Below are 71,188 nucleotides of genomic sequence, written 5' to 3'. Positions count from 1 at the left end.
TATTCAGTAAATGTTTGTTGAGCACCTTAGGTTCCGGGCATGCAGGGATAGGTAAGACAGGCAAAGTCCTTATCATCCTTGGTGTTTTCTGTTTGGGAAGAGAGACACGGAAATAATAATTAAATAAAAATATATGTAGACTCTATGAATAACTTTACAACTTTTTTTGACAGATCCTGCCTCAGGTTTATTTGTATAAATACCACAGGTAGATATTAACCTCATGTATATAGCAGCTCAGGTGTCATACCAGTCCTTTCATCCCCACATCAGCAGACAGAGACCTCTACTCTGGATCCTGCATGAGGATTTGGCACTTTTGGGAGTCTGAAGAAAAGCCTAAGCCAGAGCTGGAGCATAAGCTGCAGCTGCAGTCACAGTCTGGGCTTTGGTTTGAGCCTTGGCCTTGGCCTTTGTCCAGCACAGTCAGAGTCCCATGGCAAAGCATGCATGCATGAGCATGGTTTCAAGCCTGGGGTGAACAATGTAAGCAAGTTGACTGAGCTTGTGGCTGCTTCCCTTTGGGATCTTGGACTTGACCTCCTGGGGCTTTACCAGGGCCTTGATAGCCTCCACACATGTGCTTATGGCCTTGGCATTGTTGCCCTTCATCCTTTCAGGCCCTTCTTGTTGTGCTTGTTGACAAGGTGCATGCTGTTCTGGAATATGGGTTCTAACCTCTTAAGAGATTTGTATCTTTGTAATAGGGGTTTCTTTTTTATTATATGTATTTTATTGATTATGCTATTTAGTTGTCTCAGTTTTCCCCCTTTGCTCCTTCCACCTGGTACCGCCTTCCCTCCAGCAATTCTCCCCTAGGTTCATTTCCATGGGTCTTGCATATAAGTTCTTTGGCTTCTCCATTTCTTATACTGTTCTTAACATCCCCCTGTCTGTTTTGTACCTACCAACTACACTTATTAATCCCTGTGCATTTTCCCCCATTCATACCCTCCCCACTCCCATCTGATAATCCTCCAAATGATCTCCATATCTATGATTCTGTTCCTGTTCTGCTTGTTTGCTTTGTTTTTTATTCAGTTGTTGATAGTTGTGAATTTGTTGACATTTTAATGTTCACAGTATTGATATTTTTAAAATATATTTTACTAATTATACTATTACAGTTGTCCCATTTTTTCCCCTTTATTCCCCTTCACCCTGCACCCCCTCTTACACCAGCATTCCCCCAACCTTAGTTCATGCCCATGGGTCATACATACAAGTTCTTTGGCTTCTCCATTTCCCATACTATTTTTAACCTCCCCCTGTCTATTTTGTACCTACCATTTATGCTTCTTATTCCCTGTACCTTTCCTCCCATTCTCCCCCCTCTCCCTACCCACCGATAACCCTCCATGTGATCTCCATTTCTGTGATTCTGTTCCTGTTCTAGTTGTTTGCTTAGTTTGTTTTTGTTTCTGTTTTTTAGGTTCACTTGTTGATAGTTGTATGTTATCATTTTACTGTTCATATTTTTGATCATCTTCTTTCTCTTAGATAAGTCCCTTTAACATTTCATATAATAAAGGCTTGGTGATGATGAACTCCTTGAACTTGACCTTAACTGGGAAGCACTTTATCTGCCCTTCCATTCTAAATGATAGCTTTGCTGGATAGAGTCATCTTGGAAGTAGGTCCTTGCCTTTCATGACTTTGAATACTTCTTTCTAGCCCCTTCTTGCCTGCAAGATTTCTTTAGAGAAATCATCTGATAGTCTTATGGGAACTCCTTTGTAGGTAACTGTCTCCTTTTCTCTTGCTGCTTTTAAGATTCTGTTTATCTGCCCTGGCTGGCGTAGCTCAGTGGATTGAGTGCGGGCTGCGAACCAAAGTGTCGCAGGTTCGATTCCCAGTCAGGGCACATGCCTGGGTTGCAGGCCACGGCCCCCGGCAACCGCACATTGATGTCTGTCTGTGTGTCTGTCTCTCTCTCCCTCCCTTCCCTCTCTAAAAATAATTAAATAAAATATTTTAAAAATATTCTCTCTTTATCTTTAATCTTGGGTAATGTAATTATGATGTGCCTTGGCGTATGCTTCCTTGGGTCCAACTTCTTTGGGACTCTTTGCTTCCCTGGACTTGTATGTGTATTTCCTTTGCCAAATTAGGGAAGTTTTCTTTCATATTTTTTCAGATTGGTTTTCCATTTCTTGCTCTTCCTCTTCTCATTCTGGTACCTCTACAATTCAGATGTTGGCTCTTTTGGAGATATGGAGATGTCCCAGAGAGTCTTAAACTATTCTCATTTTTCTGAGTGCTTGTTTTTTCATTCTGTTCTGGTTGAATGTTTATTTCTTCCTTATGTTCCACATCTTTGATTTGATTCCTGCCTTCCTTCCATTCAGTGTTGGTTCCCTGCGGGATTTTCTTTATTTCACTTAGTGTAGCCTTCATTTCTTCCCTTATGCATTTGCCATACTCAGTGAGTTCTCTGAGCATCCTTATCGTGTTTTGAATTCTGCATCTGATTAGTTGGCTCTCTTTCCTTTCTGTTTAATTCTTTTTCCAGGGTTTTGTTCTGTTCTTTCATTTGGGCCATATTTCTTTGTCTCCTCAACTTGTCTGCCTCCCTGTATTTGTTTCTGTGTATTAGACAGAGCTGCTTTGGCTTCCTGTCTTAGCTCACCTGTTAAGATGTATGGGGCAGTGCCTTAAGTTGCACTGCCAAGGCATGCAACCTGCTTCACTGATTTGTGGCTCTGTACGTGTGGTAGGGGTTGGAAAGTGGACAATGCTGGCACCTTGCTGCTGGTGGCTTGCTTGACACTTGCCCTGTTTCCAGTCACTTCATCCACTTCCTGTATGCTACTGGTGCTCTTGTAGCTCTTGACCTGGTGGTGGTTCCCATAGTGTGTAGGTTTGTATACATTCTATGACCATGTGGGCCTTTACACAGACTGTCTGGAGAGACCCACAGTTTCTCCCACCACTCCAATCCCCACTGGTTTTTACAGCCAGAAGTTGTGAGTCTTTATTTTCCCAGGGCTGGAATCCTAGGCTGCTCAGTCTGGCCTAGGGCTGGGGTCACTCTCTCCCAAGGTATCCCTCCCAATTCTTATGCATCATACATGAATGTGGGACTGCCACTGCCTCACTGCTGCTGCCTTGCTGCCACCACACCAAGTACTCTCCACCCCAGCTCCCCGTCTCCACTCCTGCCTATCTGGATGAATATGGCTTCTTTAAATCTTTGGCTGTTGGACTTCCATACAGTTCAATTTTCTGGCAGTTCTGGGTGTTTTTTGTTTTGAGGTTAGGCATGATCCTTCTTGTAATTCAGCAAGGAGGTGACATGTGTCTAGGTATGCCTCCATCTTGACTGGAAGTCTGTATCTTTGTCATCGGGGTTTCTTGATGCTATGTCTGGGCCTTTTTCAGGAGTGGTTATGCCTGGTGTGGGCCTTGGATTTGATCATATGTGCACTGAACCTCACGGCTCCCAAAGTACCTAGTACAGGAAGAGAAGAGGGAGGCTGCACTACAGTGTGGGAAATACGGTCGTGAAATTTACAACTCTTAAGGTGCAAGTACAGTCACATCTTTTATACTTCTCAAAATTAAATCAAAACCGGCTTGAGCCTTCATGGGCCAGATTAACAAGAAATTCAATACCACCCTCTTTAGCTCTTTTCTTCCTCTGGCTTATCCAGGAGTTTACATAGTCCACAAAGGAGGTTGACCTGATGGCCACGTCTCAGTAGAGGAAAGCCTCCACTCCCATGCTTGCCAATGTGTTTCATTGCCACAATGTGTCACTATTAAACACTGGCCTGCTTCCATCTGGCACTGCTAGTCTACTGCAGAGCAAAGCTTTCCTGACTCCACCTTCCAGCATGTGTCATTGTGATCCTTCAAAGGTTTCCCAAATCACAGCTCTAAGTGACCAATGTTTCTAGGGCATACACCCTGCTCTTCTCCTTATAGACCTCACTTTTGAAAAATATTTTTTAAAGATTTTATTTATTTATTTTTAGAGAGAGGGGAAGGGCGAGAGGGAGAAAAACATCAATGTGTGGTTGCCTCTCACGTGGCCCCCACTGAGGACCTAGCCTGAAACCCAGGCATGTACTCTGACTGGGAATCAAACTGGTGACCCTTTGGTTTGCAGCCCACGCTCAATTCACACCAGCCAGGGCAGACCTCACTTTTTCAGAGGTGCTGGGTTCAAATTAAGTCAGGCATCTGTCCATCACAGACCCTCCTTCTTTGCATTCCTTATGGGTTTATTCCAGGATTTGAGAGGCTTTCCTCTTCAAGCCCCTGAAATTTGCTTTCATGGGCTAAATAACCCCATTGCCTCAAAGGAAGGCCCAAATCTAATAAATCCACAGAGTTTTGTTAACCCTTCCTGGGGGAAAATACCTTCCAAACTTTATCTTTCCAAAGATGACCAAGGGTAGAAGCAGATATTTATTTGATATTTGGCCACCCAGTATTTATTCTCCATTCTTTTGGTAATAGCATCCTGATTTATGAGATTTGAGTTATCACTTCCTCCATTGGGTATAGTCTGAAAGCACTGTCAATGATGATATCATATCCTCCTCTAGTCAAGGGATGGGCACATGACCCAACCTAGACCAGCTGGATCTTGAATAGGTAGGGCAGTGCTTCTTGGCACTCTAATGTGCGTATTTATTACAGATTCTGAGTCCTTGGGGCCTGAAATCCTGTATCTCTAAAAAGAAAACTCCTGGATGATGCCAATGCTCCTGTGCCACAGACCACCACCCTCTGAGTATGAAGGGAATAGAGTGAGCAAACAGCTAGAATACTTTCATCCTGATGTCACAATCTTAAATGACTATCAGTCCAGAGCTGCTCTCAATCCTGTCCATTCTGACCAGAATCTTTACCCTTTCCTTCCATTCTGTAAGTTCCCTATATAGTTACAGTAAATTATTTTTTATATTCATGGTGACAGACTTGATTTCTAATGCTTCAATGTACTATTGTCTCTCCATATAGCTAGCATCTAGTTTTTAGATTTTATGTGCTGCTGATGTTATCAAAGACATTCTATTTTGTGTGCTATTTTGTGAGACTATTAAGGCTCTTGGGTATCTTCAAAGTGATAGAAAGTTTCTTCGTCTAGACTTCCGGCCAAGATGGAGGTATAGGTAGACATACTGTGCCTCCTCACACAACAAAAATAAGTACAACAAAAATTTAGAAACAAAAAAATAACCAGTACTGACAGAAAACTCTATGGAAGTCTGACAACCAAGGAGTTAAAGAAGAAATATTCATCCAGACCGGTAGGAGGGGCGGAGTCAGGCAGCCAGGTGGAGAGGACTCTCGGCAAAATGGCTGCTGGTGGACCCAGGGCCCGCAAGGTGGCAGGGGGCAGACCCAGCGAGATGGTGGATTGTGGAGGGGCATGGTGCACAAGGCGGCTGGCAGACCAGATGGTCCCACATTCATGCATAGATAAACCAGGCGAAACTGGGGAGTGCAACAGATTACACAACCCAAGGTCCCAGTATGGGGAAATAAAGCCTCAAAACACTGATTGAAAACACCTGTGTGGGTTGAGATTCTTGGAGAAACTCCCAGCCTCACAGGAGAGTTCGTTGGAGACCCACAGCATTCTAGAACGTGCACAAGCCCACCCATGTGGTAATCAGTACCAGAAGGGCCCAGTTTGCTTGTGGGTAGCAGGGGAAGTGACTGAAATCCAGCAGAGAGTGGAGCAAGTGCCATTGTTCCCTCTCAGACTCCTCCCCCAAATACAGCATCACAACCCAGCAACTGGGTTACCCTGCCCTGATGAACACATAAGGCTCTGCCCCTCACTACATAACAGGTGCATTAAGACAAAAGAAATGGCCCAAATGAAAGAACAGATCAAAGCACCAGAAATAATACAACTAAGTGACAAAGAGATAGCCAACATATCAGATGCACAGTTCAAAGCACTGGTGATCAGGATGCTCACAGAATTGGTTGAATCTGGTTGCAAATTAGATGAACAAATGAAGGCTATGCTAAGTAAAATAAAGAAAAATGTGCAAGGAACCAATAGCGATAGGAAGGAAACTGGGACTCAAATAAATGGAGTGAACCAGAAGAAAGAAAGAAACAACCAAACAGAAAAGAAGGAAGAAATAGGAATTCAAGAAATTGAGGAGAGGCTTAGGAACCTCCAGGACATCTTTAAATGTCCCAACATCCGAATTATAGGGATACCAGAGGAGAAGAGGAAGAGCAACAAGTGGAGAAGATATTTGAACAAATAATAAAGGACAACTTCCCCATTCTGGCAAAGGAAATAGACTTACAGGAAGTCCAGGAAGCTCAGAGAGTCCCAAAGGAGTTGGACACAAGAAGAAACACACCAAGGCACATCATAATTACATTAGCCAAGGTAAAAATGAAGGAGAGAATCCTAGAAGTAGCAAGAGATAAGGGGACAGTCACCTACAAAGGAGTTCCCATCAGGCTGTCAGCTGATTTCTCAAAAGAGACCTTACAGGCAAGAAGGGGCTGGAAAGAAGTATTCCAAGTCATGGAAGGCAAGGACCTCCATCCAAGATTGCTCTATCCATCAAAGCTTTTATTTAGAATGGAAGGGCAGATAAAGTGCTTCTCAGATAAGGTCAAGTTAAAGGAGTTCATCACCACCAAGCCCTTATTTTATGAAATGTTAAAGGGACTTATCTAAGAAAAAGAAGATAAAAAACATATATAGTAAAATGACAGCGAACTCACAATTATTAACAACCACACCTAAAACAAAAACAAAAACAGACTAAGCAAACAAGTAGAACAGGAGCAGAACCATAGAAATGGAGATCACATGAAAGATTATCAACAGAGGAGTGGGAGAAGGAGAGAGGGGCAAAAGATACAGAGAATAAGTAGCACATAGATGGTAGGTAGAAAATAGACAGGGGAAGGGTAAGAATAGTATGGGAAATGTAGAAGCTGAAGAACTTATAAGTATGACATATGGACATGAACTAAATAAAGGGGGGAATGTGGGTGGGAGAGGGTATACAGGGTGGAGGGGAGTGAAGGGGGAAAATGGTGCAACTGTAATAGCATCATCAATAAACTATATTAAAAAAAGAAAGTTTCTTTGTCTAGCAACAACTGGAAGAAAGCTTTGGGGAGCTATGTGCATAGATTTTTGACTGTTCATCTGGTTTTACTCCTTTCATAAAGAAAGAAGTTCTGCACATCACTGTGATTTTCTGCATTGATGTCAAAGTTTTCTGTAATAATTATTCTGGTTCATCATGTTGCTAGAACGCCATGCTCAAAAGATTTGGCATTACAAAAGCAGAACCTTGTTAAAGGATTTGAGGCAGGAGAGAGATATGGTTATGGGGTGATCTGAGCTCCATGTCCCAAACTCACTGTTCTCTCAGTTACAAATGCATGACAAAGTACAAGTTTCTCAGTGTGTGCCTGAAAGATTGTTACCAGGCTGATAAGGACAAGTCAGAACGTTCCTCCTTATAAAAAAAAATAAAACTTTGAAAAAAGGACTGATCTCTGTGAGGGTTAATCTTTGAATAAAGTCCTCTTATGAAGCCCGGGTTCCCAGAGATGGAATAAACGCCTGAGGACATAGTCATTATTATGGATGAGGCCCAGCAGCTGGGAATTCCAGGAACTATTCAGCTCTGGTTTCTCCCAGGCAAGGTAATGAAACACTCTTATGGGATTTCCAGCCAGGGTCATATTTGGTATGGAGCAGATTCCATTCTGGGGGAAGCAAAAATTTGAGTGAGCTTTGCTTGTCCACACTATTCTCACAAGCAATGGTCCCAGCCTGCCCAACATTTTGACCAAATGACTGTGTTTCCAAGGCTCCAGAAATTTTCCAGTATCTAATAGCTTGAGTTATTATGTCCACTGGCACTTTGGTTTACAATAGGCTTATTATGGCATAGTAGTTTATTAAAGTCTCTCCATAGGGAGCAAAACTTGAATCCCTAAGATTTTATTCATTAGTATTCAGAATGCTATTTGAGGGTATCCCTTCAAAATCATTTTTATGAAGTTGGCAGAAGATCAACCCTATTCTTTACTTATAACTGTGGGTTTTGATCAATATTCTTTGGTTGCAAGTAATACAAAGCGGCCCTGTTTACCTTAAGCAAAAAGGGAATTATGTCAAGGCTCGGGGAGAACTCACAGGATTGAAAGGAAATCTGGATAGACAGAAGTCCTTCAGCTTGCAAGGGAATTTGATAATAGCAGAAAGTTATTAACAAGTTCTCCACATATCACTCCTGGAATGAATGAATGAATATCAATATTTCTGTCTTTGTATCACTGGATACAAAGCTCTGACATTCCAATTAAAAAAAAATAATGATGGGATACAGACGGTCCATCCACAGAAAAGGAAATACAGTGGAGGAATGAGTGTTAGAGTAAACTGTGACAGATACTAAATAAACAGAGGTGGTTCTTGCCCACAGGTGGCACATACACTATCAGGCTGACTTCCATAGGTCAGGACCCAGGTTCCACTATCCTCTTCAATGGTCCCTATCAAATTCTTTGCATAAATTAGCTCCTTTAATCCTCATAACAACTCTGTAAAATAGGTATGGTTATGCCCCATTTGTTCAACAAAGAAACTAAGGCTCAGAGAAGGGATGTGGCTGGACCTAGGTTGTCTAGCTAGGAGGTTGCAGAGTGAGGTTGACATCATACTGGTTATTTCCCCTACACATGCTGCCTTGGTTGCTATAAATGGTTGTGCAGTTTAGAGGATGAATGGGAACTGAGCTGAAATCTAGTCTGTGATCCATTCAACAAGCCTACTGTCTCTTTCTGAACCTGTGTCTATGCAAAAGTGGTTCATTTCTATTTTTTTATTTTTTGAGGTTAGTGAGGAATGTGTGTATATATATATATATATATATATATACACATATGTGAATGTACTTATTATTGATATATGTAAGGTAGTCTTTTTAAAATTTTTTATTTATTTATTTTTAGAAAGAGGGGAAAGGAGAGAGAAAGAGAAGCAGACAAACATTGATGTGTGAGATACGCATCAATATGTTGCCTCTCTCACACCCACAACCAGAGACCTGGTCTGTAATCCAGGCATGTGCCTTGACCAGGAATTGAACCGCTGATCTTTCGGTTCGCAGGTCGGTGCTCAATCCACTGAGCCACACCAGTCAGGGAAAAATGGGATAATTTTTAAAAAGTTGTCCATCCAGGGGAGTGCCTTTTGCACTACATTCAGAAAATGGCACTGTATGGGCTAGTAGCAGCCTAACCTGCTATACCTCTCTGAGGTAGGCATATGGAGGGGGTGGCTTGTTAAGAAAGAGACAACATAGGATAAAAAAGGCTGTTAGCTTGACAGAGGTAGAAGGAAACTAGGTAGAACATTGCAGGAGGGAAAAGGACATGCTAGAGGCACAGGCTGTCCCTGGGAATTTCCTCAGGCCTATGTGAGCTTCTTGATTTAGTCTAGGGGCTTGATTTGGGGGGCAAAGAATTTGTGGGGCTGTACCTCAGGATTTCAGTTTGAGAGCTGCATTTAGAGGGGCTTATTTTATGAGGGTCTTCTGCATGGCTAGTTCTTGGGTGTAGATGACTCCAGCATCCTGGTCTCTCAGTTCTCTGATCTCCTCATCTCAAATCTTGTCCTCCAGCCACCTCAGCCTCCCAGTTACATGGTCACAGCCTAGCTCTTGACTTTAGCAAAGATGGAAAGTCCTCTCCAAATCTCAAATTCAAACATATCACTCTCTAGTCAGCATTTCCTAGTCATCTAGCTGAGGTACTGTCGTATGTATCTGCTCTGCCTAAGAATTTTTCAACCACATCTCAATCCCCTAATTCTTTCACCCCACAACCTTTTCACTGCCCTTCACTCCCCTTGTGATCTCACTCCCCTTCTTATCTAGTGTGATAGGCAGAATTCTAGGATGGCCCCGTGATCTCTACCCCTAGTGTTATGCCCTATATAATCCTCTTCCTCGGAGTATGGGCAGGACTTGTGACTTGCTTCTAACCAGTAGAATAAGCCAAAGGTAATGGAAGATTATCTATCTATCTATCTATCTATCTATCTATCTATCTATCTAGCCACATCTTGCTAGTACACTAGGAACTTAAGTAGTAGCCTTGAGGAGGCAAGCTGCTATGCTATGAGCTGCTTGTGGAGAGGGCCACATGGTAGGGAACTTGAGGCCAACCCCAGGATCTGAGAGCCTCAGTTCTGAAGTCACAAATAACTAAATTCTACCAACAACCACATGAGCTTGGAAGAGAATGTGAACTAATATATGGTCTTGTATGAGACTGCAGCTCTAGTCGATATCTTGATTGCAGCCTGTGAGACCCTGAACAGAGAATCCAGCTAAGCTGTGCTTGGACTTTTAATACATGGAAACTGTGAGACAATAAATATGTGTTGTTTTAAATTACTAAGTGTGAGATAATTTGTTATGTAGCGATAGAAAACTAATATGCTCAATTTAGATTTCATTATCCATCATTATAATTACTCCCTTGCCAACATGCTTACTCTTCTAGCCCTTGTGGCTGGCAGAAACTAAAGTGACCCCCAGTGATCCCCAACAACGCCTTGTGTTCATGCCCTATGTAATACCCTCCCCTTAATTGTGAGTAGAACCTGTGACTTTCTTCTAGCCAAAAGAAAATGACAAGAGTGATGGGATGTCACTCTCTTTAAGATGGTATGTCCATCTTAGCATACTAGACTTAGAGAGGTTCTCTCTTGCTAGCTTGGAAGAAGTAAACTGCCATTTTGTGAAAGAGCCTATGGAGTGGGCTATGTGGCAATGAACTTGGCTTCTAGCAACTGAGATATATCCTTGTCTGAAAGCTAGCAAGAAAATGAGGACCTCAAGTCAATAGTTTCAAGGAGTTGAAGTCTTTCAATTCCTGAGAGAGCTTGGAAGTGGATCTATTTTACCTAGCCAAGATTCTGATGAGCCCTGGCTGGGTAGATTCTGTTGGTTAGCGTGTCATGTTGATATGCCAAGATTGTGAGTTCAATCCCCTGTCAGGGTACATACAAGAATCAACAAAGGAATACATGAATAAGTGGAACAACAAATTGATATTTCTCTTTCTTTCTCCTTTCCTTTCTCTAAAATCAATGAAAAAAAAAAAAAAGACTGATGAGAATGCAGCACCAGTAGACATACTGAAGCCTGATGAGAGCCTAAAGGAAAAGACCCAGCTAATTTGTTCCTATACTTCTCATAGAAATTGTGAGAAAATAAATGCAAGTTGTTTATTTATTTATTTATTTATTTATTTATTTATTTATAAAAATTTTAAATCATTGTTCGCAAGTTGTTTTAACCCTCTAAGTTTGTAGTAATTTGTTATATAGTATAGAAAATTAATACAGCTCAGTCTCCCATCTTTATGAGGCAGTATATTAACAAGCTAGGAAAATGCCTTGGCAAGTGGAACAGGGAAACTGAGAGACAGCTAAACAAGCTGGTGGAGCAATTTACAGCCAGGTGCAGATGGTCATCAGGGTAGAAGGCCCTCAGTGCCTGGCAGTGGGCAAAACTAGGATAACAAGGACCTTGCTTCCAAAGCAGCAAAAACAGACAAGTCACGCAAAGCTAACCTCCGCTAACCTTGGAACCAGCTGCACTGAATAATCACCCCCCCTGCCCTGGCATGCAAAAATCATCAGAAACTGACCCTAAGAGGACACACCTGGAAGGCTGATGAATACTCTATTGAGATCTTCCCTGGGGCCTCCCCTAAAATCCGTCCCCTCAAAACAAAGGTGACAAACACAAGGCCCTTGGGCCAAATCCGGCCATCCGCCTTGTTTTATCTGGCCGGCAACTTGTTTCTACCCTGAGGCAGCTCCTACCCCGAGGCAGCTCTGAGCTCATAGCTGATAGTTAAGGAGTAGTTACACTTATATAGCCCTAAAATTACATTCAGCCCTTTGAAGGCAACCTCCAGGCTGATGTGGCCTCTGGTGAAAATGAGTTTGACACCCCTGGCTTAAAAGCTTTTAGGATGGAGGACTTGGCTCACACCCTTTCTCTCCCTCCCCTCTCCCTCCCCCGCAGGCATGCATCTCCTAAACTCTGGGGGACCCCACAAGGCTTGTAATCAGGGCAGCAATGGGTAGTGGCTGTTTGTCCTGGGCAACCTTCCTGAACCTGTCCCCAAGGCCCCCTTTTCTCTGACTTCCAGTGAGCTAAAGCAGCCCAGCCAAGGCTCATTTCTTTCCTATAACATTTCCAGAAAGTCAAGGCAGCCCTGCTTGAGCCTCCCCGCTGCTGCTTCTTTGTTAAGCCCTTCCTTGTTCACTTTTCCGGCTTTAATAAACGTACCCTTATAGTCACCTGGACTTGTGTTGTGAACTCTTTCCTGCATGAAGTCAAGAACCCATATGCTACCAGCCAACCCTAGGCATATCCACTAAGGAGCAGGTCCCCTTCCCAGCAACATTTACACTAACCTGGCCAAGCACAACCTAGGTGAGTCACAATGTCCCACCTAAACCACATGTGTATCAGAGCAGCTGAATTGTATTAGAGAAAACCAAAACCCACACAAGTCAATTGATTTCACTCTAAATTATTGATTGCAGACCTCAAATGGGCATTAATAGCATAGCAATCCTGCTTTGCTCACTTCTACACTCTCAGAGTTAATTTCATACCTTCTCCTCTCTCCCCAAACCTGCCACATCTCAGCTTCACTCCTCACCTTCAGCTGATGACCTCATGTCACCCTTCATTAAGAAAATAGGACTCAATAAATTCAATTGAAATGAAGAAGAAAGATGAATTCAAATGGGATTTTCCTTATCTTGCCACCTGATCTACAATCCTCTGGGCACTCAACTTCCTCTTCTGACTTGCTACGTGGAGGAACGGTTTCTCCCCACATTGAAGACCAGTGCCTCTAATTCTGCTTTAGGCACCTCCCACCTGCTTAAGGACTTCATTCCTTCAGTTACTCCCATCTCTCCTGCATCACCAGTGTCTCCTCAGTTGGGCTATTCCTGTCAGTGCCTGCATATGCTTTATTAATTACCATCTTTATTAACTCCTTCAAATTCCAGGAGTTCTTCCTGCTACTGTTTATTTCCGTTCCTTTCCCATCAAAGTTTCTCAAGACATAGGTTACACATTTCTTTCTCCACTTCACTTTGCAGTCACTTTTCAACTAACTTCAGTCTATTTTCACACAACTCCATGCAACCTGATCTTTCCAAAGTCACCAAAGACTTCATGTGGTCAAATCAAACAGACAGGTTCTATTCTTTCCTCATCCTACTTGTCCTCTCAGTAGCATCTGACACAATCAACCAGTCCCCTCTTCTTGAAACATGTCTATTTCTTCTCATTTTCCTTTGCTGATCTCTAAATGTTGGCATTCTCTGAACCCGTAGACCCAATTGCCCCCTTGTCATCTCCACTTTAACATCTCATAGGCACCCCAAATTGAACATGTCTAAAACGGAAGTCCTGGTATTTCTCCCAAGTCTGTCTTCCTGCCACATTTCTCTATAGTAGTTATTGGACCAGAAAGCTGAGAATCATCCTCTTCCCTCACCTCTTACACAAAGTAGTATTTATTACAGAGTATTATTGATTTTAGCTCTAAAATTTATCTTATATTTTGTTTACATTTCCCTGTCTCCACTATCACTAACCTACACCAAACCACCATGTCTCTTGTCTGAACTATTATAATAGCTTCCCAATGGTCTCTCTGCTTCCACTTTTGCCCCTCTATATTTCCTTTTCCACACAGCCAGAGTGGTTTTTCAAAAAAGTGAACCATGTCATTTCATTCCCCTGCATAGAACATTTCCATTATATTTCAAATAAAATTGAAGCTTCTTGACATGACTAATAAGGCCCTTGTCTGTGTCACACACATCATCTATTGGAGCTCTTTTCCTCTCATAATAAGTTCTGTTGCCCTGGCATTTGTGTGTGGAACCTTCTTCCTCTGGCCCTCCATTTCCTCCTTACGAGTACAGCTTAAATGTTACATCGTTAGAAGCACTTTCCCTGGTCACCCTATTAAAAACTGTTCCAACACTGGCTGGTGTGACTCAGTAGATTGAGTGCCTGCCTGTAAACCAAGGGGTCACCAGTTTGATTCCCAGTTAGGGCATGTGCCAGGGTTGTGGGCCAGGTTCACCGGCCAGGGGTGCATGGGAGGCAACCACACATTGGTGTTTCTCTCCCTCTCTTCCAGTCTCTCTATAAATAAACAAACAAACAAACAATCAAACAAACAAATAAATAAATAAAATCTTTATAAAAAACTGTTCCTTTCTCTCCTGTTATGCTGGCTGACTCAAATGTAGGCTTTGTTAAAGTAGAGGCTTTGTCCTGTTAGCACCCTAGTGCTTAGTGCAGTGTCTGGCACATACTCAGCACTCCATCAATATTTGGTAAATGAGTGAATGAGGCAGTTTCTCTGAGGATCTGAGACTAATGTACCTCAATGAGAAGACTGAGATTGGTATGAAAGACAAAATGCACTAAAGAATTTAGGGGATGATTTTATTCAAGCTATTGCAATAGAAAGACTATACACTAATGAGAAATGTCTCAAAGAAAAGGGAAACTGGGATTTTATGGAGGAAAGTAGACAAGGGTAGATGATTCGGGAGTCTTGTGATGTGGTGAGGAAAGATAGAGACAGGTCTTATCTGAGGAAATGAAGAAAGGAGGAGCCGTGTTTTATCTTGGAATATGTGGGAGCAGGAATGTCTTTTGCAGTTAGCCCTTTCTCGGAGCACAAAAGGGCAAGAAGATTTTTGACCATGGCTGTTTCTCAGAAGCCCAGGGCTCAGAAAAGTTTCAAAATTGTCAGTGGTACCCTTCCTGGGTGTCCAGTTGGTTGATGCGTCGTTCTGTATATCAAAAGGTTGTGGGTTTGATTCCTAGTCAGGGCACATACCTAGATTGTGGGTTCAGTCCCCCCTCAGGGTACATATGGGAAACAACCAATCAATGTTTCTCTCTCACTACTGTCATTTCATGCTTCTCTCTCGATCTCTCTTTCTCCCTTGCTCTCTCTTTAAAACCAATAAACATATCCTCTCGTGAGGATAAAGAATTGTCACTGGTAATCTCGGTGTTGGTATAGGGGCTTGATCTGAATATTACAATCTGAGGGATCAGTTTGGAATCCTAGTCTAGGCATTCCCTCTGGGAGCCTATATTTGGGTTCAATCTGAACAAAATGAGTAGATCATTGCAGCTAAGTCAGTCTGGAGCCTTAGCCTGAGGGACTCAATTTCAGGACCTCTATTTGGTGGATCAGTTTCAGGGAGCTCCAGCTAGGAATTTTCCTCTAGAGAACTCAGCTTGGGATCTCCAACTGGGTGTCTGTCTACTAGGCACAAAGGGCTCACTCTGGATGTGACAAGCTGGTGCTTCATCCAGGGGTTCATTGTGAGGTTGGTGACATGAGTTTCATTTGGGGAGGCTTAGATTATGCCCTCAGTATGGAGACCTGAAACTTCGTTTTGCAAATGCAGTCCCTTGTACACAGCTTGGGGAGCTTCTTCAGGGGGCTCCAGCAGAGTGTTTGTTCTGAGAATATAATTTTGGGAGTTCGGTCTAGAAATTGGGCCACATACTTTATGGTTGCCTTCTAGGGGCTCAGGCACTGCTATTTATTCTTAGTACTGGAGATCAATCTCACTGTATTTGTTAGTCAGGAGTTCTCTCTGGATCACTCATTGTTAGGTGCTCAGCGTCAGGATTCAGTCTTAAAGTGATGAATCACTGTGGCTCAAACATCAGTCCATTCAGCTGGCATCAGATATGGTTACATGTAACAGAAAACCACCAAATTATGATGGCTTAAACAAGACAGAAAGCTTTATTTCTCTCATGTAAAAATAATTCCAAGGAACTGCTCCTCTCTTCCATTTAAATCTCATTGGCCAAAGATTATATCATATGGTTGTATCCAGTTGCAAGGGAGACTGGGAAATACAGTCTTTCAGTTAGATTTAGGTCTACCCAACTAAAAATACGAGTTCTGTTCCAAAGGAGGAAAGGAAGAACGGAGTGTGGGGCTGACACCTTTGAGCCCCTTGTCTTGGCTTGAGCCCCTGATTCTGTGATACCATTTTGAGTACTCATTCTTGGGTATGAATTGAGAGTCTGAGAGGTTAGAAAAACTCAATTTGTAAGATTCAGTTTTATGATCACAATTGGGGGGATCTTGGTCTAGAAGCTTAACTCTAAAAGATCCAGTTCAATTTCTGAGCTGTGGACACTCTGGTAAATTCAATCTAAGACTTTTATTCTTGGTGTTCTCTTTATAGGGTGCCCAGACCAGGGGATCATTCTAGTATTTCAATATGAGAGTTCAGTCTGAGAACCTGATTCTTGGGGTTCTATCTGGGGACTCAGTGTAGGGTTACATGAGCCTCACATTGCCAGTCTGGTGCTTCATTCTGGTCTTTGGGTTTGTGGGCCCAGATTTTGGAGCCTCAGTGCAAGGGGGCTAGCTCAGTTTTGGGGATTAGCCTTGAGTCATCATTTTGGAGATTCAATGTGGCATCCTTAGTCTGGATTGTCAAGGACCCCCTCTCTCTGGATGCCTGTCTAAGGATTCATTTTTGGCATTAATGTCTTGGGAGTTCAGTCTAGGGGCTCAGTGTGGGAGCTTCCTCAGGGGTTCAATGAAATAGATAACCTAGAAGCTCATTCTGGGACACTTACACTGGGGGCTCAGTCTTTGACATGTCAATCTGGTTATCTTCATCTGATGGCTTAATTTAGCCTGAAATGTCCACTTCAGAGTAGGATCTAGACTAGGAGTACTTAACCTGGGATGCATGGACTTAAAAAGTGTCATGCATAGAATTCAATTTGACTGTGTGTAAATTTGAATGCAAAATATATATATTTAAAGATTTTATTTATTTTTAGACAGAGGGAAAAGAAACTTGGGGAGAAAGAGGGAGACAAACATCAATGTGTGGTTGCACTCATGCACCCCCTACTGGGGATCTGGCCCACAACCCAGGCATGTGCCCTGACTGGGAATCAAACCCATGACCCTTTGGTTTGCAGCCCACACTCAATCCATTGAGCTACACCAGTCAAGGCCAAAAAAAATTTATATCTTGTTTTCACTAACCTCCAATGACATTTGACATTTCTTTCAATAGTAAATGTAGGCAACCCACCACAGTAGTATTAGCAGTAGCTATGACTTTATCATCAATACACGGATATTTTTCATAGCAGATCTCTTAAAATATTGTTTACATTTATCATTAATTTGAAATTGCAGTACTGTAGTCATTTAACGTGTTAATTGATCACTGCATTTAATGCATTAATAAAGAAACATATATTACAATTCACTTTTGTAATATTTTCATAACTGTATTTTAATATAATTGGTTTCCTTTGTAATCCTATATTTTATTTTATGCATTTAAAAACATTATTCTGGGGAGAAATATATTGGCTTCACCAGATTGCAAGATGGGTTCAAGGCACAGAATAAGTAAAAAACTCTGTCACTTAGTATAGTCAGCCTAAAATTCAGCCTTGAGGCTATCTCAGATTTCATTCAGAAGCCTTAGCTTGTTGGAGCCCAAAATGGGGCTCCATGTGTAGGGATTTCTAGCAGGCCTGCTGTGATATTGTGATTTATAATAAGGTATAAGCATTTGGAATTTGGTCTTCCACTTCTTTTCTAGCACAGAGCCCCTAATCCCCCTTTAGAATTTCCTATGTGATGACAGTGGTGAAAGGTGTCTTTTGTTATGCTAATGATGTAACTTTTGGGAAATTCCTAGGTAACCTAAGGATGGGGGCTGGGAGCCAACCATGTGATTGGAGGGTTGGAACTTCCAGTCTTATCCCTGGACCTCCTGGGACGGGAGAGAAGCTGGAGATTGAGTTCAATCACCAATGGCTAATGATTTATTCAGTTATGCCTATGACGAATCCTTCATAAAAACCCAAAAAGACAGGGTTTAGAGAGCTCTCAGGTTGATAATCACGTGGAAATTTGGGGAGAGTGGCACTTTTGGAGAGCATGGAATCTCTGTACACCTTCTCCATACCGTGCCCTATGCATCTCTTCCTTATGGCTGTTCCCAATATATCATTTCATAACAAACCCGTGATCTACTATTGGTAAAATGTTTCTCTTAGTTCTATGGGCTGGGCTAGCAAGTTAATAGAATCCAAGGATATGGTAGTTGGAATCTCAGTTGTTGGTCAGAAGCACTGGTGGCAACCTGTATTTGCAATTGGCATATGAAGTGTGGGTATGGGGGTGAATCTTGTAGGACTGAGCCCTTAATCTATGGGATCTGTTACTACCTCCAGATAGATAATGTCAGAATTGAGTTGAATTGTAGGACACACTCAGTTGAATGTTGGAGAGTTGCCTGGTGGTATGGGAAAAAACCCCACACGCTTTGGAACTGGAGACCAGAATCTAATCTCCATGTAAATCTGAGGCTTCAGACCCTAGGAACTCAGGCAGAGGTGCTTAATCTCAGTTTCTTCATTTGGGCCTCTTTGAACTCAGTCTAAACTGCTGTGTCTGTCAGAATGAGTCTCTGGAGCCGGGTAGGAGTTTATGCTTCCTGAGTTTATCAGTCTGGGAATGGTCATGATGCTCATCTCACAGCACTTAGTTTCCTGTCTCTGATTCTTTGTATACATTATTTCTTCAGCATGAAGGACTCTTTCTTTTAGAAACAACCCCACCCTCATGCAGAAACTCCCTATCTCCAGGCAAAATTCCACTCAAATTTTGTATCACTTGAGGCATCCTCTGAGAGCCTTTTCACACCCCCACTGCTGGTTCAGGGACCCCCTCTGCTGGTCTCTCTGGGCTCCTGTGCTCCTTTCTCCTATGGCATTGCACTGAGCTGGAGAACTAATAAAGTTTAGGCTTCTGTGCCCTACACTTAACACAGGCCAGTTCCAAACCCCAGCTTATTTCATTGAGCATTGTAAATTTCAAGCACATTTAAGATTTGTCACTGCACAGGAACAGTTAAAAACCTGGAATTTTACAGCTCACATGTAAAAGAAACTAGATAGAGATTTCCTCAAATTTGACAATAATCTTAAAATGTACATTACTAATAATAACGTTGCAAAGTTGAAGCTTTTCTAAATACCAATAATTAAAAAATTGATCAACTGAATGGGATTGAATTCATTTTATTTTCTCTAGGAAATGTTATTACTAAATAATTGTCATATTTGTTTGTCATATTTATTACTAAATAATTGTAATATTACAAGAGGGTATAAAAAATAAAAACATTAGTAGAGGGGTGAATCAGGCAATTAATAAGAATATTTTATTTTTCTGTATTTGAGGATGTTTGTGGCATTTGTCAGCTTAAAAATTATAATTCATAAAATTTGAGATTTCTTTTGTAAATCTGAAGCAATATTCACTGTCATACCTAAATTTGTACTATTTTTCTTTTTTAAAGAATATTTTATTTTTTATTTTTGGAGAGAGAGGAAGGGAGGGAGAGAGGGACAGAAATATCGATGTGTGAGGGATACATTAATCAGTTGCTTCTCACATGTCTCCAACTGAGGACACAGCCTGCAACTCCCAGGCATGTGCCCTGACTGGGAATGGAACCAGTATCCCTTTGGTTCGCAGGCCAGTACTCAATCCACTGAGCCACGCCACCCAGGGCTGTACTATTTTTCTTAAACAGGACTTGCAAAATTGTATCTCCTTCAGGCCCTTCAAAACTTAGGTTCACCCTGAGCACTGATCATATTCTATGGTCCTTGGACAAGTTTTGCATGCCAGAGTTGGAGCTTCTTGAGCATCTGACCAAACCCCAGGACCCAACAGCATTCAGCACAGGGCCAGGCACAGAATCATCCAGTATGGTTTATTAACAATGATCTAGTTCAAAGTTTGCAAACTCTGCTGTGAGAGGAAGTCATCTATAATACTTTTCTAAGGACAGCTTTCTTCTTAACTTCAATGTCTCTGGTTATATTTAGGATTGAAGGTGGGAGGTCAGGGTGGGTAGGGAGGGGGAAGTGGTGGTGGGAAAATGGAGACAACTGTATTCAAACATTAATAATAATAATAATAATAATAATAATAATAATAATAATAATAATAATAATAATAACAATAAAAAGAACAGCTTTATTGAGCCCTGGCTAGTGTGGCTCAGTGGATTGGGATCCGGCCTGTGAACCAAAGGGTCACCTGTTCCCTTCCCAGTCTGGGGCACTTGCCTGGGCTGCTGGCCAGTTCCCCAGTAGGGGCCACGTGAGAGGCAACCACACATTGATGTTTTTTTCCCTCTTTCTCCCTTCCTTCCCCTCTGTAGAAATAAATAAATAAATAAATCTTTAAAAGAACAGCTTTATTGAAATATTATTTATAAGTTTCACTCATTTAAAGTGTACAGTTCAATGGTCTTTAGTATATCCTCAGAGTTGTGCAACTGTATTAATTTGCAAAGGCTGCTATAACAAAATACTACAGATTGGTAGCTTTAAGTGTAAAAATTTATTTTCTCTAAAGTCTGGAAACTAGAGGTTTGAGATCAAGGTGTTGGCAGGTTTGGTTTCTTCTGAGGCCTTTCTCCTTGGTTTCCAGATGTCCACCTTCTCTCCATGTTCACATGGTCATCTCTCCGTGCAGGCATGTGTCTTGGTGTCTCTCTCTGTGTCCTAATCTCCTCTTCTTACAAGGACACCAGTCATATTGGATCAGGATGTACCCATATGGACTCAGTTTACCTTAGTTACCTCTTTAAAGGTTCTATCTGCATATAGTTCTACATTCTGAGGTATTGGGGGTTCAAGTTTCAACATATGATGAATTGAAGGGAGCAAAACTCAGCCTCTATAACTACCAACACCACATGTAATTTTGGAACATTTTCATCACCCCCAGAAGAAATCTTGTACTCATTAGGAGTTGGATACCATTTCTTTCTTCTCCAAGCTCTGAGTAACCATTAATCTATTTTCTGTGTATAGATTTGCCTATTCTGTACATTTCGTAGAAATGGTATTATACAGTGTGGTCTTTTTAAAAAAACATTATTTATTTATTTATTTATTTATTTTTAGAGAGAGGAGAAAGAAGGGAGAAAGAGAGGGAGAGAAACATTGATGTGAGTTAGAAATATCGATCCAACATTGATCAGTTGCCTTTCACATGGCCCCAACTGGGGGAGCAGTTGAAACCCAGACATTTGCTGGGCAATACCCAAACCACTGAGCCACACCTGTGAGGGCACCATGCGGTCTTTTTTGACTAGGCAATAGTGATGTCACCTTTTTCATTCCTGATTTCAATAATTTGAGTTTTCCCCTCCCTTTTAGTTAGCCAATCTACCTAAAAGTTTGCCAATTATGTTGATCTTTTCAAATAATCAACTTTTTGTTTCAGTGAGTTTATTGTTTTTCTATTTTCTATCCCATTTATTTCCTCTCCAAGCTTTATTTCCTTCTTTCTGCTTGTTTTGTGATTACTTTGTTCTTCTTTTTCTAGCTTCCTAAGGTAGAAGGTTATTAATATGATCTGTCACATGGGCATTTATAGCTATAAAATTCTCTTTAAACATTGCTTTAGCTGCATCTCATACATTTTGGTGTGCTGTGTTTATGTTTTCATTCAATTCGAGATGTTTTCTAATTTCCCTTGTAATTTTTTTCTTTGACCCATTTGTTGTTTAGAAGTGCATTAATTTCCACATATTTGTGAATTTCACAAATTTCTTTCAGTTGTTGATTTCTAATTTCACCCCACTGTGGTCAGAAAACATCCTTTGATTGATTTCAATCCTTTTAACTCTATTGAGGCCTGCTTTGTGATTTAGCATATGGTCTAAACAGGAGAATGTTCCTTGTGCATTTCAGAAAAGTGTGCATTTTGCTATTTTGGGTGTAGTGTTCTACAAATTTAACAATGATTTTTTAAATACAGATTTTTAAGGCTATATTCTCTGAGGTTGATTCTTCTGCCCCAGGGACTGGTATCTGTATTGTTAATAAGTTCCTCACATCTTTTCTGTGCAGTGTGGCCCAGAACCCAGGGGCTCGGAAACCCATGGACCCACGTGTCGCACACTTCTGGCTTCCTTTGATTTATATACTGCATGCCAGTAACTTTGTGGGTGTCATCCATTGCTCCGATCAATGTTTCTACTGCTCTAGTCTTGCTGCCAGGTCAGCGGAAAGAAGACTGGGTTCTCAGGCTCGGTTTTCGATTGTGCCTGGGCCTTGCTGAGGAGGGATTGGTCTGCCTGGGCATCACGTGGCGCTCGGCCAGATGATGGCGGGCGCCGGGGAAGATTTGAGAGCCCTCTTCGGAGCTGGCGTCCGCGCTGCCCTGGAGGCCTGGCCTGCCTTGCAGGTGAGAGGGGCCGCGGCCGGGGCCGGGGCCTGTGCCAGGAATGGTTAGGGCCTGGAGCAGAATAGGAATTGGCCGAGATTGGCGCTTGAGGCTCGGCGGCACAAGTGGCGAACTCCTACGTCACCTCAAGTGAGCTCTTTCTCGGGCTGACGTGGTCCACTTGGGCCTATGTTCACAGATCGCTGTGGAGAATGGCTTCGGGGGAGTGCACAGCCAGGAGAAGGCCGAGTGGCTGGGAGGTGCGGTGGAAGAGTACTTCTTCCGCAATGGTGAGTGTGAGGTGCTGGGACTTGTGTGGGGGTTTGGTGGGATTAGGAAATGAGGCGAGGGGACTGGAGCAGAAGGCAGGTTGTGGAGAGTCCCCATTTACTCTTGAGCAATTATCGGTTGGTACCTGAGGGCTACGTGGAATGAGTACAGGCTTTGGAATCAGAATCCTGAGGTCAGATAGATGCCTTTTGGGCAGGTGTCATCCTGGACAAGTCATCTTATCTCCCTGAGACTCACTTCCTTAATTCCTAAAATGGATGTAAGATCCATCCCCAAGTCACATAATTTCACTTAAAGATTTTCTGCAGCAACTTTAATAAAGTAAAAAGAAACAGGTGAAATTAATGGTGTTCAACTCAATATATCCAAAATATTTCAATATGTAATTAGTATAAAATACTATTAATGATATGTTGTACATTTTAGCATTAAATTTTCAAAACCTGCTTGGTGCCCTGGCTGGTGTACCTCAGTGGATTGAGCACTGGCCTGTGAACCAAAGGTCATGGGTTCAAGTCCTAGTCAGGGCACATGCCTGGGTTGTGGGCCAGGTTTCCCCAGTAGGGGGCGCACGAGAGGCAACCACACATTGATGTTTCTCTCCCTCTTCGTGCCTGTCTCTCTAAAAATAAATAAAATATTGTTTAAAAAAAAAAAAACCCTGCTGGGTATTTTACAGTTTTATCACATCTCAGTTTGACCTAGCCACATTTTAAGTGCTCAGTAAACACATTTGAGTATTTGAACAACAGAGATCTACACCTCTGTTGTGTCTTGAGGATCATATGAGAAATAAGGAGCCCTGCAGAGGGCCTTTTGCATAGTATTAGTTTTACAAAATTCTTCATTCGGTTTTTTAGTCTTGGAGATGACATTAGGCAGAGACCTTTTTCTCAAGAAGATTACAGTCTAGTGAGGGATCCATATAAGTAAACAGGCATTTACACACAGGGTAATAGGTGTTCAATAAAGAGGAACTCAGGGTGCTTGGGTAACATAAGACTTGGGGGGAGGTTTCTCTTGGAGATTGTTAGAGGAGATGGGGATTGGGCTGAGTTTTTCTTTTAAGATTTTATTTATTTATTTTTAGAGAGGAGAAGGGAGGAAGAGAGGGACAGAAACATCAATGTGTGGTTGCCTATTGCACACCCCCTACTGGGGACTTGGCCTGCAATGCAGGCATGTGCCCTGAGAATCAAACTGGTGACCCTTTGGTTTGCAGGCCAGCACTCAATTCACCGAGCCACACCAGCCAGGGCTGAGCTGAGTTATAAGGGATAAGAAAGAGTTAACTATTTGTGGGAGGCAGGGAGAGCAACACTCAAATAAGTTCTGTGGTATGAGGAGATTATGTTTTATATTTGGAAAGTGGTAGGGTGCTCAGCACTGGAGTTAAGTGTGTGCGCGCATGTGCACGTGTTTTTGGGTGTGTGGAGGAGTGGAGTGGTAGAGAGTAAAGCAGAGGGGTGGGGAGGCCCCTGGAAAAGGGTAGGATGTGGAAGGCCTTACATGCCTTTGATTTTGTCCTTTAGGCCGGCGTTGACCAAACGGCATAGTATGGGAGAGTAGTTCTGTTAAGTGTTCATTGAGGAAAAAGCTTCTCCAGTCAAATTATGTAAGAGAAGCACTTTTCTTTAGCTCCTACTTAAGAGTCACAAGAATCATTAACATAGTTAAGCCTTGGGTAAGGATAAGAATTAAAAAGAAGCATGTTTACCTTTGTTTTCCATTAGCTTTCTAAATAGATTCCTTTAAAACCCAGCAGGACAGTTACTTCCCAAAAGCATAATATGAACACTGCGGTAGGTGAGAAAAATTAGTCAGCAGGTTCTAAGGTGAGTAATGGGATGGGATTTGCTGACTAGAAAGTTCAGATAGTAATCAGTGTGGAGCAAGGACTAGGCTATGATATTTAATCATTGCAAGTGCTTCTGTCCATTTCTTCTTACCTATGCCATTAGTCTGTGGCCTCCTGTATCTGTGGAGCCACAATTATGAAGGGTCTCTCATGTTCAAACCTGGAAATGCAGAGCACTTCAACGAATAAAAGGCTCACTGTTTGGATCCTTACTCACCAACCAGATATGAACCCAGTACATAGGCATTGAAGAGTAGCAGGCAGGAGTGATGAAGTTGGCTGGTCTTTGACCAAAGGGCCCTCCCTATTCTTTCCTACTCAGCTGACTTGGAGCTAGATGAGGTGGAGGACTTCCTTGGGGAACTCATGACGAATGAGTTTGATACAGTTGTGGAGGATGGGAGTCTGCCCCAGGTGAGCATGTCATGGACACAACTGTGATCTCTTTGCCTGCAGTCTTTCTTTTCCCCAAGTATTTTTTTTTTAGGCTAAGACTCTTGGCTCTAACCATTCTTTTCTCAAGTCTTGCATAAGAGCCTTTTATGACCCCCTATTGCCTAATGGGAAATCTACTCTTCCAAGGCCTTTCAAACCCTGCCTCTTCTCTTTTCAGACATTATTCTCAGCCAGGTCTATTCCTCATCCGCATTCCAAAGGCAGGTCAGGCCAGGTACTTTTTCACCCCTGCTCTGGTTAACATCACTCCCCCTACTGGGATTGCCTTCCCTGCTAGGAGGCCCTCCTTCAGTGTTTCGGGCCTTTCTCTGAGCCCTTCATAGGTGGTTCCTTCATTAGTGAACTTCTTGGGGAAGAAAAGAGCCCCATTCTCTTCTGGAAAAATCCAAACCCTTCCCCACTCTTGCTGCAAACATGGGCTGTTGTAGGTTCTATAGAAAATCCAGCTGGCCGAATGTTTTCTTGATAGGTGAGCCAGCAGCTGAATACCATGTTCCACCACTTCCAGAGGGGTGATGGGACCGCTCTGAAGGAGATGGCTTCCAGCATCACCCAAAGAAAGTGCAGGGTTAGAGCCACCACACTTACTACAGCCAGAGAGACAGATGAGGATGATGCGGACAGCGTGGAGGACATGGAGGTAAAAGGGTTGCCCCTTGGGTGGGGAGATGTAAATATTTTCAATTTTCTGGGAGATCAGCTAGTATCATAGGGAAGTGATGGGGGTGGGATGGTAGTGGTTGTATTATCTAGAGAGGGCAAGGAACTTTCCTAAGCCAATCCTTGCAAAGCTGGGAGAGCCTTGAGTCTCTCATTGGCCACAGCTGGGAGGCATTGTATTTAGCTGTTTTTTATTTCTCCTCCAGGTCACAGCTACGAATGATGGGGCAGCTGCCGATGGGGTCTGTCCCCAGCCTGAATCCTCTGGTCCAGATTCCCAGACTATTAAGGAAGAGGATATAGTAGAGGATGGTTGGACCATTGTCCGGAGAAAGAAATGAGTGGGTCTGGAAATGGTTTGGGCCCTTATTTGCTAGTTGTTTTGAGATTTTTTTCAAGGCTTGTGGGCCTTTGGACTGGTTATCCCATCTCCACCCTCTCCCTCTTCCCCTGTCAAGCTTCCTCCAGGGGAAGAAGAGCCCTAGCGTCCTTGGTCTTGGGGTGATAGGACCTGGTTAACCACACCTCCTAGGGCTATAAGTTACCATCTGAATGATGAATGAGGCCTGGTTTCCCAGCTCAGTGCCTTGAGTGCAGTCAGTGGGAAGATAGAAGGATGAGTGGGTGTGGCTGTGGCTGAAGAAGCTGAATGCTGTTTGAGAGCAGGCAGGCAGATTTATAAAGGGAGAGGACCAGCAGAACCAATACTTTTGCTGGGTCAGGAATAGTGAGATGAACATGCAGCAGGGAGAGAGATGCATTGATGATGTGAATGAAAGTTATGACACCTCTCGTACTTCCCTGCTACACACACACACACAGCAGGAGCAGCAGCAGCTCTGTACCCCTGTTAAGAAACTGGAACCTCCCAGGGACACTCCCTTCTTGCAGCCCAGCCTCCAGCCCTGGGTTCCTGCGGGAATTCTAAGACCTTGGCAAGGTGGTGAGCTTGGGTGACCTGGGCTTTGTTTTTTGTTTCCTCCAACCTCTTTCTAAACTCTTCATCCAATTCCATCGAAGTCCAGGGATGAGGCCTAAAACCTGAATAAATAACACCTTAATGTTTAATCTGTTGCTTGACCTGTTCTAAGTATCCCTGGAGTCATCTTTCTGGAACCTGAGGTTCAGAACTCGGCAAGGGAGCAGTTTTGGGGCCCATCCTAGCAGTCTGGGACTTTGGACAAACAGACAGACAAGTGGAGCACAGCAGTGCTCTGAAAGTTTCCGTAAGCCTGAAATAAACTGTATTTTTCTTTAAAAAACAAAACCAAGAGTATCCATTGTTCTCCCCCGCTGTTCCCCTGTCCTGCCCGGTGGCCCTGCCATGGGTCTGGACGATAAAATAATGGGTAGCCTTGGGGCTGGGTAGAAGCTGTAAGCCATGGAGAGGCAGGAAGGATCCGGTCACTGCCCCACCTAACATACATGTGGAGACACTGGCTGAAGGGGCAGGGGTGGGCCAGGGCCATGAACTCAGTGGAAGAACTGGCACTTGACTCCAGGTGTCCTGCCTCTGGTACTTTGGGGCGAATTGGGTGGAGGCAGGATCTGCAGGGGATTGAGGGGATGGGGGAAAATGGCCTAATTCAGGCAGGTCTAGCAACAATTCCCACCCCCTCCCCAGGGACAGGGATTACAAAAATTGAACATCACTAGGAATATCTTTTTAAAAGCCCACGTTTTGTGAAAAGATGAATTTTAAAAAACCCAAGACCCAGCATTTGGGATTGCAAGTGCCCATGGTGGGAGTTCAAGTATTAACTGAGCTGGGAGGGAGAGGGCTGGGGCCCCCCATCAGGCATGGGCAGCTAGAGTGTAGGGCAGGGGGCCCCAGTTCTTCCCAAAACTTCTAGGTCTTATCTCGGGTCTGGGGGCCTTCAGAGGGTTCAGCAGTGGCTCCTGAAGCTGCCACCTGTGCCTCCTCCATCTCCCTGTCCTCAGACAGTGTGGGCCCTGGGCAGAACGTGTCCCCACGGCCTGCCCGGCCAAGCACAGCCATCCAGCGCCGCTGCAGCTCCTCTGTCTCAGGACTGAAGTACCAGCTCAGGTGGCTCTGGGTGATCTTGAAGACATGCCGTCTGTCAGGCCGCTCCCCTGCCTCAGGAGGCCCCACCTCAAAGCCAATGAGCGGCAGGCTGCGCTGGGCTTTCACATCCTGGGGAAAGAACAGAGCCAGGGTCACCTTGGGGCTTGGCTTCTCACCAGTTTTTCACCTACTAAACCCCTTCTTTTCCTTCACCTGCTCAAGAACCTTCTAAGGCTCCGTTGATAGCAGTAGGAAAATGTCAGAACTGGGGTTAGGATGCAGGTTGGGCGCAAATACCCGTTTCCTCCGATACCCCAAAATAGCTGGGCTAGTCTCGTTAGTGCATACCAAAGTTTTTAGGCCTTTGCCTAGGCCATCACCCCCATTTACATGTTTACCCCATCCAAATGGGATCTAGCAGTACCCCATCTGCACTCTGGCTTCCTCCAGGAAGCTAGACCCCTCCCACAACTCACCCCACTTTCCCCTACATACATTGGCCCACAATGCTTGTTTCTAGCCAGTCTTTATCTCACGAGGGTGGGGGTTCTGATTTCCACTTAGGTTCCCACAATGTGCCAAGGCCAAGAAGTCAAGGACTGAAGGGAAAGGGGGGCAGCCTGGTTTTGCCAGGTGGCTGAAAGGACCCAAAGGAGTAGGATGCACACCTGAGGAGCTCCGTAGATGTACAGCACCAAGGGTTCATTTTCAGGGACCACAAACCATGCCTTGTGCCAGCCTTTTCCACCCTTCTCCATGTAGTGCAGGAAGCTGCAGATGACGCTGTTCTCTGCAGCCACTGAAGCCTGTTTCTGTGACCAGAGACATAGGGGACATCAATGATGATAGAAGGCCTAGCCTGGCTCCTCCGGGCTTCAATACCCCGTCAGTGTAGGTATTGTGGTGCCCATACTTCAGATGAGGGTGCGAATTCAGGTGGCAGTACTGACTTGCCCAATGTCTCCCACTGAGTTAGTCAGGCCATGGCTGCTACCTCTTCTAGTTAGGTGGGAGGGGTGTGCGGCTCTCAGCAGGGGCACCTGAATGCCAGTCAGGCAGTCTTCTATCAGTCCATTTATTCCTCAAGTGATTTATGCATTTATACCTCACTTTTTTGTCATCTTTTGTCACATATCCATTCCCTATACTCAGTGAGAAGCAATCTAGCATTGTGGTTAAGGGGATGGGGGCTGGGTAAGGCAACTGGCTCAGAATCCCAGCTCTAGGTGAAAATGTATTGACTTGGAAAGAGAGCACGTAGAGCTATTGTAAGGATTAAATGAAATCATAGATGCAAAATGCTTAGAATAGTGCCTGGCACAGAGTAAAAGTTCTTTAAATGTTAAAAAAATAAATACCTCGATTTGGTTAAGAAACAAAACCAAAATGTGCACGCGCCTAGAAAGATAGGAAGCATAAGTGTTAGTGGTTATCTAGTGGGTAGGAAAAATAGGATGCTTTTATTATTTTTGTTTATATTGTCTAATTTTCTTCAGTGCACATATCCTACTTTATAATAAGAAAAGGTAGTTTGTCAATTAAAAAAACATGCAAGCTCTGCCACTCACTGGCTGTGTAACATGGGTTAGTAACCTCCTTGGGCCTCAGTTTCCTCATTTGTAAAATAGGGATAGTAATAGTATGGATAGATTAGTTACTGTAAAGATTAAATGTCTAAAGCACTTAAATAAAAAGTACTGGCTTTCATTCATTCACTCTTGCATTCATTTTACTCACTCCAAGCCTGGATGTTCCATGGATGTACATGGCACCATATGGTTTCAGAGATAACCAGGCCTCAGTCACATTGGGTGGGTGAGTGGGGTTCATGTCATTGATGTGTGAGGGTTAGTGGTCATAGGCCTGGCTCTTACCTCCAAGATGGACCTCCGGCGCTGAGGTGTATGCTGGCTGCAGGCTGGGCTACTCCCAGGCACCCCGTGCAAGGCCACGTAGCAGTCAGTGCACACACGGTTGGAGCGGTTGTTGTCATAGATAAGGCGGGCCCGGAACTCGGAGCATTTCCCACAAACCACCTGGAGTGGCAAGTGGGCAAGAGATGCCTGATTCCGGAAGGCCTTCCCCTTCAGTGTACCAATTCCCACAGCTGACTCATGGCCTCTTCCCCACTTAGACCATGCCCTCTCAGAAGTGGGCCTCCAGGCTGCCAGCCCATCCCCTCCCTAGCTCTGCCCCTGCCTCCCAACACTCACATGCCCGCAGGCCTTGCAGTGGTGCCTGCGCTTGGTGATGGAATTGAAGGGCTCCTGGCAGCGCATGCACATGGTGACTTCCTTTTCTCGGATGGGTGTAGGTGCCCGCTTCCCAAGATCCACATTCTGGAGAGAGGCCCAGGTCCCAGGTCAGACACAGCTACTCCCCCATCCAGTTCGGCCAATCCTTGTGCCTGACCTTGCCCTAAGACTTGGTTTATCATTAGGAAGCAACAGATACATTCAGAAGACCTGTCTTTGAGTCCTGCCTCTATCCCTACCTCATTGTGCTACTGAAGACAAGTCACTTCTACTTACTGGGCCTCCATTTCTCCAGTGATTTTTCTGTGGCCCTACCAACAGAAAACTGTGTTTTTGAAGTCATGTACTGCCTCTAGGAAGGGGAGAGGAGCATCTCAAGGTAAGGTGGGGATTTGAAGACCCAGTGTAGAGGGAAGGGATGAGGACTCTTACTGGAGAGTGAGGGGGTGTGTCTTCATCTTCCCTGTTTGTTGAGTTCAACAGTTTGAAGGTCTCCAGCGTCTGTTCATGCTTCAGAAGGGTGGAGTTGATGGCCTGGCAAGAAGATATAAGAAATGAGAGGTCAGATCACCTCACAATCCACCCATTTCCAACCTCACCTCATTATCTTATGACCTAGCCCAGAGTCAGAAAAGTTGGGTTCTAGGCCCAGCTCTGCTCTTTGCTAGTTGTACAACCTTCAGCAAGTCCCTTCCTATATCTAGGCCTCAGTTCTTTTTTTTTTTTTAAGAGAGAGGGGAAGTGAGGGAGAAAGAGGGAGGTAAACATCAATGTGAAAGAGAGATATCAATTGGTTGCCTTTCATATGTGCCCTCACCAGGGATTGACCCACAACCTAGGCATGTGCCCTGATGGGGAATCAAACCCACAATCTTTCCTTCTGCAGCACGATGCCCAATCGCCTGAGCCACACCAGTGAGGGCTCAGTTCTTATATTTGTGAAATGGGGGAGGGGGATCAGTGGCTGAAAAACTGCAGAAGGCCTTCATAGCCACTGTCTGGGCTTAACTCACTGGGGTTACACTCTCAGAGGAGCCAGCTCTCTAAAGAAAGAATTTGTGAGTTTCTGCTTAACCTCTGGACCTCAGTGAGCTTATCTGTAAAATGGGGATGGTAAAGTATGTTGTCCAGGCCCATACCAGTCAGATGTGAGTTTTAAGAGACAGTTCCCCAACCCCTGGGAGACCTGTTAATACTCCTCCAGCCCCCTACCACAAAGCCTTCTTGGATGTTACCTGGACCCAGTCTTTCTTTTCCTCCTCAGTCCTTGGGGGCAAAAAAAAAACAACAACAAAGATGTTGGGTTAGGCAGGCCAAGCAAAAGCAATTGGAGTGGTAAACAGCAAATGTTTTGGAGTCAGACAGTCCTGTGTTTGACCCTCTCCTCCTTCACTTATAACATATGTGACCTTTTAGGCACATCATTTAACCTGTTTGTGCTTTTTTATTCAATAGTTACTAATATCTTCCAGATTTGGTGCTAGGAACATGGGCCTCAGAGAGGTCCCTATCTTCAAGGAACTCATGGTCTGGGGTTAGGGGAGAGACAGGGACAATACAAGGGTATCAGTGCTGTGACAGAGTGAAAATCGGGCTGAGGAGTCCAGAAGAGGAGATCTGTCCCAGCCTGGAGTTTGGGTGGGGGCTGGTACACAAGGGTTTCCTCAAGGAGGTGCTAAGCTTCAGGTAGAGGGGTAAAGGTGAGGTGTATATAAGAGTATGGAACATACAACAAACCTTAAATAGTTCCCTCTTGCTGGAATGTCAATTTTGAGAAAGGAGGGTAGTTTATTTTTCTTCACTTGTAAAATGGAGATGACAGTTATTCATCTGGGTTGTTCTGAGCAGTAACTGAGGTGACATGCACGTGCCCAGCATAATCCCTGGTACACTAGGTGCTCAATTAGTGTGAATTTCCCCTATTCTTTGCCTTCCTTCCCTGACTCCTGTCTGCTCTGCAGTTTCCAAGACCTTTGCCCTGGTTGCATCTCCATCAAATGCTCACTAGGAGTTGGACCCAGCCTCTTGGCTGATTTCCTCCTGGTCTCTTCTAATCTCCTTCCACATCCACACTTCAGACATCAAAAGTATTTTTCTACTATGAAAATCTAAGGGTATATACCCTTAGAACCACTTCATGAAAAATTAAGGATGTGAGGCAATATTTAGCTATAAGTATGTCTATTGCAGTGCTATTTATTCTAGTGAAAAAATTGGAAGCAGCCTAAGTGTCTAACAGGGGATCAGGTTAAAAAAAAAAGGTATATCACTACTTAATGGTATGTAATTCACCACATGAATTGAGGTACAACCATTTATAATATGTTAAGTGAAAACAACATATATAAAATATACATAGCATTCTGGTTTTGTTTAAAAATATATGTGATGTGACAGTTTACATCTGTCAAAACTCATCCTTGGCACACTTAAGGCCTATGCATTTATTTCACTGTTTGAAAATTTTGCCTCAAGAAAAGGAGAGGACTTATACACACCAACATCTTTAGGGGTGAGATGTAGCAATGTCTGCAACTGACTTTGAAATGCATTTAAAAAAATCAGATGGATTGGTGGATGGATAAAAGAATAGATTTGTGATAAAGTAACTATAGTACAATGTTAATGAACACTTTCAGAATCTATACAGTGGGCTTATGGGTATTCACTGTACAATTCTTTAAAGTTTTCTATATTTTGGAAATTTTTCATTACTGAAATATGGAAAGAAAACATTGTGTTCACATGTATGTACACATACACATGTACAAATATGCAAAGAGAGGAAAAGCCTCAAAGGGGATCTACCAACATATCAGCACTGGTTCTCTCTAGGTAGTACAGTTCTAGGGAATTTTACTGTATTCTGATGGTATTCTTTTTAAAAAAATTCTTTTTTGTTCATATTCTATAATTTCTTTGCAGTAGAAAATATTGCTTTTGATTTTTAAGAGCCACAATAGTGTTTTTGGCAATGTAAACTGAATATACAGGGGTGAAGTGTCAGGTCTATAATTTACTTTAAAATGGTTCAGTAAAAGGTATACATGGCAAAATGTCAATAGTTGGTGACTTCTAAGTCAGTGGTTCTAAACCCTGTTGCACGCATTAAAATCACCTGGGGAGCTTTAAAAACTCCCCATATTCAGACTATACCCCACACAAATTAAATCAGGGTCTCTAGGGGTGTATGCCAAACACCTGGTTTTTAAAAAGCATCCCAGCTGAGGTTGTAACCTAGGTTGAGAACCAGTTGTCTAAGTGGTGGGCATATGGGTGTTTGTTGTATTTCTACTTTTCTCTGTACTTGAAAGTTTTCACCAAAATATAGGGTCCAGCACAAATAATGCCCCCTTTTTATTGCAAACTTTTATTACAAAATCATAAGCATGTAATTCTGTAATATAACAATGTCACACTCAGGCACATCATATGACATTTTAGGTGAAATGTTCAAATTAAAACTATAAATTATCACACCCATATTATTACCCTACCAACCATACTCAATGGTGTTACTTCTGCTGGACCCTGTATATTTATTTTTTAAGGTCAGTAAAAGCCATTGCAAAGCAAACCCTCCATGCCTTTTTTCAGCCACTAGGAGGAAACCTTACACTGCTCAGTGCACCCATCTGGGTCCAGCATCCCTCAGCAGCCCCCTCTCTCATCTGCACAGCCATGTGGTTTATTACTCAGACTCTTCTTAGGCTGTACTAGGCCCCATACCTGCCCTCCCCCGAATGTGCCAGTTGGCTTTGTTCTCCCTTTCCTGGCTGCAGGCCTCCAGGCTGCTCTGTCTCCCAGAGATTCAAATACCCTCTAGCCCACATTTGTTTCTCTCTAGCCTCTTTACAGTCCCAGCAATGAGGGTTCTGACTCTTATTTCTCACTTCTTTGCAGCCTGTCAGAAACAGGTCATCTAGCCATGTGCATCCATTCTTCAGCCCTGACCATGACTTTGATACCTATCCCCTGGGCCCTCAGAAGGCAGCATGAGCTCCAATCCCAGCTCTGTTCCTTTCTAGCTGTGGGATCTTGGGCAAGGCGCATAACTCTTCTATGCCTCAGTTTCCTCGTCTGTAAAATGGGATAGATGGTAACAGTAGCTACTTCAAAGGTTGTTTTCAAGCATTGAACTGGCCAATTTATACTTATATTGTTTAAGTTAAAACAGTGCCTGGCATAAGAGCAAGTATGTCTTCATTAAATTTGAGCTACTACTATAATCATCCAAGTAGAGGAGAGATAAGAAAGAAGACTCTTCGTGAAATGGTGGGTATTACTTTTAAATTTGTTACTATTTAAAAATTTTTCTTATGAAAAATTTCAAGCATACAGAAAAGCAGACAGTATAGCACAGTACATTAAATATATGCCCACTACATAGATGCAAAATTTTCTTCTTAAGATAGATTTTATTTATTTTTTTTTAGAGAAGGGAGAAGGGAGGAAGAAAGAGAGGTAGAGAAACATTGGTGTGTGACAGAAACATCAATTGGTTGCCTCTCGCAAGTCCCCTACTGGGAACCTGGCCCACAACCCAGGCATGTGACCTGACTGGGAATCAAACCAGTGACATTTTGGTTCAGAGGCTGGTGTTCAACCCACTGGGTCACACCAGCTAGGGCTAGATGCAAAATTTTCAAATATTTTGCTATATTTACTTCATATATATTATTTATATATATTTTATATGTATGTGCATATATGTATGTATTTTTGGTACATAAATCATTTAAAGATAAATTAAGATATGATATGATACTAATTCCTCAGCATGCATCATAAGAAAACAAGGCCATTTTCTTATATAACCACTATACCATGACCACACCCGAGGAAGTCAGCAGTAATTCCCCAATAGCTAATGCTCACTTCACATTTAGATGTTCCTATTGTCTTGCCAATATCTTTTAGGGCTGTTTTTCTCAAACCAGCCTTACATTATGGATCAAGCATTGCATTTGGTATTTCTCTTAAATCTCTGAATGTACAATAAACTATTTGTGTTGTTATTCATGTTCACATTACTATCTTCCCTCTCTTCTAACAAAACCCACCAGAAGAACAAGCCTGTATCTTTGGGGAAAGGTGCCCATCCTTTCTCTGGAACAATCTCTCCCCTAGGAAGGTAGCCTGACGTGCATGGCCCTACCATAGAATATCTGAAGGAAAGCCATAGATAGGCAAAGGGCAGGTACCTGGCCTGGAGCTCCAGGGAGCGCTGCTTTCCTGACACCAGGAAGGTTCGAGGCAGATTGAGGTTGGAGCTTTCCTTTAGCTGAATGGAGGGAGAAAGAGGCTTTGTGAGGCCTACTGTGTTCCACAGGGCCCTCATCCTCTGCACACATGCATGCACAGACTTGGGGTGAAGTCAGGTTTTCGTTATAACCTCCCAGCACCAAGGTCCCACTTAGGGTCCCCATTTCCCACTTTCTGGTGCTTACCTCCATGCCATCTACATCAATGCGTGCCCGCACGCTAAACTTCTGGCCAAGGAGCCGCAGCCTGGGCACGCAGTAAAGGAGGCGGTCATTGAACTAGGAAGGAAAAGGTTTGGGATGTATGTGCGGATGACCCAGGAGGACTGTGGACCAGCTCTCTTCGCTTATAAGACCCCCGAAGCTTTAGTACTGGGGACTCAAAGCAATAGGTGGAGAAAACAGCCTAGACAGAGCACAAAGGTCATAAGGAAAGAGCCTAGGCATGAGAGTCACTTCATAGTTGGGTGACCTTGGGCAAGTCACTTCTCTCTCAGTCTTAGTTACATCATCTGTAAAGTACAGGGAAAAACATTGCTAGTGTAGATAGTGAAAGTATAATAAGTTATTGTACTTAGAGGAAAGACTTAGTACCAGGACATACAGTCTTGAGTGTGTACCAGGTCAACATGTGTGGAGAGCATGGCCCATCCACAACCCCACACCTGGCACTTACTAATATGAGGTATCGGTCTTGAGTGGTCCCATTCTTTGCTGACAGCTTAAGGATGTGGCCTTCTTTTATGAGCTCTTTAGTTGGGCTGACAATGTCTTCCTCACCCCCTAGCAGCTCATATACTTTCAGCAGCTTGTGCATTCGCTCCTGGTAAGAGACAGTGAGCAAAAGGCAGGTTTGCGGTTCTGGCCTCCCCTCAGATATTCACAAGTTGCAAGCCCTCCAGGACAGAGGTGGGTGGCCAAGGAAGGGCAGGGCTAGGAGAGTCACTTACCATTTTGCGGATGGCAGCATTAGAGTGTTCTGCTGCTGTGGCTATCAGCTCCAGAGACTCTGTGGGCAAAGTGGGAAAGAAGTTGGATGGAGGATCAGCAGAGATGCTCTTGGGAGCATCTTTGCTTTCTGAATACCTCTCCTGGCCTCACTGCACCCTCTTCATTCCAAAAAGCAAAGATGTCCATAGCAACAGTACATAAAATCAGAAAATGTCTCAATTAATGCCACAATAGCAGAATCATAATAGAGAATAGCTGGCAGCCAATAAAACCCAAGCTTAACAAAATTATTATTACCATTAAAAATAACAACAATACTAGTTATAAATGTACTTGGAAGGAAACATACCATGTTTTAACAAGTTGTCTCTGGGTGGTGGGACCATGGGTGGTTTTTATCGTCTTTAGATATCTCTGTGTGTTTCACATTTTTGATAAAGAACATGTATTACTTTTATAATCAGAAAGTCATACAAAGAAACAAAAAGATCCTATTCTTTGTTTTGGTAATTCTTTTTGTTTTTAGATTTTATTTATTTTAGAGATAGGAGAAGGGAGGGAGAAAGAGAAGGAGAGAAACATCAATGTGCAGTTGCCTCTCATGCGCCCCCCCCAGGGACATGTTCCACAACCCAGGCATGTGCTCTGACTGGGAATCAAACCAGCAACCCTTTGGTTCGCAGGCCAACGCTCAGTCCACTGAGTCACACCAGCCAGGTCTGTCTCAGTAATTCTGATTATAAGAACTATACTAAGAAAATAAGTGTTCTAGGTACAAATACATTTTGGTTGCAGTAGTATTTATAACAGTGTCAAACTGGAAACAGAAATGGCCAACTGTAGGGGTTCGGCTAAATGAAGTAATGTGTGTTCATTTAATGGTCTACTAAACAAACTTTACAAATGATGCTTGTATATGGTTTTTCATAATTTGGGAAATGCTCAGGATATTTTAGGAAAAGAAAAGGATACAAACTTGTGTATACCAGAAATTCTCAATTTTGCAAATATTCACATATAAAAAAAAACAAACACCAGAAAGAATATTTCAAAATGTCCCTTGTGCTGATTCTCTGGGGGCTTGTATCACAGGTGATTTTTTCCCCCTACCTCTTTCATCTTCCCTTTAATTTCCATATGTTCTATAGTAAGCAGGTATTATCAGGAAAAAAATGGACATAAACTCTTATACATTTCCATACAGCAACAAATCCTGCCCATCATGCTTGAGGCCCAGCTGCACTGCACCCAACTTGCACTGCACCCCACTCTTGTCTGTACAGTGCTGGGTTTTCCCACTCAGAAAATATGTCTGCAATGGAGGAGCACAGGTGCTTCTGAAGTGGGTGCGTATGGTTGGCAAACTAAGTCTTGCTCTCCTAGGAGGCCCTCCCTCCATGACCAAGTGTAGGTGCTAAAGATCTGTGGCCTTTCCCAGATCAGGCCTTTCAGGTGCCAGGCTCCAATCTCCAACTTCTCCTCTACTCTAGATGCCAGAGAGAGCTTTCTTATATGTGGCTGGCTGTCACTCCTCTACTCATATGTGCCAATGGCTCCCCTATGCCTATAGGATAAGGACCCAGCCTTTTAGTCTGGCATTCAAAGCCCTTGGTGATCTGGTGTTCTGATGACCTTTCCAGTGTTCTCTGATTGCCTTTCAACATGTCCTGTCTTGCCTCACCTGGCCAACTGCCACTTAGTCTTTTGGATTCAGCTCACCTCCTCCAGTAAGTCTGCCCTGAATTCCCAGGCTGGATTATGACCTTGTCTGGATTCCCACATTCCCCTTAGCTCCACCTTCTGTCCTACTGGTCACACTGCACATTCATTGTATGTTTAGATGTCCACATTTGTATCCTGCAGTACACTAGGAGCCCCTAGGATAGAGTCGAGGTCCCACTACCCTCTCCAGGGCTCCCCAATAGATGCTTTGCATAAATTAGCTTTTTAAATCCTTACAATAACCCTATAAGTGTGATTGTGCTGTTTGTCCTATGGGGAAACTGACTCAGAGAGAAGAGGTGGTGGCCTTAGGTTGTTTACCTGGGAGGCAGCAGAGTTGACCTCAGAGCTGGAGTTGCTCTCTCAGTTGCCCTTTCTCCTATACATTCTGCATCTCCTCCATCCCAGGGAAGGGGGCATGCTGGGTGGTAGACGTAAGGAAGGGGACAAGAAGAAAATTCTGGCAAGCAGTGGGTATATGAGCTCAGGCCTGTGCAGGCTGCTGGACTGACTGGAGGCTTTGCTATTGGGAACTCTGTCTAGAGGTGTCTTGTGTGGGAAACAGACTGGCATTTCCAGTGTATGTAGGCTCTTTCTGGAGGTTCAGTGTGGGGATCTTAGTTCAGGAATTCATTTGGGGGGTTTAGTCTAAGGAACACTGTTTGGGGAGATTGGTATAGGAGCTTGGTATGGGGGCTTTAGTGGTGCCTGATCTGGGCTTGGCAGTCTGGGACCTTATTTGGAGTTCTATTTTGGGCTCAGGGTAGGCAGCTCAGGCCAGGAGTTCTAGCTGACCTGGCTTGGTAAGCCCAGTCTAGGGTCCAGGCTTAAGAATTTAGTCTGAGATACAGAAAGTGGGGGAGTCAGTCTGGGGAACCAGAGATATGATTCAGTGGGGCTCAGTCCTGGAAGCATTTTCTGGGGCTCCATCAGAGGGTTTTAGTCTAAGGAGAAAACATAGGGAGGTCAGCTTAAGATCGTGGCTTGGGGAACTTAGTGAGCATATATTGGGCTGACTCTCATTCTGAGAAGCTCAGAAAACTAGAGTGGGAAGTTCTTAGAGGCGGGGGAGCTCAGTTAGCCATGCTCACGCTATGAGGTTCCTTCTAGGGACACAGGTAGGGATGAGATTGGTATAAAACAGGAACCTAAATTTGGTGAACTCAATCTGGGGACTGATTTTAGGGGTACTTAGTATGGAGGGTGTCAGCCAGGGCACTCAGCAATAAAAACAGCTAACATTTTTGAGCCTTTACCATGTGCCAGACATTGTGCTAAAAGCTTTACCTGGATGATCTCCTTTACTCTCCAGACAACTCTTTGGGGTAGGTATCATTATCATCACCACTATACCAGAAAACCAAAGCTGAGAGACTGAGAGAGTCACCCAGGGACACACAGATGGAAAAAAGGGACTCAATCTGGGGCTCAGTCTAGGGAGCTACACTGGCAGCTCACTTTAGGGGTCCAATCCAAGGAGTTCATTCAAAGCATTTCAGTTAGGAAATATCATGCTAGGGATCCAGAATGGAAGTAAAATTGCAGAACTCAGTCCTGGAACCTCAATGTGGACATGTGATTCTATAGAATTCATGGGCTCTGAGTGGAGAAATGAGATGGGAGGCTTCTTGTGGGGACCTAGTGGCAGTGAGGTGTCCTAGGTTCTCAGTATGGGGCCCAACCTGGAGACCTCAATCTGCTAGACTTGACCTGTGAATCTCAATCCATAAATCTAAGTCTGGGAGGTAGAAAATGGGGGGCTTTGTCTGGGGGAAGTCTGTCTGGGAGTTGAGTCTGATAGGATCAGATTTGGAGCTTAGCATGGGTAGCTTAATTTGGGGGACTTGGGCTAAGGAAAACACAGTCTGGAGTTTCTGTGTGGAGCTCAGTCTGGGCAGCTCAGTTCCAGGGTTCTCTCTGGGGCTGACTGGTCTAGGTCTGTGGTCTGGGTCTTGAGTGTAAGTCTTTTGGGCTCAGGCTAGAAGTGTCAGTCTGAGGGACAGTACACGGAAGGGTTAATCTCAGGTGCTTGTTTTGGCAATACCCATCTATAGAATGGTGGCCAAGGAGATCAGGCTGGGAGGCTCTTTTGGGGGAATCTCACTCTGGGACATCAGATTTAGGGCTCTAACTGGGGACCCTAGTCTGGGGATCTCAGTTTAGGAAAACTGGTGTGGGGTATCTATGACTGGGACCTCAGACTGGTTCAGCCTGAGACGGGTTAGATAAGTCAGTCCATAGGAATTAGGGTGGAAGGCTTTTTCCAGAGATTCAGGATATGTAGCTCATCCTGGCACCTCAGTAGGGGCTCTCATTTGGGGAGAGGAATATGGTATTTAGTTTGCAGATGTTTGTAGAGCTCAGCTATCAAACTCTTTAGGTTTCTATCTCTTTCTAGAGGTCCAGGCTTGGTAGGAAAGTGCCCCATCTGGTGGTGTGGAGAGGGCTCACTTTGGGAAGTGGATACAACTGTCTGCTTCTGACTCTTGTGGCTTCCAGGACCCCACACTTTTCTAGTTTTCCTCCTACCTTTAGGGCTGCTCCTTTCTAAGTCTCCTTTTCTGACTTCACCTCCCTCAGCTTTGTCCTTGGTTCTCCCATCTTCTCCATGTATACTCACTCCCTTGGCGATTGTGTTCAGCCTTATGGCTTTGCATACTGTCTATGCACCAATGACATCCAGATCTCTCTCCCTGGGATTGTATGCTCATCTTTGGCATGAGTTTAACTGGCAGCTCACTTTGAACAAGTCCAAAATCAAACTCCTAAGTGCATCTTAGGAACTACTACCACCAGCCAAAAAGTTTGCGAGTCATCTTGACTCTTTCTCCCGAGCCCACACTCATTCCACCCTGGTTCTTTCAGTGCTACTCCCAAATGCAGCAACTGTGAGCAACATGGGTCTGAACTGCATGGGTGCACTTACACTTGGATTTTATTCAATAAATTCTATAAATGCATTTTCTCTTTCTTATGTGTTTCTTAATGACATTTTCTTTCCTCTAGCTTACTTTATTGTAAAAATACTGTACGTAACACATACAACGTGTGTAAATCAACTATCATATGCTATCAGTAAGGCTTCCGGTCAACAGTAGGCTATTTGTTGTTAAGTGTTTGGCGAGTCAAAAGTTGTATGTGGATTTCTGACTACATGGAGGTTGGTGCCCCTAATCTGGCATTATTCAAATGTCAACTGTATAATATATCTTGAATCTAACCATTTCTTACCACTTTCACTACTGCCATCCTAGTCTTAGCCAATTTTTCTTACTTAAATTTTTGCAAAAAGGCCTCTGACTGGTGGCGTCTTGGCTTTCTCTCTTGCTCTTGATCAATACCTTCTCATGACCACCCTCTGCATTCAGAATAAAATCCATGTACTGATCTATGCCTTCAATGTCTTGCTTCTCTCTCCAATCCTACTTCTGCCTTTCTATCCTCACTTGTCATGCTCAGGTCCCAGTGGCCCTCTTGTTGGTCCAGAGACAGAATCTGCCACCTCCTCCCTTAACTTCTATCTTAGGAACTCTGCACCTGCTGTTGCTTCTGCGTAGAATATGCTCCTCCCAAGTTGGTGCTCTTCCCCAATTGACATGTGGCTCACTTCTTGTTATTCAGGTTTGATTCAAATATATTCTATTCAGAGAGGTCACCCAGTCTAGAGTAGGCCCCCCAGTCAGTTACCTCGCCCTCTTATTCACTGAATTATACATAGCACCTTTCTAATATTTTCCTGTGTATTTATTACAGTGAGTCCTCAAGGTCATCAATTAGTTCTTGGAACTGTACAGAAATGATGTATAATGAAACCAGTTTTACCATAGGCTAATTGATATAGGCAAGAGTTGAGTTCCTATGGCATCTCATCAATGTTCTAATGAAATGGCATTGAAGGAAATGACATTATTCAAGGACCTGCTGTACTTTTGTTTATTGTCTATCTTTCTGACTAGAATATACACTCCCTGAGATCAAGGGCCTTCTCTGCCTCGTTCATCTTCATTTTCCCTGTGCCTAAGACAATGCACAGAATACAGAGGTGCTCAGTACACAGCTGTATGGTAAGGAAGGAATAAACTGAAATAAAAGTCTAGGGTGAGAAAGTTGGGGAGAGAGACTCTGGGGAGCACTTTTTTTGGGTGTGACACTAGAGGGTGGGTTTTATACTGGAGGAATCAGAATTAAACAGTTTTCTAGTGGTTAAGTGTGGGGAGGTAGTATCTCAGCCTACAAATCTACATCTTGGAGCCAGAAAATATCAAATCCAGTCTGGGGTACTCAGTTTTGGAGAGGTGATTCTGTGGGGCCCTGATCAGACTTGGAGTTTCTTTTGAGAGGTTCATTCTGGGCAGAGGCTGTCAGCTACGGAGTGGAGGTCTAAATGTGGAGGATGGAAAATCAGGGACTCAATAAGATAAATCTTTCTGGGGAGCTTAGCTATGGAGATTCAGTTAAGAGGACTTGGCCTGAGGAGTCAGTCTGGGTTCTCAGCCTTGTGGCTCAATCCCTTTAGGCTTGGAGCAACTTTATTTGAGGACGAGTCTAGGAGTCAGCCTTGGGGTCTTGGCCTAGGAAACACGTGGCTCCCTTTATGGGATCATTCTGGGAATGCTCCTCAAACTCACAGCATTCCAGTTGGAAACTTTAGACTGGGGAGCTCCTGAATGTTCTGTCTGAGTCATCAGGCAGAGATATCAACCTGGAGGTTTATCCTTGAGTCTTATTCTAGAGCCTCAATGTGGGCCTTTCAGTCTGCAGATCCTATTCTGAGATTTCAATTATGTGCAATGGAAGGCTGACCCTGTGATATAAGTCTTGGGGTGGGGCTGGGCCCAGGTGTGTGTACTCACTTTGGGCGTCTTTGCTGTCCGGTGAGCCATGGGGCAGCTTTAACAGATAGTCCTTGAGAAGTAGTTCATAGCGCGGGATGCGCTGTACGGGCTCTAGCATGTGGTGCTGCAATGTCAGGTTGCCACAGGCTTCCTCCTTCTGTGACAGGCAGAGGCAGAGGGGCTCAGGTCTGGCCATAGAAACCCCCACCGGGTCCCTGAAGACCTCTCCTCCCCAGTCTATCCCATCCATCTTTGCCACTTACCTGCACCTCATGGATGATCACTTTAAACTGGGTGGAGCGCTCTGTCCAGGTGTTGACCAGCTCCACGGCCCGGTCAAAGTTTTTCACATATTCGCCATACATCTTGAGGAAGGGTGCCAACTTTTGCAGGATGTCTCCAATGCGTGGGTAGCGGTCCCTGGGGTGGAAGCAGGGGCTGACATGGTTCTGTTGATCCTTGTCCCTCAATCTCCCTCTCACCCCATAGATCTCTAGCCCCAGGCAGAGACCTATGGGGTCTCTTAGTCCTAGAAATCTACCTCTCCACCAGTCTACTTCTTAGGAAACTCTGCTTATATTATCAGCCAATTAGGCCGAGAGGCTCTGCTTGACTGGAAACTATTGCCTGGGCTGCCACTTACCTCAATTCTACCCTGCTCAAGCACCAGGAATGATACTTCTTGGAATACCTGTGCTGATCTAATTGCTACTTCAAACACTGATTGATTGATTGATTTTTAAGTCTTTACCCAAGGATATGTTTATTGATATTAGAGAGAGAGGAAGGGCAAGAGAGAATAAGAGAGAGAAATATTGATGTGAGAGAGAAACATCAATTGGTTGCCTCTTGTATATGCTCCGACTGGGGATTGAACCTGTAATCTTTTGGTGTATGCAATGATACTCCAACCAACTGAGCCACCTGGCCAGGGCCATATACTGATTCTGTACCCAGTCCTGTGTTGGGTGATTCTGGGGACACAAATGAGTCATACTTAGTGGAGCCCTGAGAAGGTAACAGTCTGGTATGGAAGGCAAAGTGACCAGGCCTGGCTGCACTCCACAGGAGTCTCAGTCAGCTAGGGGACACACAGGACTGTGCCTGGGCCAGCCTTCAATGGTCACAGTCAGTTGGAAAAATGCAGGAATTGGCTTCATGCCAGCCCTCTCTGGTCACAGTCTGGTGAGGGGGACATACTTTATCTTATGGGTGTGGGGAGTGTACAGATGATTTTAAGCAGGAAATGACATGGTCTGACTATTGTTCAGAAAGACCATTCTGGCAGGTGGTGTGGACTCTATAGGATGGATTGAAGAAGAGAGCCTGGAGGCTGGGAGACTGCCTGTCACCCCTGCACATCTACCTGAGGCCTCAGCTCAGGCATCACCTCCTCCCTGGATCCTTTAAATTTGGTCCATTTGTCTGGATTCCCACAGCCTCCCATTCTGAGCTATCATAGTACCAATAAAAAAATAACAGCTCACATTCATGGAACATTTATATACTGGGTACTATTCTATGCTCTCTATATGTATCAGCTAATTTAATCCTTAAAACATTCCTACAAAGTAGGCTGTTATTACTACCTTTATTTTATAGGGAAGAAATTGAAGCACAGTAATTTAAGAATCTTAATGTTACAAATGTACAAATGACAGAGCTAGAATGTGAAGCCAGCCAATTTGGCTCTTAACCTCATACTCTTAAGGGCTTTGCTATTCTGTAATAATTTTCTGAGTCCCAGACTATGTTTACTTTTAGTTTGGGAGGGCCTAGAAGGCAGATCTTGGGCCTGATGCTTTTTGTGACAGGTGGTAAGAGAAGAGGGCAGGCAGGAATGAACTTATGCACACAGCTAGCCTGGGCTCTACAGGCAAATGGATAGGAGGGCGGGCAGCTTCGATGTGGGGCCTCTCACCATTCTTCCATGCGTTTCTCTAGCTCAGGCAGCAGAAATTGCTGGTGGAAGCAATAGATGGAGCAGATGTTAGAGAAGATGCCATGGACAACATCAGCTGGGAAAGAACTGCGGTTCCGAGCTTCTTCTAGCAACCTGGCACAGAACACCTGTGGGGCAGGGCAGGAGTGCTCAGTACAGCTGAGCCTGGGGCTTGGCTAGGAAAGGGGCTGCTTGCAGGTGAGGGCAGTGTTTAGGGTCAGCTTTGTGGACCTTTGGGATCAGCATGGTCTTGAGACTGAGGACAGAGGGAATGGAGTTAGGTTTGCATGTGGGGTTGGATTTCAGGTTGTCAAGGTTAGGACCTGGAGGTAGGCACTGGAACAATGACAAGTCAGGATCAGGGTCAAGGTCAGAATTAGATTCAGGGCCAGAGAGAAGGATGGAATTAGATCTGTTCATTTAGCAAGTATTTTTGAGTGCTTACTGTGAGCTGGACAGTGAAGAACACAGACAAAACTATCTACCCTTAAGGATTCTAATGAATTTGGAGTCAGGATTAAAATGAAGTTCAAGGTCTGGTTTACAGCCAGGGGTAAATTCAGGGTCTAGGTCAGAGTTGCAGTCAAGGCTGGTGTACCCTCCTAGGGTTAGGAATGAGGGTTAGTACAAAGATCAAGCTTGGCGTCACAACCAAAGTTGACTTTGGGGACAGGATGGGGGCAATGTCAGAGAGGAGCCTTGCCACCTCTAGATTCTGGCTCCGATGGTAGAGTTGGGCTCAGGCCCTATCATTTCTTTCTTGGTGTCCACCTACCAGGTACTAAGGATTCGAGACCCCTGAGGGGCTATTCACCTGATCCAGGAGATGGAGCCTGGAAACATAGGCCTTCTCAGTTTGCAGGAGCTCATTGGCAATGTGGAACACCTTCTGTTGCACGGTCAACTGGAAAGGAGAAGAAGCACCAGGTGATCCATTATCTTGTACCCTAACAGTCAACCAAGCCCCCAGAATTCTCAGAACAGCTCGAATGCTACTCTAAGTCTAATGCCTCTCAGAGATAACCCTACCTTCCATTTCTAGGCCTATAAATTCCATAGCTTCATCCCTGACTCTCCAGTATATCATAAAAGCCACCCCACAATTCAGATGCCATGCACTCCTTCACTAGGCCACTCATTCACCCAGCGATCTGCTCTATTCATTCAGCATAGTGCAGTGATTAGGCATGTGGGTGGGGAAGTCAGACTTCCTAGATTCAAATCCTAGCACTCCCATTCATGAGTTTGCATAAATTATATAACTGTTCTGTATTTAAGTCTCTTTATCTATATATTCAGATAATAATAGAGCCTAAGTCCATTTGTAATTGGGATGATTAAATGATTTAATATAAATAAAACATAGCAGACTACAGATTAAGTAGTCTAGAAATGTTAGTTATTTATTCACCCACTCAGCTGACTGTCAGGAAAGGCTTGCTAAGTAGCTGGAGTGGAAGGAAAACACAAAAGTCTAAAAATGTATAAAACTCATTGCCTGTTGGCCTAGTTTCCTATTCACTGGGCATATATTTGCTGAGACCCTGGCCTTAGCCCCCACATTTAAGCTGGGTTCTGGTGGAGCAGGCATTCTGGCTGTGACCTAACTTCTGCCTACGGCTGAAGGATGCCTTTGGAAGCAGTGCTAGGCTGCCGGGGCCAAGAAAGAGGTTCCTGCTGCTGAGCGCCTTCATCCCCAGAGCCTCAGGTCTCTGGGGGACTCCAGCTCTTGTGTCCCTCCAGAGGCCAGCTGTTGAGAAGTCTCCCTGGATGTGAGAGACTTTCCATTTTACAAATAAAGAAATTGAGGCTTGTGGTGGGGGAGCAGAGACTTGCCTGACATCACATAGCTATTAAGTCATGGGATTTTGTAGCTAGAACATGACTTTAAAGATCCCTAACCAGTATGCCCATCTTCAAGTAGAAAAACTGAGACCCAGTCAGTGGTTCTTCAGTGAGGGTAGAACAATTTTCCAAGTGGGCATTTGGAACTGTGCATGGTCACTTTGGTAGTCACAGTGATGGGGGATGCAGGGGTTTACTACTCAAATGTAGTACTAGGGGAACAGGGAAGCCCAAGGTCCACAGCGGAAACATGCTGTTTTGAGAAGTACTAAGCTAGGAGAAGAACCAAGCAGACTAGCCAGGCTCCTGGTTTTTCCCCATGGTCCTGCCACTCAGTGAACGTGGGTCAGTACCTCCACAGACTCCTGTCTCTCCATCAGGGGCACTGGGATTTCTCTGTCCTTCTCATCCTCCTCCTCGTCGTCTTCCTCCTCCAGGTCACTATCAACCTCCTGGGAGCTGGGCCGGTGGGGGTCAGCCAAAGCAACAGGGACACTGGCCAGGGCAGGGGGCCCGGGGCAGAGGCTGTGGCTGGGGGGCCCATCCTCACTGACGAAGCAGGTCTCCTCACTGTTAGATGGTGAGCTGATGCTGTCAATGCCGCTGTCTCGGTTGGGCACCTTCTCGCCATCCCGGGGCCCAGGAGCCAGCAAGAACAGGCAGCGGGAGGCCTCACCCTCAGGGAGTTGGGGCGCTGGTGGCTGCAGAGGTGGCTGTGGCAACATGGCTGGCTCTGTGGGACCTGGGCTGGGGCCAGGAGCTGGCCTATCCGAGGTGACAATCACAGGCTCTCTGAGGTGGGTGGTAGACACACATGGAGGCAAGGTGTGAGCTTGATTGAGGTCTGTCTTACAACTGTCCTTCCTATCCCAGGTCCACCCTCATCCCTAGGGACCAGACTCACCTTTCAAATTTCTCAATCAGTGAGGATACTGCTGCCGAACTGGGGCTGGCCTCTGCCCTGGGAGCCAGGCCCTTGGCCACTCGGGGGTCTGCAGGCAGTGGGCGTGATGGTGGAGGGGGGATGGGCTCAGGTGGAGGGGGCATCCGGGGCATCTGCAGGTAGCTAGGCTTTGGGGGGACTGGAGAGATGGACAGAAAAAACATGGAGAGGAGATCCCAATGAGCTGGGTTTGGATGAGGCTGTCATGAGCAAGCCACAAGCTCCTCCACAAACTCCCAGTCCGCACCTTTGCCCAAGGCAGGCACAGAGCAGGCCTGAGGTGAGGTCCAGTGTGCATACATTAGTGCCAAGCCACAGCCTTCTGCTCCTAGACCATGATGCTTCCTATTTTTCTAACATGCCTTCTCCTCTGCCACTGGCCAATCTTTACCTTCCTTTGTTCCCTCTCCTGGGCCATTTCTCTGCCATACTCTGGAACAACTTACCCTGCGGCTTTGGGCCTGGTGCCCGCTTCAGTGGTGAAGGACGCTGGCTGGGGGTTTCAGTGGGGGGGCCAGGGTCTGAGCGAAGCCTCTGGGGACCTTCTGGATGAGGTTCGATGCTCTGGCCAGGGTCAAGGGACAAACTTTTAACCAGGATCCGGTTTCCCTGATGCAGCCCTGCAGAAAGGGAGAAACTCAGTGTGAAGCAAAGGATGTTACTGCAAAGGGGACTGGAGAGTAGCACATCTTAACGAGTATTTGGGGTGTCTTGCATTTTCCTGAGCCCCTTTTCTAACCACAGTACCTTTCTGGGAAGTCCCTATCCCAGCCCTTGGATGAGGAGTCAAGCCCAGGGCTCTGGCTAGAAGTTTTCATTAATACACAAGACCTTTGACAACAGACAAGAGTACTTTGTGATCAGTACATTGATTCCTTGTATGTCACTAGGCATTATTTACTTGGGAGTTTAACCAGGTGGGGGGTGGGAGTGAACACTCTATAGTTTGCTTATGTGTTTACAGGCCTTGTTTATACAGATAAAGTGGGTATGCTGAGCCAAAACCATTTTTTACCCTTTTTCTTAGGGTCCTGAGGACACGTGGACTTCCTTGTCTACAATTTTATATAGTTGAATGTCTGGCAAGTATTAAAATTGTATTTCATGAGCAAAACTTTTGCTTCTTAAAATCCCACATTCTCACTAATCTAAACTATCTCCTCTACACACATACACAGTTCAGGTCACATGAACAGCTTTAAGACAGCTACAAACTCAGAAAACAGGAGGCCTTTTTGCACTGTCCCTCTTGCCTCACTGTGAGCTCCCTGAACCCACCTCTGTCTTTGGTTCTGGGAGAGATGATAATCACACTTGAGAGAGAAGATTTGGTCTGGCTGCAGTAAGGGAACCCCTCCCCTGCCAGGGATAACATGTCCTTAGCGAAGAAGTGTGAGGCTCAGGTGGGCTGGGCTGGGCAGAGAGTTGTGGGGGGTCTGAGATGATAGAGAAGTCAATGGAGGTCAGAACAGAGAGGGGAAGGCCTGGATGGCAGGCTGCAGATAAGGGTGACCATCCTGTGGGCAAAAGGGAGCCACGAAAGGCCATCATGTAGGGAAGGATGCAGGCAAACAGGTTTGAGGACAAGAGAGTGGGTGGCAGTTGAGAGCTCCCACCTGCACATGGTGTCGGTTTTGCTGTGCCACAATCACATGGCCTCTCACAGCCACAGAGGGTATGTTACCCTGTGACATATACTCTTATACATGAGGGGCAACAAATGGGCTCACTCAGCCACAGAGACACATGGTGTTATTTAGTGTTTCACACAAGTGCAGAGCCACGTACATTCGCTTATCAATCACATGCCATTATGCTCCTGGAAACCTGGTTCTATACAGTCAGAAAGACCCACAGTCACAACCTCACATATCATCATGCAGCCCCACGGTATTACACATACTGGTAACCATGTTAATGACAGTCATGAAGACACAGTCACATAATGCAAGCCTACCATTTCACAAACATTCTCACTTAATAATCACCCAACCATTTATCATCATATACCCACTTATATACTTCTCAAACGTGGTTCCACTAAGTCCCACAAAGATACGCAGTGTCACTTATACTGTGTTTCACAATTGCAGGGCCACAGTATCATACCAGGTTCACATACCTGTAAACGGTTCACACAGTCACAAAGACTATAGCCACACAGGGTCATTCATTATCCCATATCAGATACAACCTCAGCACAAAGTCACACACTGCCATGTACCAGAAACACAGAGACATAATCACTGACACATGGCATAATTACTCTGTCATACACATGAAACAAGCATGTTCTTGATATCCCTGGCTCTTAGGAGCTCAGTCACACACACACACACACACACACACACACACACACACACACGACACTTGCCTCTTGGTCTAGTCAGTCACATGGCCTCTGTTACAAAAATACAACTAAACACACACAAACACCATACAGCGTCACATAGGCAAAAAAAAAGAGAGTTGCAGGGAAATTTAGGTCTTCCAGTCCTACAGGGAAAGAGAAGCCCAACCCCCAGGGTTCCGGCAGCTTCCCTGAGTCCCTGACACCACACTGGCCACACTCTAGCCAGATAGGCCTCAGGGGTCTCAGTCATGGTTCCCTCCCAGTCCTGAAGGAACATGGTGCCCCAGGCCCTAAATTGAGCCCTCTTCCCCGACTCTGTACCTTGCTTTGGGTGTAGTTTCCTCACTTCCTTTCCCACCTGAGCGGACAGTGCTCTGGCTGGGAGGGTGGAGGTGTTCCTCTCAGCTTAGCTGGGCTGCTCACTCTGCCCTGCTCAGCACATCCTGGCCTGGTCCTGCCCTGCCCTCCCCCCTGGGTGTGGGGCTGAGGAGGATGAATCACCTGGAGGGTGGCACATGCAGAAACATAGTTGGAGAGACACATGGCCAGAGAAATGAGAGACACAGAGTAGCTGACATGGCCAGTGATCCAGCGAGTAAAGCCAGACACTCCTTCATGCAGAGACCTTGCTCAGAGATACACACATACTGCTGGGGTCCCAGGTGCTCCTTGTTTGCCTCCTCAGGCCTGGGGGAATGGACCTGGCCCTGTTTCCAGGCCTTAGAGCAGGCAGACTTCCCTGGACAAGTCCTCCACACCCAGTCTGTACAGGGCAGTAGGGTCCCTGTCTGGGCCTTCTATTCCTTTGCTTCAGTGCTCGTTCCGGGGATAGGGTGACAATGGCTCTGCTGGGTCCTACCTCTGTTCCCTCCTCACCCACCTCACCTGGGAGTCCACAGGTGGATCTGCCTCACCTTTCTTCCTGCCTCTGTGCAGGCAGCCTTGCAGAATGGAAGCTGAATGAAATTCATATATTCTGGGATATCTTGGGTCCCTGTGTGACAGGGGCAGGGATTTTCAGCTCAATTTCTAATGAGGGGATGAAGACAAAGAGAGAGGCAATGTATTGCCCGAGATCTCACAGTAAGTCAATGGCAGACTTTCAGCAGGTTGTTCCTGGTCTGGACTCCTTTCTTAACCATGTTCTCCAAGGGGAGTCTGGAAAGAAGGGGAACCAGGAGAAGCAAGAGTGGACCTCAGTGCTTCAAAAAGTGGTGGGCTGCAGTGTGGCTAGGAAGAGCAATGACCCCAAGCCTTCCCACGGAGATGAACAACACAGTTCCAGTTCAGGAGCCTAGGCCTGGCCAAGAATGAGTAGGGGCTTCACTGAGGTAAAGAAGGTTCAAGATCCTTCCCTCTATTTCAGTGCCCCCCTCCCTGTCCCTCTGCCTACATTTCCCTGACTTCTGTTTTCCCTCAGTAGAGCCCTTGGCCCCAGGTCTTATTCCTTCCAGGTGGTGGCATGAACCTTCAGCTCAGGTCATGCCACTTACCTGCACAATAACCTGTGACTCTCATGGGGAAAATAGGAACTTCTCAGCTAGGCCTCTGTGGACCCCCATGACCTGCTGGACTTCCTGGTTTCGCTTGGGTTCATTTAATCCCCCAAATATTTCTGAGCTCTGCTCTGAGCCTGGTAGACTCTGTGCTGGGGAGTATAAACTCCCACCCCTGCTCTCTGGGAGCTCCTCCCCTTCCTAGATACCACAGCCCTTCCCACTGCCCCATCTCCTTCCCACCAAGCTAGGGCCTGTATTGGTTTTCTCCAGCCCATTTTTCTGTGGTTGATAATACACAACAGTCTCTCTCTCACATACATAAGCATGTGCACATCTACATGCCTGACAATGTGCTCCACCAGGACTGCCCCCCACCACTGGGGTCACCCGAGTCCCCAGTGCCCTATGGAGTAGAGGCCACTAAGGACCCCCACCCCCATAAAGTCACACCACCAAACCTCATAACACTTCGTGAAAATATACCCAGACATACACCAACTCTGCAGTCCTGGAAGACCTAGAGAGAACCTCTTGGCACAATGCACATACACAGAGCCACTGCTACAACTAGGGCACCTCTTTTCATCCATGGGAAGCACACCCTGGGCACTGCCCCCAGCACTGCCATAGGGTGCAGGTATGGGTATGTACCCTGACAGAAGAAGAAAAAAAGATAAAAAATATAAACAATAAAATGGCAATAGCCCTGGCTGGTGTGGCTCAGTGGATGGAGCACCAGCCTGTGAACCAAAAGATCGCTAGTTTGACTCCCAGTCAGGGCACATGCCTGGGTTATAGGCCAGGTCCCCAGTTGGGGGCATGCGGGAGGCAACTGATTGATGTTTCTCTCATACATTGATGTTTCTTTCCTTCTCTTTCTTCCTCCCTTCTCCTCTATCTAAAACTAAAAATAAATAAAGTAAAAAAAAAGGTAAAGGGACTAAGAAGTACAAATTGGTAGTTACAAAATAGTCATGGGATATAAAGCACAGTACAGGGAATATAGCCAATAATATTCTAATAGTATGTGTGGCGTCAGATGGGTATGAGATTTATCAGGATGATCACTTAGTAAGTTATGTAATGTCTAATCACTGACGTTAATATAATAATGTATGTCAACTGTAATTGAAAAATAAAAAATGATTAAATGGCAAATGATGTACACACACACAACCACCACCGCCTCTAGGGCATCTCTCCTCTTCCACCAGAAGCACACCTAGGGCACTGCCCCCAGCACTGCTGTGGGGTTGAGGTACATGTTTACACCCTGACACGCCCTCAGCAGGCCAGAGGGCAATCTTGACCCTGACCTTCAGTGAGCTCCCACTCTCAAAGACAAGAGACTCTCATTCAGGAGAAGCTCAGTGTGGCTCAGTAAGTGCAAGGGAGTCAGCATATCAGGGCCTAGGGAAGCTCAGGGGAGGGAGAGACAGCCACAGGTTGGTCAGATAAAATACAGGCTACCCAGTTAAATTTGAATTTCAGAAAAACAATGAATAATTTCTTAGTGTAAGCATGTCTCATGCATACTTATACTAAAAACTTACTATGCTATACTAAAAATTATATCTGAAATTCAAATCTAACACTACTTTTTTGGGTGAATTCCAGCAACCCTAGTAAATGAGGGCTTCAAGTGAATGAAGCAGAGCCAGGTTTTCAAGGTGGCACTTGGGAGCCAGGGTCCCCTGGACATTTGTCCACTTAAGCCCCAGGCAAGCTGTGGGCTCTACGCTATTACCCTGCACTGTGTGCTTCTGAATACTCATGAGGGTGATATTTATTTTAGGAATAACCTTGACTCTGGTCTTATTTATTAAAAAACAAAGTTAATATCCTTGGGTAGCTCAGTTGGTTGGAGCATTGTCCTGTACACCAAAAGGTTTCAGGTTCAATCCCCACTTGGGGAGCATATGGAGGCAACTGATTGATGTTTCTCTCTCATATCAATGTTTCTCCCTCCCTCCCTCCTCAAAAACCTGTGGTACTTGGCTATTCAAAAGATGAATGGTGAGATCACAGTCGCTGACCACACTGCCTAGATTAAGGTGTTGTAGCACCTTCATTAGGAATTGCTGGTTCAGGAGTCACACAGATGGCAATTCAATCCCAACACCCCTACTTACTACCTGTGTGACCCTGGGCAAACCTCTCAAGCTATCTGAGCGTCACTTTCCTTGTCTGGAAAATAGGGTAATAATCACAGCTCCCTGGTTTGGGGAGTACATGAGACAGTGAAGGGAAAGGGCATAGTGTCCCCCCATCTACAGAGCAATGTGGGTTAAATTTAAAAGCCAGCAGAACTGCACATCCACAAAGACATGAAACTACTCACACAGATACACTCACACAGATACACTCACACAGATATGTAAACCCACAGGCCACAACCCAACACGAAGCCACTGACACTGAGAAACACAAGCAAACCACCCAGAGACCGACACTGAATGCAGTCCCACTGTCCACCAATGGCTCCTCACATCGGGGTGGGATTCCTACTAGAGTCAGGTGGCAGTAAAAAGACAGTGCTGCCTCATCTCCTCCTCCCTCACCCCTGTTCAAATTCAGTCCAAGCTATAAACCATACAAAATTGTGAAAGTAGTGTTAAAAAGACAACAAAAATTTGAATTTTCCCATGATGCCTTATTGTTATTGAAATAGCAAAATCATTCCAAAAAGTGTTTCTGGTTGCTGCAAGTCCCTGCTTGGTAGGCACCCTGAGAACATGCTTCTGAGCTTATTGGCAGAGCAGGTCTACCCTGTAACTGAGTTTGAGGACAAGGACTCCTCTGGTGGCCCATTCCCAAGGGAAACAGCCCTTGCTTCTCCCTCAGCTCTTTCTGGGAATTTCAGCTCCCAGCTTTTCCCCTCCCCAGCCAGAAGAACCCCCTCTCTTTTTTCCCAGCTGTAGGCTTGGCTTAATCTCAAGACAGCTAATAGGGCCTCAGACTGGACCTCAGCCAGGCCATTAACTTCTGGAGTGATCTGGGGAGTCACTTCACAGCTCTGGACCCCAATTTCTCCATTTGCAAAATAAAGACAATGTATGTGCTCCTCCTCAGTGTGGGGAAATGGTGAGATGCTAGTGTGAGATAAAGCTGGTCCCAGTACTCAGGCCTCCTGATCCCCAGTGCATGCCCAGATCTCTGCCTCTTCAGGCTAAGAGGTAGGCCCCAGGGACTGCTGGAATTCCTGGGGGTGGGGTGGGGTTGGGGAAAGGGAACAGAGGGTGTGGAGAAGAACAACAGCAAATAAGAAAGTGCCTTTTGGGAAGCTAGCTCCATGGGGGGCAGGGGAGTCCCTCAGCTTGATGAAGAAAAGAAGGGATACAGGCATAGCTCCTCCACCTCTTCCCACCTGCCCTTTGAACACGTGGTCCAGTCCAGCTGCACCATTACACCTTTGTGGCCAGACTGCTCCCAGGCCTTGCTTGACCTGGCAGATGTTCTCTGAAAGTTCAAACACCAAGCTCTGTCAAGTCTGAAAAGTGCAGAGGTACCCTGTGGATAGCTGGAGGGTTCCTTCCCTGAAGCAGACCAGTCTTCTGAAACATAAGGACTCTGCAGAAAAATGAAGCACCTTCTATAGAGTTAAAGGCACTTTTGGAAAGTGGGAGCCATTCTGGCAAGTAAGGAGCTGCCCAGAGTGTTCCCTCCTGCAAAGTGGAGAAATTTTCTTTAAGATGGAAGTCTCTTTGATAAAGAGAAGGTGCCTTCTGTAGAGGGAAGAAGTTTCTACAAAATGGAGGCACTTTCTTCAAAGTAGGGGGACATTCTGTAAAATGAGGAAGAGTTCTATAAAGGCCCTTTTGTAAAATGGATGACCTGTTTGTAAATAAAAGACTCCTTGACAAAATAGAAGAGTGTTTTATAAAATGGAGGAACTCATTTTTGCAAAGTGAGACACCTTCTGTAAAATGAGGGATGTTTCTGTACAGTGTGAACCCTTCTATAAAGTGAGGACCCTTCTGCCAAATGGGACAGTTAGACAAGAGGGAACAGTGAGGATTAGGGTAAACTGGAGAGCAAATGCCTCTACCAAAATATGCACTGCAGCTCCTCCCCTCCATCTAATTGTTGCATTGAAGTAAAAGGGCCCTGTATTTACTTTCAGATCTTCCAATATTTTGAGAGATTTAGAAATCCAGAATTTAATGTGAAATCCCCCAATTAAAAAAAGTGAATAGACCAAATGAAACATGTGAGTCAAATTCCATGTGTGGGCCACTATTTTGCAATATCTTAATTAGATGGTCCTTAAAGCCCCTTCCACCTCTGCCATTTACCTCTTGTCCTATCTTATGTGCTATACCTCTTGGGTGGCAGCATTGGAGGCCCCCTCTTCCATCCCCTGGAAGACCCAGTCTCCTCTGGATGAGAGAAGGCCCAGGGAGGTAGCTCATGCAATACTTGTCAGCAGTTTCCTGAACTAGAATCTGCCTTTTGTTCTATCTGGTCCATTTCACGGTCTGCCCTGGGCAGGACACCTGGAGAGGAGAGCAAGGGATTACAAGAACTTTCAGAACTCTTTGGAACTTAAGGTGTTCACTTTTTAATGGAGAATATAAGGTATGGGGATTCAGCTGTTTACTGAACACCTACTCTGGGCCAGGCATTATGTTGATGCTTCCCCATATGGCATCCTGCTGACAAGCCTGTGTGTTCTTAGCTCCATTTTACAGATAATGAAACTGAGGCACAGAGAAGCAAAATCACTGGCCTGAGGATACACAGATAGAAGTGGGTGAGCTGAGACTTGATCCCAAGTATGCCTGTGCTCAGAGTCACAATGCAGTACATCCTCAGTCAATGTTTGCTGAGTTCGAGGGTGGGGGAGGAATCACACTGGGGGATGGGGAGAGGACTTTCTAAAGAAGGTGGTTTTTGAATTCAGCTGTTCAGGATGGGTGTGTTTTTACAGATATGGACTGAGCATGGTCCTGCAGGCAAGGGAAGAAAAGTGAGCAAAGGTGCGGACACTAGACATGGGGAGGCGAACGGTGTGTCTGAGGGCACAGTGAACAAATAGCCTGGACTTGCAAGAAGTTTCCACAGCAGGAAGGGTCAGGAAAGGCCAAATGACAGGCAGGCACCATCTCCCGCACACATTGACCACCACCACCAAGATATTAGGGAGTATACAGAGATAGACTATAGCACAGACACACACACACACACACACACACACACACACACACACACACAATATCTACATACGAAGATGTATCTAGAAACCTCCAGGGGCTTAGACAGAGCCGAGGTGACACACACCTAGGCATACAGGAACATACAACATATACAGACTCAAAGACACACATGGATATACAGGCACACTCAAACACATACAAGGACAAACAAACAAGAACATGAAGGTATAAAAAAACCTGACCCATAGGGAAAAAGACAGCCAAGCAGCCAGGAACATGTGTGCGTTCATGCACACACATGCACACACCATACAAACACAAGGGAATACAGGCAGCCCTTCCCTCTTCTGGTTGCTTGATTGCCTTAGGGCCGGGCTACCTCCTCCCTGTGTCTCTGAACCTAAGGCCAGAGAAGGATGGGGGTGGTTGCTCCACCCCTGGGAGGGGCTGGGGACTTCAGAGGACAGGAAGGGAAGGGAGTGGAGCTGTAGCTGGGAGCACTGGGGGCAGTAATTATCCAGTGCTGGGACTGCCACGCTGGCTGGGATTTCCCTCCCAGTGAGGACAAAGCCACTATGGGATGGCTCCTGTGACCCCTACTGTGTGTGACCCCAGGGACCCTAACACCCACCCATCTCCCTTCCTCTCTCACCAGAGGCCTGGTCAAAATAAAGGGTTGGTGAAGCAGAGATTATGAAGGAAAGAGAGAGACACTGGGACAAAGACAAGGAGGGAGAAGACAGGAAGGGAGACGGAGACAGTCAGAGATGCAGGCCAACAGAGGCAAAGGGGCAGAGACCAAAAGGGCAGGGCTATTTGTTGAACATGGCTACAGTGTGCCATGATGAGTGCTGAGGGCTTTACCTGTGGCATTTATTTCTTACAATGACCCTAGGTGGTGAGATGATGACCCCATTTTCTAGATGAAAAAAACTGAGGCTCAGAGAGGTGAGGTGACTGGCCCGAGATCACATGAAGCTAAAAAGTGTCAGGGCTGGATCTGGGGGGCTCTCACCACTGCCTGACCCTGCCAGAGCCATCGGGTACAGAGATCTCTGAAGGCATTCTCCAGAGACAGCAGTCAGAAGATCTGTAGGCTGGAGCCCCTAAGAGATGCACAGTGAGAGACCCACACCCTCCCTGCCAGCTCCCGGCAGCCCCAGGGTTGGGGGGGAGGGGCTGTGTCCACACCTGGAACACATTAGGCGGGGAGGCCCCGCCTAGGGGAGCCCGCTGAAGCTGCAGGGGGAACAGGGAAGGTGAAGGTAAAGGCGAAGCCGGTGGTGTGGGCGGTGGTGCAGGCCTAGGAGGCCCAGAGGAAGGGCTTCTATGCCAGCTGCAGCTCCTTGGGGCCAGCTCTGCCAGTCCTGCCTTTCCCACTTTCTCCAGGCTCCTTCCGTCCATGACTTAACCCCTTCCATGCACAGGCCATGGGGAAGTGCCTGGAAGGCTAGAAGCTTCCAGCACTGGGCAGAACCCGCTACTCCCTCCCTCTCTGGGCCTCATCACACACCTGTGCCCTTCACACCCCTCCCTGCCTTACTCTGGGGCCAGCATGGGCACAGCTGATGCCTATTTGACACCTAGATGCCCTGTCTTCAGGCTCCTCAGTGTTTGCACCCTAAACCACACCCCTATGTCAGTCCCTGGATGGCTTCTCTTCCTGCCTCCCCCATCTAGGAATGGCACCTCCATCCACCCAGCTCCCCAAGTCAGAGACTGGGCTTTCTCCACGACTCCTCCCTTCAACTCAACTCACACATCTAGCCATACCCCAATCCTGCACACTCGACTTCTTAGTAGCTCTACAGTCCATACCAATTTTTTTCTACTCCAGCCTAACTGGTTTTCCTGCCATCCTTGGAGCCCTCTACAAGGCACTCTCAACACCACAACCAGCTTGTGAAAACACAGTCCCCTTCAATTCCTACAGCCCTGTGAAGGGCTCCCTTTGCTTTGGCTCCAGGGTGAACTCTAAACTCCTGAACATGGGGACAAGTAAGGCCCAGCTCAGGAACACTTCCCCACCCCCACCCTCCAGCCACAATGGCCTCTTGTCTGTTCCTCGAAAGTGCCCTCTTCCGCCTGGGGCTTTGGCACATGTCGTTCCAGTGCCCGGAACGGCTTTTCTGCTTCTCCTTACCTCCAGACTCCTGTTTTTCCTTCAGGTCTCAATGCAAGTGTCCTCATTTCCTTACCCGCCCCCTCCTCATATGTTCCTGTAGCATTTGCGTTTGGACTTGGTTGTCTCCTTTGCTAGAAAGGAGCTCCACCAGGAGAGGGATTGTGCCTGCCTCAGTGCCCATCCATTACATCTCACAGGGACAAGCAAATACTAGGTACTCGATAAACATTTGTTAAATGAAGAAATGCCCTCCTTTCTCCCCTCTGTCATTCTTTTCTTTTTTAATCCTCACCTGAGGATATACTTATTGATTTTAGAGAGAGGGAAAGAGAGAGAGGACAGGGAGAGAAACATTGATGTGAGAAACAACACACAACCTAGGCCTGTGCCCTGACTGGGAATCTAGCCTGCGACCTTTCTGTTTACAGTTTATTGGACAAAGCTCCAACCAAGCCACACCAGCCAGGACCCCTCTGCCACTCTTACCGAAGTGTTCACCAAGTATTTATTGACACTCTATTATGCCAGAGAAATGAGATGCATGACTTACAATGGGGAAACTAAGGCCCTGTGGGGAGAAAGGAAGCCTCAGTGAATCAATGGCAGAGCCAGGAGGGTTTTTTCCACTGCTGTGCTACAGCTTTGTCTCCAGCTCTGTGTGTGTTTCAAGGCACCTTTTGGAGGTGTGATAACCTTCTAGGTCTAAGGAACTGGGTAATGGAGACTGGAGAGGCTGGACTCACTGATCCAAGGATATCTGCTCTCACCAGATGAGGGAACTTAACTCTGTGGGGTTGGCCAATGGCAGATTGTGCTTCCTGCCCTCCATCCAGACAGGTCTTAGCCCCACCCCACCAGCGTCTGGCCAGCTCCACATCTGCCTAAGGCATTTAGCTAACTGGCCCCCGGAAAGGCATGGTTTGAGTCAGTCTGGGGAACTGTTAGCTGCCACTCCCCCTTGAGGCACCAGGTAGCACCAGCTGGGCTCTGACCCAGGCACAGGAGCACCTAGGAATGGGGTTGCCAACCATCTGCCACTAGGAAACTTCAGTTCTTTTAGTCCTGCCTGGGGAAGTTCTTTTCTCAGCTTCCCAGAGTCTTTACATTTTGTTGTGTTTGCTAGAAGGCCCCAGCTGCCTAGAAACCAAATTTAGGTCTTTTCTCTGACGCCCCCCCCCCCGCCAGAATCTCAAACTGCTGCTCTCCAAAAAATCCCCAGCAGAGCTCCCTCCTGTTATGAGTCCCTTCTTCTCCTTACCTTGAACAGCCTCCCTCTATGGCCTCTCAGGATGCCCTCAACAGGGAGAACATATAGGGAGCCACAAGAATTTACTTTATCAATGTGTGACTTGGTTTCCAGGAGTACTCCCTCAGTTCTTTGCAATAGCCACTACCCTGGCTGTAAGTGAAATGGGTCTCTTCTTTATGAAAATTTCCTTTAAAAACTGCCCCCAAGGCATTTCTAAGGCAAAGCATGGGCAGGTAATGAATGATCCATCCAAACAAGGGTGACTGCTACCTTGCTATCCAAGTCTTCGAGGATAGGACTGGCTCCCAGAACCATGCAAGCTCTCCCCATGATTGGCCGTGTGGTCCATGGCATGCGTGGGTGGTGAGAGCTCCCAACATCTCTGACCAACACCTCTTTTCTGAACTTTCCAACCCTAGTGGACACCTCCACCTGGATGCCCCCCACCATGCCTCTCAAACTCAACATGTCTCAAATAAAACTCAGTATCTTTCCCCAAACCTGCTCCTTCTCTTACATGTAGATGGCCACACCACTACCCATCAGACTGATTCTGGACTTCTCCCTCTTCCTCGGCCTCTATATCCAAGCCACCACACCAAGGCCCACCCATGTTAGCACTTAAACATTTCTCAGATATTACCCTCCTCACCTGCCACTGCTGAGACCAAAGCTACCATCACTTCTTGCTGAGATGACTGCAACCCCCCCACAACTTGTTTCCCTGGTCCCATTCTTGCACCCCTACCATCCACTCTCCACATGCAGCTATCGGGATCTCTCAAACACTCACATCCGAGCATGTCATTCCCCTGCTTAATAAACCCTTCAAGAGTTCCCCGTTGCTCTCAACATGAAGCCCCTTTGCCAGCCTTATCTCTTTACTCCTCCCAGTGCTAGCCTTAGTCCCCAGGATGCCCTGTGTCTCAGTGCCTTAGCTCCCACCAAACTTCCTACCTAAACTGCCCTCCATGTTCCTCTTAGCTCTATAAACCTAGCTGACACCCCCACCCCCAGAGCCCTTCTTTAGGACTAGGCTCTGTTCTGGGCACTGCTGATGCCAGGACTTCCTCTGCCTAGAGTCCCAGAACTAAAACTGCCTTCCAGCTTGATCTGCCAAATGGTAGCCATTCATGAGAGCTGGGCATAGAGGGTAAACTGAGGCAGCCAGTGTTTGTGTATGCAGGTTATACATGTATGCAGGTTAGGGACTGACTCACTTTCTGTAGCTTAGATCCCATGCCTCTTTTTGGGGTTGGGAGTGAGTGAGGCCCACAAAGGGCTCCAGGGAGAGGGCCTTGGAGGGGAGCCCAATGCATTCTCTGGGTCCTAATGATACTGGCTCACTGTAGGACCATGGGTAAACTACCTCTCAGAGCCTCTAGTACTCCAACTGGGAAATGGGCTTGACCAGTGGTTCCTACTCTAAGCTGTGCATCAGAATCACCTGAGGAGCTTTGAAAATATATTCCTGGGCTGCAACTCCAAGATTCTGGAGCTCTGGGGTGGAGTCTGGGAATCACATTTATTTGTTCAAAGTCAACAAGTGGTTCTGATGCTCACCCAGTTTGGGAAACCCAGAACCAGAAGGTGTCTAGAGCTTTTCCAGTTCCAATTCTAACTCCTGAAGTTTCTGAGAATGCCCCCAGCTCCAAATCAGAAGGAGCCAGCCCCTGCTGTTGCACCCTTCAACTGGCTCAGTCCTTCCGCTGCCCCTGAAAAAACATCAGGTGCAACTCTTTTTTTTTTTTTTTTTGGACTGGTAGGGCCAGACTCAAAGCACTGCTTCACCTAACATCTGGAAGGATATTCTAGGCCTCAACTCTGAGGAATAGGGTAGGGTTCCCCGAAAAGCTATGTGAGCAAGCCTACACCTGAGAAGTCCTTTCTGACATCTCAAAGCCCTCTCTGGCATCTCACTGTGTTATCTCAGTAACCCCATGAGGCTGTAGGCTTTGTCAGTCTGGGAAACCGGTACATAAATGATTGCCCCCATCACACTAGGAATCAGGATAACTAAAAGAGATAAAAGAGAAAGCACTTTGAATCAAAAAGGCTCTTTACATGTAAGATATAAATATTTTAAAGAGCCCCTCTGCCCAGGATGGGCCACTTGGTCCTAAGGATGACAATTCAATAAAGGCCTCAGCAGTCTTAGAGAGGAAGTCGGCAGGCACACACCAGTCTTTCCATGTAGACTAAAATGTTTCAATACTTGAAACTCAGGTCTCTCTCTCTCTCTCTCTCTCTCTCTCTCACACACACACACACACACACACACACGCACACACACGCACACACACGCACACACACCTTACAATCACCAACCCTGCCCTCTCCAGACCAATTATAGGCCAGTGTTGTGGAGAGAGAAGCAAGTCACTTGTGCCTACTCCTGGGCTGGCTGGGCAGTGAGGGGGGCAGGCCTCTCATGCCCCATGCTGCTGTGAATCACATGGCCCAGCACCCGCCTTGTCAAGCCTGAGTAATTCCTTCACCTCCTCTTTAGAAGGTTTTTCTCTTATATATTTTTAAAAATTATTTCATTCTGCAAGCTTTGTAACCAGTATTTCATAGATGCCTCATGGCATTCTCTAGATGAAAAAATTGAGGCTCATACAAAGGAAATCACTCACCCAGGGTCACACAGTGAGTCAGTTATGAATGGCTGGATGGGAGGCCAGATCTTTCCCTGACAACCTTCTTAGTCCCAATCCTCATCTTGGAGTTAAAAAAAAAAAGACAACCACCAATTACATAGGCAGGGACTCCACTGGGAAAAGAATCCTGGAAACTTTTTCAGGGAGGAGGGGAGTGGTTCAGGGTGGGTATTGTGATGGGTAATTGGGAAGGATTGGTGGAGTGGGAAGGCAATTCAGAATTAGCACCATATACTGATCAGAGCCCAGGGACCAGCGCTGTAGATGCTGCCTAGGTACTGAGCTGCAGACTAAAAGTGTTTGGAGGGTAGGAGTTCAGTTGTCCTCCTCTTAGACTATAGTTACTGAGTGTCTACCATGTGCCCATGTGTTCCCTTTGAATTTGTTCAGTCATCTGTTCAACAAGGATTTATTGAGCACCTACTGCATGCCAGGCACTGCACTAGTCTTGGGGATACAAGAATGAACAAAGCAGATCCAATCCCCTTGCCCTCATGGAGCTCGCATTCTAGTGGAGGGAGATGGGCGATAAACCAGAAGACACATACAATGAGATCAGTACAGACTGTACAAAGTACAAGGATGGTAGCACACTGGCAACTGCAATGGAGACTCACAAGTGGCCCTACCTAAAATGGTCAGGGAAGGTCTCTTGGAGGAGGTGACATCTGAGCTGAGACCTGAAAGATGAGGAACAAACCAGGTGGAAAGCAGAGGGAAGACCTGCCAGGCATAGTGTAAAAGCAGATGCAAAGGTCCTGAGGTGGGATGTGGCATGTTTTGGGATCTGAAAGCAGGTGCTGTAATAAAGTGGATGAGTCTGTTACACATAGTGTCTGTCTATCAGGAGGAGTTTGGAAAATGGTAGGAGCAACATGTAGGTCAGGGGGTTAAAGGCCTGTTGTCAGCAGGATATATCTCTAAACCACACTGAGCGAACCCCTAAAAACTACCAGAGGTTTTATTACTAGCCAAGGTTATAACAGCAGCAAAGGATCCATCTTGTTTGCATTTTATGCTTCACTACTGCTACCTGGTCCTGGGCTACAGTCCCAAAAACCTGTGGAGCCTGGGATGTGAGCCCTGAGGGCCCCCAGAGGCTTAACAGCTCCTTCAGTGTAGCCCAGTAGACATGCACTGCTCTTCCTTTATGGCTACTAAGCTCAGGTTCACCTAGGGGGATGTCCGCAGATGGGGGAGGCCCTGCTGGGCTCCTCAGACACTCAGGTCTGTGCAGTGCAAAGGCCTCTCCAAGCAGTGGTCTGTAACCTGACCAAGAGCTGCTCCATCTCTGCAAATCCAAGTTCAAGCATCCTGATTTCTCCTCACAACCATGTAGCCATGTAGCTCTCCAGTTCTGCTACAACTGGCTTCTATCTGGCCTGACCAGTCTGCCGTCTCCCTACCCACCAGCTCCTCCAGCCCTCCCAAGGCTCACTTCCACCTTTCTCTCTCATCAGCACCTTCTATTCCATCCTTCCCTTGTTCTCCTCCTACACACACCTGGCAAAACCCCAACCTTGGATCAATTCGCCATCCTTTTTTTTCCACTCTTACTCCAGAGCTGATGAACAGTACAGGAGAAAATCACATAAGCAGAAGGCTTGGCATTACTTTCATGATCTCCAACCTCAGTTTGGGGGACGCAGAAAGACCACAGACTTTGGATTCAAATAGATCGGGTTTTGAATCCTGACTCCATACTAGCTGTGTGACCTTGGGTAAGATAGTTAACTTCTCTGAGCCTCAGTTTCCTCCCCTACGAAATGGGGCTAATGATACCTACTTCACAGGAGGCTCCTGAAGATTAAATGAGAACTCATGTAAAGCACCCAGCCCAGTGTCTGGCACAATGTAGGCACTTGGCAAATGGGGGACTCCTTTTCTCCTATTCCCCCAAACAAGCCCTGTTTCACCAACCAAATCCCCCTTACTGCCTTGCAGTCTTGTCCCTTTTTCTTGGAGTGCTCGCTCTCCCATTAGCCTCATCAGATAGAAGGGGGTTGGAGGGGATGAGGGGGCACAGAGGATAGAGAAAAGACGGGGGACAGAGGTTGAAAGGACTGGATGAAGGCCTAGGAAGGAGGGAAGGGGTTGGAGGTTGAGAAGATTCGAATGGCTGGGGTGGAGGGGCCCCGAGGTGGAGCTTGGAGAACCCGAGAACAAGAACCCTTTCCTAATACCAGGCCCGTGGCCGAGCTCCCATGCTCTCTCAATCACTCACCAGGCCGGGGCTGTGAGCCCTCCAGGTGGTAGGAGAAGCGCAGGGCCCGGTGGTGCTGTGGACTGGGGCCGCAGGGCAAGACCCGGGGGCCTGGAGTAGCGCCGAGGATGGCGTCCGAGGGGCCGACAAACTGGGGTTCCTGGGGTCCGCCAAGAGCCAAGCCTGAGTCCCTAGGCACCGGCATTCCCGGCTCCAAGACTCCAGGGTCCGAGTCGGCACAGGCCGGTGGAGCGGTGCCGGGGGGGTTCACGGTCGGGTGTTCGGGCTCAGAAGGCCCGGCGACCCCCAAGGCTCGGTGGCCATGCATGGTCCGGGCCTGGGCGCGGGGCCCGGGCTCCCCGCTTGGCTCCAGCTCCTGGGGTGGAGGCGCGGGCGGAGGAGGCCCGGCGCCCGGCAAAGCAGCGGCTTCAGGCTCGGGGGGCGGGGCTGCGGGCTCGGCCCCACTTCGGAGCCTCGAGTCCCCGGCCCGGGCCAGCAGCCGTGGCAGCGGTGGCAGTACCAGCAGCAGCCGCGGCCACCGCCGCTGCCCTGCCAGGCATCGCCGGCCCGGGCCCTGCGCGGGGAGTGGGCTCAGCGGGGCCGGGGGCCCGCTGGGGAGCGCTGTCTATGCAGCAGCGGCCGGGTGAGGGTCGGGGGCTGCGCTGGGCGCGGGCTCTCCCACAGGCGGCTAGCCACTTCCGAGTCCCCAAGGCGAGTCGGTCTGTTCGGAGAGCGGGGTCTCTTCTTTCTCCCGGAATGGGAATTGATCTGGGCACCCCAAGGCTGGTCGGAAAGGGTTCTTCCTCCCGCCGCAGCGGAGGCTGGGGGGCGGAGGGGAGGGCAGGGGAGGGGAGGGAGGGAGAAGAGGACGGCTGTGGCGGGGGGCGCGCTTGTGCGCTTCGAGCTTGGACTGCGGGGCTCGCCCTCAGTCAATCCCGACCACGCTCCAGCTGCGGGTGCAGGGGAGAAGCCACGGCCAGGCTCCACCGTCTTCCCCAGCCTCAGCCTGGATCTCCGAGGCGGCGGGCGGGAAGGAGCCCAGGGAAGGGGGGTGGGGAGGCGAGAGCTGTCTGAGACAGCCGCAGGCACAGCGGCGCTGGGACCCAGTTACCCGGGCCCCGCCCCCTAGCCCGGGATTGGGGCTTGGCCACGCCCCCTCGCTGGGGGCCGTCTCGCTTCTGGCTGTGACCGCCTCCAAGTCCCTCCTCCCCCTCCCTTGAAAATTCCCCCTCAGCCTGCCTTCCCCATCCGTTCCAGGTCCCATACAGGCAAGTCTCCTGGCTCAACTCCCTAAATGTGCCTTTCTGTCCCATCTGAGGTCTTCCTCCCTCCACTTGTCCTTCAATCTCTTTTCCAGAAGATTTTCCACATGTTCCAGCGTTTCCCTATGGATTGGCTCATAGAGGACTTGTCTTTGATACTCTTCACTGTGCTCAGACCAGACTTCATGGTCGTTTACTTCACCCCTTTCTTGCCAATAGCCTCAGTTCCCAGGATTGTCGCATACCCCTGGCAAAATCCCAACCTTGGTACAGTCCAACTATCAGCCTTTTCCATGCCTGTGCCCAGGCAGCTAAACACTGCTGGAGAAAACTGTCCAACCTCACAGATTTGCGCCACTATAAACTCTTGGTCCCTAGCTTCTACCAGGCCCTCAGTGCTGACCTACAACTCTACTATGCGTCCCTAGGCAGCTCTCTCTCCTATGTTCTGCCGCAGCCATTTTAAACCTCCCCTCTCCTCAAACACCCAACTTCTCCATCTGTCCCCTAATCCTCAACAGATGACCCTACCTCCTACTTCACAGATGAAACACAAGTCACTGAAAAGGAAGTTTTTGACTTTTTGCCACCATACGTACAGAGCTTATCACTCCCTCCTTCCCATCGACATCTAAACATACTCAGGTCTCTTCCATCTAAAAGCAAATTAACAATTACCAAAAAGTCTCCCTCTCCAATCACCTCCCTCTCCTCTCTATAAACTTCTCAAAAGAGTCGCCTACACTTAACTGTCTTAATTTTCCCACTTCCCACTTATCTTTCAACCCACTCCAATCTGCCTCCACCACTTGCCTGATACTGCTCTCTCAACAAGGTCTGCCATGGCCTGTGTCACTAAATCCAACAGAAGCTATTCAGAGGTTTGGTTGTTGAGAGTTGTGCGTTTGTTGTCATTTTAGTGTTCATAGTTTTGGTCTTCTTTTTCTTAGTCCCTTTAACATTACACATAATAAGGGCTTGGTGATGATGAACTCTTTTAGAGATATTTCTCTTGACCCTTGTATTTAACTGGTTACTAGACAGCTCTGCCTAAATACCCCAGAGACACCCAAAACCTTAGCTTCTTCTCAACTCAAGGCATTCTCCTCCCAACCTGTTTGTCCTTCTTTGTATTTTACCTTAGTAACTGACCTTAGTCAAAGCAGAAACCTGAGCTACACCTCTAATTCTTCTCATTGTTCAAGCCCCCTGCAATCACCAGGTCCTGTCATTTTTACCTCCTGAATATCTCCCAAATTTATTTATGCAGTCTCTTTATTTCTGCCACCACTTCCCTAGTCTAGGAAAGCATCATTTCTAACCTGCAATGCTGTCACTGCCTTCCCATTTCAGTCTTGCTCCCTGGAATCTATTCTCTACCCTGTAGGCAGTGTGATATTTTGAAAAGATAAATCAAATCATATTGTTTCTGTGTTTAGAACTTTTCAATGAATCCCCATCGGCTTAAAAGGACACCTACCTTCTGCAACAGGGAAGATTAAGCTGGACCCCGTATGATCTGGTCCCTCCCAGCCTGTTGAGACTCCACACAAATGAAAGCTGAAATTCTTAGACCATTTCTTAGTCTCTCTAGCCTTTGCATATGCTGTTGCCTCTGCATGAAACTGTCTCCACATCTCCCCAACTCGACTTCATTTGTTCTTCAGATCTCCACTGATTTTATGAATGTCTTTTGAGCACACACTATGGGCCAGAAACTATATGTAGCACTAGTTACACAGTAGTGAATAAGGCAGATGTGAACAAGATTGTGGTGAGCAAACTTGGCCTTCACATTTTATACTCTGGTGCTGGAGGGACCATAGAAGTAAACACACATAATTAACATGCATAATTACATAAACATGCATAATTACGAATTGTGATAAGGCTATAAAGGGACAGAACAGGGTGATAGGAAAGACAATAATGGGTGGGGGCAATTTATCTTGAGCGGTCAGACAAGCTCTGATATTTGAGCTGAGACATGAAGGAGTAAGAGCAGATGATGAGTGGAGGCAAAAATGTTTTAGACAGAGGACACAGCAACTGGGAAAGCCCTGGGGGGAAAGGGAAATGGTATACTTAGGAGCAGTAAGAAGGCTGGTGTGGCTGAAGCATAGTGAGCTGAGGGGTGGGAAATGAGGTCAAAGAGGTAGGCAGGAACCAGATTATGTAGGGCTTTATTGGCATGGTAAAGAGAATAGGTCTTATTCTATAAGCAAAAACAAGGTATCGAAGCAATGCTTTCATTATTTATTTATTCATTTATTTATTTCTCATTCATAAAATGGAAAATTTTTTTCTAGGGCACTTTGGAATTTAGAAGGAGAAAAAGATTTCAGTCAGGTACTAAAATATGCAAATATATGTAAATGTATGTGCATACATATATACTTGTGCTTTTCTCCAGTAAGTTAATTTACAAGTATTTTTTCTTTATTTTTATTGTTGACACTATTACAGACGTCCCCATTTCCTCCCCCTTTGCCCACCTCCACCCAGCCCTGGCCTTCCTTCCCTCTGGCCATCAGCACTCTGTTATCTGATGTGGGTCAAATTGCAGAAGTTACTTAAATTGATTTGAGAAAAGAATAGAAAAGATCATAATGTATGCTAGGCTCAGTAGCAAGAGTATGTTTCATGAAACCTTTCTTTTAGTTTGTATCACAACACAGATTAACTGAATCATGATGAAACAGTACCTCTCTCTTTTTAAAAAGGTTTTATTTATTTATTTATTTTTAGAGAGAAGAGGGAGAGAAACATGGATGTGAGAGAGAAACATTGATGGGTTGCTTCTTATACCTGCTCCAACTGGGACTAACCTGTGACCCAGGCATGTGCCCTGACCAGGAATGAAACTGGCAACCTTCCACCTTGGGGGAGGATGCCCACCCAGCTGAGCCACAGCGGTTAGGGCAACAGTATCTCTTTTATAGATAAATGCTGCATATACTACATTGAAAGGTTTTAAGCTTGGGATTGACATGATATAGTTAATGTTTTAAAAAGATTACTCTGGCTGCCATGGACTGCACTGGACGTGGACAAGATTAGGAGCCTGCTGCCAACAGACGATGGAGAGTAGACTAAGGTTTTTGTTGTTGTTGCTGGGGATAGAGAGAGATAAACAGATTTGGGAGATATTTAGAATTGAAAGGGCTTGGTGTGGTGGCTTGGGAGTGGGAGGGAAAGGGAGAAATCAAGGATGCCACCCAGAATTCTGGTTGTATGGAGCTACATCATTCACTGAGATGAGGAAGACAGAAAGAGGGATGTGTTTTTCAGAGAAGATCAAGAGTTTAGTTCTACATGCCGTTGAGATAACCAAGTGGAGAAGTCAAGCTGGTAGCCGTATATCCCAGGGGAGAAGTCAGGGTTTCAGATATAAATGACAGTTGTTCATCTAGAGATGAGAGAAGAGGTTAGTCAAAAACAGAGCAGAGAAAAGAAGAGGATCTTTGACTGAGCTCCAAGGAAATCAAATGTTAGAGGATGGATGAAGAAGCAGGAGGTGGCAAAGAGACTGAGAAAGAGGTAAAGAGATAAGGACATACTAGGGAATGTGTTGGTGATGTTTCAAGAGTGCTGAGAAGTCAACAAGATGAGGATTAAAAAGGGCCCTTTGGATATAGACCCCTGATAGAAGTACTTTTGGAGGAGTGGTGAGGGTAAACACCAGAATGAATGAAGAGTGAACATATAGCCCTGACTGGTGTGGCTCAGTGGACTGAGTGCCTTCCTGTGAAGCAAGGGGTTGCTGGTTCCATTCCCAGTCAGAGCACATGCCTAGGTTACAGGCCAGGTCCCCAGTAGAGGGTGCATGAGAAGCAACCACACACTGATGTTTCTCTCCCTCTTTTACTCCCTCCCTTCCCCTCTAAAAAATTAATCAATAATTTTTTTTTAAAAAGTGAACATATATACCATTGATGAGAGTGTAAATTGATACAGCTACTCTAGAAAAAGTTGGACGTTTTCTAGTAAAGCTAAATGATGCACATATTCTATGACCCAGCAGTTATAGGGATATATCCCAGAGCAATGGTCCTCAACAGTGTGGTCTGGTGATCCCAGGGGCATGGTGGGGGTGGTAGGGTGGGGAGCCAAAACCATAATACTAGTAAGATTTCATTTGCTTCTTTTACTTGCATTCTCTCAAGAATGTAGAGTGGAGTTTTCCAGAGGCAACATCATGAGTGATATCACAAATAGATTGAATGCAGAAGCAGATATGAGAATCCAGCTGTCTTCTATTAAGCCACATAGTAAAGAGATTTGCAAAAATGTAAAACACTGCCACTCTTCTCACTAAATGTTTTCATTTTGGAAAATAGTTATTTTTCATAAAAATATGTTATTTGTGTTAAATGTAATAGGTTTTTTATAGTTATTTTAAACTTAATATACTTAAGCTTTCTCAGTTTTCATTTCTAATACAGCAAGTATCAATTGATATAATCCACAAAGACCAAAGCTTCTTGGGGTCTGCAATGATTTTTAAGAATATCCTTAAATTAAGTCCTGAGATCAGAAAGTCTGAGAATTGCTTCCCTAGAGAAATCCTTGCACATCTGTACTGGGAGACACTACAAGAATGTTCACCAAAGCCTGTTTTTAACTATGAGAAATGGAAACAAGAGTATGGATGAATAAATTGAGACATATATAAAATACTATATGGAAATACTAAATGAATGAAGTCTAGCTACATGTATCAACATGGATGAAACACAGGAAACCTAACACTGATGCAAAAAAGTCATAAATAATGTTTATATAAAGTGGAAATAAACTGATATTACACAATATATGGATGCATTCACATGTTGTAAAATCATGGAGAAAAGCAAGGAATAAAAAAGAAAAAATTCAGGACAGTGGTTACTTCAGGGGGAGGAAGGAGATGTGACTGGGGAGGGCTGGCTACACAGGGTTTTGCCATTCAAAAATGATCGCTTTTTTGCAACTGGGTGATGAGTATACAGGTTATTTGTTTTATTATTTACTCAAACTGTACATACATGGGTATTCTAAAGTTTATAATGTATATCTTAAAAAATAAATAAAATTAATTTAAAAAACAGAAATAGAATAGTCCTGGCTGGGTGGCTCAGTTGGTTAGAGCATCATCCTATGCACCAAAAAGTTGAAGTTTCGATACTCCATCAGAGTACATACCTAGGTTGCAGGTTGGAGCTCTTGTTGGGGGCATGTACTGGAGGCAACTGATTGGTATTTCCCACATCGATCTTTCTCTCTCTCCATCTCATTCTC

At 45.7% G+C, this 71,188-nt stretch overlaps 2 protein-coding genes across 2 annotated transcripts; one reads left to right on the top strand and one right to left on the bottom strand.

The window, feature by feature from the left end:
* The first annotated feature begins 22,256 nt into the window (after positions 1 to 22,256).
* On the top strand, positions 22,257 to 26,686 carry TSR2 (TSR2 ribosome maturation factor). The gene is made up of 5 exons (XM_045833041.1): positions 22,257 to 22,374; positions 22,553 to 22,643; positions 24,825 to 24,916; positions 25,428 to 25,598; positions 25,825 to 26,686. The coding sequence occupies exons 1-5, from the start codon at positions 22,291 to 22,293 to the stop codon at positions 25,957 to 25,959; spliced, it is 573 nt and encodes a 190-aa protein (XP_045688997.1). The 5' UTR covers positions 22,257 to 22,290; the 3' UTR covers positions 25,960 to 26,686.
* Positions 26,687 to 26,836: 150 nt separating this feature from the next.
* Positions 26,837 to 65,395, bottom strand: FGD1 (FYVE, RhoGEF and PH domain containing 1). The gene is made up of 18 exons (XM_045833028.1): positions 64,668 to 65,395; positions 47,848 to 48,021; positions 47,363 to 47,540; positions 46,812 to 47,250; positions 45,428 to 45,517; positions 44,593 to 44,741; positions 42,935 to 43,091; positions 42,690 to 42,828; positions 36,114 to 36,172; positions 35,840 to 35,986; positions 35,350 to 35,442; positions 35,104 to 35,183; positions 31,135 to 31,165; positions 30,332 to 30,433; positions 29,858 to 29,983; positions 29,519 to 29,680; positions 28,313 to 28,456; positions 26,837 to 27,773 (listed from the first exon to the last, which is right to left on the bottom strand). Exons 1-18 carry the CDS (start codon positions 64,972 to 64,974, stop codon positions 27,468 to 27,470), a joined length of 2,883 nt encoding a protein of 960 aa, XP_045688984.1. The 5' UTR covers positions 64,975 to 65,395; the 3' UTR covers positions 26,837 to 27,467.
* Between the last annotated feature and the right edge of the window lie 5,793 nt (positions 65,396 to 71,188).

The sequence above is a fragment of the Phyllostomus hastatus genome, unplaced genomic scaffold (genome assembly GCF_019186645.2).
Source record: "Phyllostomus hastatus isolate PE091 unplaced genomic scaffold, TTU_PhHast_1.1 phas_contig_10, whole genome shotgun sequence".
In the NCBI taxonomy this organism is placed as follows: domain Eukaryota; kingdom Metazoa; phylum Chordata; class Mammalia; order Chiroptera; family Phyllostomidae; genus Phyllostomus; species Phyllostomus hastatus.
Note: the sequence above shows the minus strand (reverse complement) of the source record. Positions and strands in the feature narration are given on the sequence as shown.

Bases quoted from the DNA above. Each gene is read 5' to 3' on its own strand.
- TSR2 (XM_045833041.1), top strand. From the start codon at position 22,291: ATGATGGCGGGCGCCGGGGAAGATTTGAGAGCCCTCTTCGGAGCTGGC. The intron at 22,644-24,824 runs GTGAGTGTGAGG...TTTCCTACTCAG, and splicing joins AGAGTACTTCTTCCGCAATG to CTGACTTGGAGCTAGATGAG. The intron at 24,917-25,427 runs GTGAGCATGTCA...TTTTCTTGATAG, and splicing joins AGGATGGGAGTCTGCCCCAG to GTGAGCCAGCAGCTGAATAC.
- FGD1 (XM_045833028.1), bottom strand. From the start codon at position 64,974: ATGCATGGCCACCGAGCCTTGGGGGTCGCCGGGCCTTCTGAGCCCGAA. The intron at 31,166-35,103 runs GTACCTGCCCTT...TTTGCCCCCAAG, and splicing joins TCCCTGGAGCTCCAGGCCAG to GACTGAGGAGGAAAAGAAAG. The intron at 29,681-29,857 runs GTGAGTGTTGGG...TTGCCACTCCAG, and splicing joins ACTGCAAGGCCTGCGGGCAT to GTGGTTTGTGGGAAATGCTC.